Genomic DNA, 71,059 nt, shown 5'->3' with positions numbered 1-71,059 from the left:
GGTCACCCAGAGTTCAAGGCTACTCCCTTCCTCGGTTCCAGAGGCCAGGCTGGAGCTGATAGTGAACACTGGACTCTGGAGAAACACTTAGCTACCAACCACTGTGTGCTCTGAGGAAGTGCCCATTACTGTGGCCCAGGGTTTGTCCCCAGGCTCCCTGAGCTTCTGTCCCTCATGAGTAAACAGACATAATAGAAGCTTTTATTTTAGTGAATGTAAAAGGGCACTATGCAACCCCTCTTTGTACAGATGAGCAACCTGAGGCCCCGGGGCATTAAGTCTTTTGTGTGGGACCAGTAGGAGGCAAGTGGCACCTGGGTCAGAATCCAGGGTCCTGTGGCCAGCCAGCCTTGCCCACAGCAGCTCGCTGAGGAGGGAGCATCTGGCTTGCTGGAACTCTCAGGGCAGCTGACCCACCTGAGGGGTGTGAGTCTCCACTCCGTCTACCCCGGCTTCCAAAGGTGGTGGGCCCAGAGCTCCAGAGGTCCAAGAGCCCCCACAGGGGTCTGGAGGAACTCCAGAAGGCACCCCTGAATGGGGTTCAGCCAGGGGTCCCTCCCTGGTCTTGAGGCCTATGGTGTGGCCCCAGGAGCCTCAGAGGTTCAAGGCCATTGAACCTAGGCAGGGGCCTGAGCCCAGTGGGGTTCCAGCTAACCCGCAGCTTTGTTTCACCATGTGCCTCCAGAGTTCACTGGATGCCTGGGAGAGCTGTTTGGTAAAAAACCCTCCCATACCAAGGAATCTCGAGGTGGAGTGACTGTGGAAGCCGCCTCCAGTCAGAATTCACTCATATACTCTTGTGTTTGGTGATGAATTCCCAACTATGCCGTGAGGTTCTCCTGGGGCAAGCCTCCTCGAGCCTCTGGCCTCTCTGAATCTCCCAAAACACTTACCACGGTGCCTTAGCTGAACAGCTGCTCAGTTATACTCATGGTATCAATCACAGACTGTTTGCATTAGCAATAATTTCTTTCCAAATCTTGTCAACGTAATTTCTAAACATGTTAGCATTATTGTAGTGGTATGCAAGTGCTATTTGATTCTCAACATTTTTCATTTGACATTATTTTATCTATTGTGCACTTCAATGTGCATAATCCACATACTTGTCATTGTTAATGGCTACACTGGATTCCAGGGTCCTGACGTCCCATACTTTAAGCATTCCCTGATGGCTGGGCAATTGGGTTGCCTCCAATGTCTGAACACTATAAATAGTGCTGTAAGTCACCTGGCTTTTCTCCCCATCGCCTAGACGTGAGGAGGGGGTAGCATGGGGGTGGGAACCTCTTCTCTTGTGCATTTCTGGAAAGACCTACTCTTCACTTTATGTCTGCTGCTCTGTCTCACACAGTCCAAGGGTTCAGGCTGTTATTGGGGGACTTCTTACCTGGCCTATGACATTCTAGGAATGAGATGGGGTACTCAGCTCTGGGCTCTTCAATCAGCAGGTCTCCCACATTGAACTCTTGGCTTTGGAAGTGCCCTTTTGGGCACAGTGGCTGTTGGATGGTCTCATCAGACAAAGCCCTGGGGGGAGACCCCTTAACACAATGCTTATGTTCCTGGCAGGTCAGTTCAAGGTTACACTGGGAATCACAGAATGTCTGAGCTGAAAAGGGGACTTTCAGTTTATGTAATCCAACCTTTCCCTTTTATGGTTGAGGAGATTTAGGGCCAGAGAGGGGCAGTGACTTTCCCAAGATCACCCAGCTGTTATGGGCAGACTTGGGTCAGAGGCCTTAGCATCCTCCAGTCTTCCCACTGGAGCGTGTCTATGGATTGGAATACTCACCATAGTCAGTATGTCAATTCCCTACAAATTGACTTATAGACTTAATACCTTCCCAATCAAAACCACAGCACGAGTCTTTGGAGGTATGAGCAAGTGGATTCTAAAATTTACATGGAAAGGTGAGCCAAAGCAATTTTGAAAAAGAACAAAGTTGGAGACTCACATCACCTGGCATTAAGACATATTGTAAAGCAACAGTAATCAAAGACAGTGTGGTTTTGGTAAGAGGATGCACAGGATAAAGAACCCAGAAATAGGCCCGAACAGGTATGGGCACTTGATTTCCGAGAAAGATGGAAAACAATTCAATGGAGAAAGGAGAGTCCTTTCAACAAAAAGTGCCCGAACAATTAGACAACGCACACAAAAACAATAAATCCTGACCTACACCTCGTACCTTATACCAAAATGAACTAAAAAATAGATCACAGACCTAAATGTAAAAATGTATAACTATAGAAGTCTTAGGCAAAAACATAGGAGAAAATCTTTGTGATCTTGGGCTAGGCAGAGAGTTCTTAGATACGACAACTAATGTATGATCCATAGAGACAAAAAAAATCAATTCGAGTTGATCAAAATGAAATTCTTTTACACTTGTAAAAGACATTTTAAAGAGAATGGGGGGAAAACCCCACAGATTGGGTAAAAATATTTTCAAATCACACACCAGACAGTAGACTTCTATCCAGAATACATAAAAAACTATTGACATTCCAGAAAACACAACCAAGTTTTTTGAGTGGGCAAAGATTTGAAAAGATGCTTCACCAAATAAGACAAACAGATGACAGATAAATGCATGAAAAGATGTCCAGCATAATTAGTCATTAGGTAATGCAAATTAAAACCAAAGTGACATACCGTCACATACCTATTAGAATCACCAAAAATACCGGCGACACCAAATGCTGATGAGGATATGAAATGACCAGAATTCTCACATGTTTCTGATGGGAACACAAAATGACACAACTACTCTGGAAAAACAGTTTGGCTATTTATTATAAAACTAAACATATATGTACCATATGACCTAGCAATCCCACTTCTAGGCACTTATACTAGAGAAATGAAAACTTATGTTCACACAAAAACCTGTACACAAATGTGCATTATTTACACTTGCCAATATCTAAAAACAACTCAAATGTCCCTCACTGGGTGAATGGAAACAGACTGTGGTACTTCTGTGTAATGGGATATGATACACCCAGATGATAGAGTGACAAACACCAATACGTACAACTTGCTGAATCTCAAATGCATGATGCTAGGTGAAAGAAGCCAGTTTCAAAGGTTACTGGTAGGGAGGAAAAATAATTTTCCCTCTACCTTTCTGAGTTCTTGCCTGAGACCCCCTGTAACAAAAGACAGAAAAATGAGAAAAAAAATGAACAGAAGTTTATTAATGTACACCTCATTTATACATAGGAGATACCCAGAAAAACTGAGGAACTCTCTGAGGTGGTCCAAGCCACCACCTTAAATACCATCTTCCGCTAGAGACAAAAGAAAGTTTAGGGGATGAGAGGCTACGGGAAATTGCCAGGAAAAGCATGGTAAACACGATAAGATTTGTTATGCAGATTTAAGTCTGTGCCTTCTCCACCGATAACTGTTTCTGGAGATTTGGAGTCTCCTTTCTCTTTCCAGTACAGGAAGGAGACGTTTTTTACAAATGGAGACTTCTTTTATAAATGTAAATATCCCTTACAAAAGGGTAAGTTCTACTCTGCTTTTAGAGCTTCTCCTTGTCTGCTGTTTCTTAAAATAATCAACTCAAAATGATTCTCATGCCAAAGAGGCAAATTTTGGGGTGGCATACACTTCATTACATACTGTAGAGTTCCATTATGTGATATTCTGGAAAACTACAGGGACAGAAAATAAATCAGAAGTTTCTAGGGGCTTTGGGTGTAGGCAGGGTCTGAGTGCAAAGGGGTAGCAGGAAGGAATTCTTTATAGTGTTGGAATCGTTCTTTATCTTGTCAGTAGTGACGGTTACAGAATGTGCATGTGTTAAAACTCAGACAACCGTGCACCTCAAAAAGGTTCCTAGTGTATGTAAGTTAAAAAACACAAAAAGCAAAAGTGACAAGGCGTTTCTATACCATTAACTCACATCTGAGTCTCTTTACAACCCAGTAGTGGATCCCCTACTGGGAACAGATTATTTAAGAAATACTTATGGGCCAGGGTGCCTGGGTGGCTCAGTCAGTTGAGCATCTGACTTCGGCTCAGGTCATGATCTCACAACTCATGAGTTCAAGCCCCACGTCGGGCTCTGTGCTGACAGCTCAGAGCCTGGAGGCTGCTTCGGATTCTGTGTGTGTATGTCTCTCTCTCTGCCCCTAACCCACTTGCGTTCTGTCTCTGTCTCTCTCAAAAATAAATAAACATAAGAAAGAAAGAAAGAAAGAAAGAAAGAAAGAAAGAAAGAAAGAAAGAAAGAAAGAAAGAAAGAAAGAAAGACTTATGGGCCATTGCCATGGACACTGTTCTAGGTACAGGCACAAGGCAATGTCTTGACCTCAGAGAGCCCTCATTCCAGGAGGCAATTCTGAAGAGAGCCTTGTCTGTGGACCTGTAAACTTCCATCTCAATTCTGCTTTCCCTGGAGAAGAGTCACCTTTTCTGGGGCAGGTGCGATGGCTCTCTGTGAGGGCTGCCCCTGGGCCCCGGGATGCTGCAACCAGGCAGCAGAAAGCCTGACAAAAGGAGCATTTCCATGTATCTGGTACTCAGATGGCCCTGGCCCAGGCGTCTACTCCAGGGACAGCATTTGGCCAAACTTTTCCAACAGAGAAAAGAGACCCCTCCCCCCTTGGCATAGCTCACATTCTGTGGTTCACACCGCTTCTGCTGTGAATTCCCCATTTTCTCTCATGATTGAAATCAAGCCAAATATGGGTAGGGGTAGGTTGAGGAGTACTGGAAGAGCAAGAGAGAGTAGGTGAGTGGGCAGGAGCAGTGGGTGGAGAAGCAACCATAAGTCACGCCAGGTGCTACTCTGGTCACTGTTCATGTGTAATTCTTTGAGTCCTCAACAATCTTACAAAGCAGGTATTTCTTACCCATGTAGAAGTGACAGAAATGAATCCTAGGGAGATTAAGTGACTTGCCTGAGTCCCATGGCTAGGAAAGCACAGAACCAGTCTTCTAATTCCTCTTTGGGCTTCCACAGCCTGTGCCCTGGTAGAAAACAATGTCAACTAGGGGTTCTCAAACTTGTCTGAGCATCAGAGAATCACCGGGGGTGGGGGGGAGTGGGCTTGTCAAACCAGTTTGCTGCTTCCCCCACGACTGCTCTGGAATTTTTGAGTCTGTAGCTCTGGGGTGGTTCTGAGAATTTGCATTTCTAACAAGTTCCCAGATGTTGGTGGGGCTGTTGGCCTGGAGATCACACTTTGAGAATCATTTATTATAAACACTATGCTTGTGGGCTCTTGAACCACACACTTTTGCGGGGTGGGGAATTCTGGTTTCACCGCTTTCTTTTTTTAAATTTTTAAAATGTTTTTATTCATTTTTGAAGGAGAGAGAAAGAGAGAGAGAGAGAAAGTGCACGCACACAAGTTGGGGAGGGGCAGAGGGAGAGGGAAACACAGAATCTGAAGCAGGCTCCAGGCCCTGAGTTGTCAGCACAGAGCCCGAATACAGGGCTTGAACTGCTGAACCGTGAGATCATTCAACTGACTGAGCCACCCAGGGGCCCCTGGTGTCACCACTTTCTAGCTCTGGGACTTTGAACAGTTAACTTAATTGTATCTCAGTTCTTCACTTTCAAAATAAGGATTGTTATAGAGTGTTATAAAGATTGAAGTGTGTAGAATGCTGCCTGATAAAATGTAAACACTCAAAAATGTCAGCTCTCAGTACATGCTGGACTCTTCTAAAATACATCCTCTCGGGTAGTTGTCAAAAGATCTTTAGAAGTTAATAGCATCATTTCCGACATTTTCATTTTACAGATGGAGAAGAAACACAGGGTCAGGAAGATGAGAGACACCATGCTACCCTTCACAACCCAAGCTAGGATCTGAACCCAGATTTTCTGGCTCGTAGTTAGGGCTTGGGACAAATTAGGTTTCACTGCTTCCTGGAGCCTGGTCCCCTTTCTTTAAACTCCAAGCCCTGAGAGTGGATGATTGGACACTTAAGGCTGAGTGCACACATAATTAGCTGAGAGTGGGTGGGGCTGAGTGCGGGAGGGAGGAAGAGAGAACAGGAGGCTTCGGGAGGATGTTTGCCTCAGAACGTGGCATGGAATTACTCAGGATGCCTGGAGTGGGCATTTTGTGTCTTCAGAGGGCAGATAGACAGGGTGACTCAATGTCTTGCCCACACATTCCCTCTTTTCTCTTGGCTGCTGTAACTGATTGAAGTCATCAGTGAATGATGTGGCAGGTGCAAATGGATCACCCACTGATGGTGTACCCAGCACCAGAGGACACCCCTACTCCCAGCCTAATATGGACAGAAAATCCAGCTACTGGACTACAGCATCAGCACACACTGCAACCCTTCACAGGATGAATCAGAGCATCCCACTCACCCACATCGAACACGATGTTCCACAAGAAGGATCAACAGAAGCAAACGCTTCTGTGGCGAGCAGGTGGGGGTCTTTGTATCCCCCAGTCCTGATTGCAGCCAGTTGTCCCGCATTAAATGCTTATGAACAATGGTGGAGGCAGGGGATAGAGTAAACCCAACCACTCATTTGCCAGAAAGGAAACTTTGACCCATGCCTGGCACTCAGCGGGTTTATAAATGGATGACTCCCATTTCAAATTGGCAGCCTGATTGCTCCCGTGAATTCCAGACTTTACTCTCCCCTCGTCTACTTGGGAGTCTCCCATATTCCCCAGATTCACCATATCCAAACCTCCTCTCAATATCCTTTTCCCCCATAAGTTTGCTCTTCCTCTTGTCTCTACTGTCTCAGTTGGTGATAGTATCCACCAAGCACACAAGCCAGAGGCTCAGAGAGGACCCAATGTGCATATTCTAAAGCAAAGTTCACTCTGAAAGCTGCTAGTGGCCCAAACATGGGAGACACTCAGAATCAGAGCTCTCAGGACATCCTTGGCAGCTGCCTTGACTTGTTTGCCAGGGGAATGTCCACTCCCCACTCAGAGGGGCCCTCACCTCCCTCTTTCTGAGGGGAGCCATGTGAGGTTTGTAGATTAACCCTTATCTTAAATGTCAAGCTAGAGGAATCACCTCACACAAGTTTTGGGATAATCTGAGATGCAGAAGAGACACATTAGATTATATTACAAGTCCTTCTTGACCACAGTGTCTGCAATTCATTCTCATTTTGCCCCTTGTCAGTTTCTTCTACTCAGGGACTTAGTTGCAACAGCAGGGTCTCCATCACCAGCCCTTCATTTGGGAGGGAACAAAAAGTGAGGAGGTAGAGGGGACTAGGGATACCTGGAATCCTAAACAACACCCTTCAGTCTGGTGTCTATTTGACCATGTTGAAGTCCCTTGCTAGTGTGCTAAGGGGAAGGGGAGCTTTCTTCTCATGCCCCTCCCCTTCTCCTTCCTTCTACTGGAAAGGCCCCCAGTGCTGTTTCTGCTGGGAGAGTGGGGAGGAGGTAGAAAGAGAAAGCACACAAGAAACTGAGGCGTTAAGCCATCTCTTGCTGGTCGCATTTTCGCAGCTGAAGACTCCTGTCAGCCTTGCAACTCTCAGATGCTGAAACAGTTAACTTCAGAAAGAACAACGGAATGATTTGGAATGTTTCCACTTATTACAGGGAAAAGGAATGCATTGTTCACATTTCTTAGCCTTTTTTTTTTTTTAATTTAAGAGAGTGGGCTATTAAAATGTTTCCTCCAAAATAAAAAGCCTTTCGAAAGTCCTATGAAGGTAGCCACATTTCAATTACTTTTATTATAACTAGATTTAGATGTCTGTTTGGTATACTGCTGGGCATAATGTAAAGCCAGGGATGAACATTCCAGACTCATCCCCAGAAAAATGCACTTTGATTATGCACATAAACTATGCATACATAGTTTAACTTGACTTTCTAAACCCAGGTTTGGCGGGGGGGGGGGGGGGGGGGGGGGGGGGGGCAGGTTTGGGATCCCCCACAGCCACCTAGTCAGGGTCACTAGGTTCACAAACTTTAAGAACCAAGCTCATGGTCACTAAGAAGCTGCATGACCTTGGAACAAATCCCAGCCTAGGGTCTCATGTTTCTCATCTGTGAAATGTGGAGCCTAGATAACAAGATCCACCTCCTTGATCTTGTTATCTAGGCTAGCCTTTATATTCTGATTCCACGCTAGTGCTGGTGTGTGTGTGTGTGTGTGTGCGTGCGAAGTGACCAATTTTAATAAATAATAAAATTACTAGGCTGTGTCTATTGTTTTCTGACTCAACCCTTGTTTAAGAAGTCTTACCAACACCCTGCCCCGCCTCTTTATGTGTCTAACCGCTCCGTGACATGGTCCTCTCTGGGAACGGGTCCTCCCCACCAAAGAACCCAACTTCCCCTTAACAAACTTTTATGAATATTGTAGAAACAATTTTTTGTTTCAGTGGAAAACTATGCATATCTATAACACACCCTTTCTGGTTATCAGATTCTAATGTTCTACTGTCTTTGAGCTATTTTGTAATGCCTTGTAAATTGTAAGTATCTGATTGATATGTAAATTCTGCCTGATAGAGATTTGACTCTCTAAACCCAGGTGTTTTTTTTTAATTTTTAAAAAATGTTTGTTTTTGAGAGAGAGAGAGAGAGAGAGAGAGAGAGATACAGAGCAGGAGGGAGGGAGGGGCAGAGAGAGAGGAAGACATAGAATCTGAAGCAGGCTCCAGGCTCCAAGCTGTCAGCACAGAGCCTGATAATGGGGCTCGAACTCATGAACTGTGAGGTCATGACCTGAACCCACATCAGACACTTAACCAACTGAGCCAGCCAGGCACCCCTCTAAACCCAGTTTTATCTCCGTTTTTCTCCAATTCATTTCAACATTCTTTACTCAATCTACATTTATGTGTTTCTGACTTGTCTTGTAAATATCTGCCTGGTTCCCTCATATCATGAGGAAAATAAATTCCTGAACACGTACGTTTTTATATCTGTGTGCAAGTCATGATTTCACCTTTTTGTGAAAATTGTATTTTAATAATACATGGTCTCTTCCTAACGTTTTAGGAGACTGTTTCTCTTTTTAGCCTATTATTTGAATTTGGTTTCATTTCAAGGCTCTCCTATCCTCACCAATTACTCCCTCACCTCCTCCTTCTCCCACCACCTCATGTGTTCCTCCTTCTAGATTCTTCTGTTGTTCTACCCCGGACTTGTGCAGAATCAGGCTTGAACATATCCAGGCACTGCTGGAAACCAAATGTTTTGGGGGTTTGTTATGTTGGAAATTTCAACTTCAGTGCCTTAGAAACACAGCCTGGGCATGTTTTGGTATTTGGTATCATTTAAGAGCTGCCTATTTGGTGCCAGGAGACAGAGACCATAGTTAGCATTTTCCCAGCTTTGGAAGGCAGAGTTGGGGCCTGTGTCTTTTCAGATAATTTGTATGACATTAACTATGCAAATAATTTAACGCTTCCTTTCAGATTTTTTTTTTCACTTTACAATAGAAGGGGTTTAGTGTTGAGGGTGACTTCTGTTACCTTCAGTTGATGATTTTGTTTTTTTGGTTCTTAATGGCTTCAGTTAACGTTTGGGGGGTTGTTCTTCATTTTTTTAAATGGCTTTAATTAAGAACTACAACAAACCCTGATGTGACTTTGCCAATATATTTAGCTGGCTTATTTGGGTGTGCACATATGTGTGAAACACAAGAGATAGAGGAAATGAGAGAATGCCCCAACAATTCGCAGAGTGTACGAACTGTGATGCTTACATTTATAATTTCCGTTTTCTTCAGCTGTCAGGTTTGGGCCCCAAACAATGATTATCCTGGGGGAAACAAGAGCCTTTACAGGCAGCCCAAGTTCATGGCTTTCCTGGGCCCCTAGCACGGTAGGAGGTGCTTTGTTACCTAGACAAGCTAATTAGAGACACTTCTTTTACTCTCAAATTTACAGCCAGGGGAGGAAGGGGAGAGAGGAAGTGAATGGGTCTCACTTCTTAACTTTTTTTCAAAAAAAAAAAAAAAAAAACTTAACCCTTTCTTTACCCTGACGTGGACAAAGTACATTTTAACCCCCAAAGTCACTGTATTAATGTTCTCAGATGTCCTGCCAGAAAACTTGCTGCTGCATCAAAAAAAGGGAGAAATTATACATGTGGTATATAGCTTATGGAGGAACATTTTCTGAAAATAGGGATAGAGAGAGGATGGATCACAGATTGAGACTAAACATAGACTCTGGTCCTCGAGGAAATTTCTCTGAATAGTCCAGTGAGAACCAGGGTGGCCATTTCAACATTTTATGAATGGAATTCTTCGTTAACATTTTTTCATTAGAAAAAGGCAGACTTAATCCTAGACTAATATAATTGCAGCATGAGAGATATTAATGTAATGTTAATATCACATTAAAAAAAGGCAGTGCTATTAAAGCCTCTAATTTGCCAAGCACTACTGGGTACCAGATGCTACATACACACAGAGAAATCTTTTCTTTAAACATGAGAAAGTCTGTGATGTTGTAGGCAGAGAAGCTGTGGATACTTAGGATCCTGATTTAGATACTGATGTTCTTTTGAGCCACCAGAGGAAAAACCCCAGCAGATACCCGGAGAAGGTGCTAGGTTGTTTGGGTCCTAACTCTGCCTCCTTTTTGGAATTGGCTCTCTGGCTGTGACAAAGCGATTCAAGAAAGAGTGATTGGAAATTCTTGGCCTCTGGAAATCCCACTGATGGCTTCACATGGATCTCATTTCCTCCCAATCTACCAGAAGCCCAAATGAGAACCTTGGACCATTTCAGACTCACCTTTCTCCCTCTTCCTCTGCCCACATGTAGCACCACTGATTCTCACCCCATGTCCAACCCCTTCATTGGCTGCTGCCTGAACAACTGTCTTTCTCATTCCCTTGTCTGGATAAGCAGTAGGCTCCGTGCTGGGTCTCTCTCTGCCCTCCCATCCTTTCCCTTCTGTCTTCATCATGCTGCCAGAGTGGTTACCTTAATTGCAAATCTTATTGTGACCCTCTCTTGTTTACAAATCACCACCTAGGCCAGTAATGGGAAAAGTTGGCCCTTAACTAAAGGTCTTTTTGGTCTCACCTAAAAAGCTTGAAAGCAAGTCTCAAAAGAGCAAACTGCTTTCAGGTTACATAATGGAGTCTCAGAATAAAATTCAAAAATATTTAAGTAAAAAAAAAAAAAATCCAGCATTCAACAACATAAAATTCACATTATCTGGCATTCAATTAAAAATTATCAGGCATCAAAGACCCAGAAAAATAAAATCCATAATGGGAAAAAAATCAATTTATAGAAACAGATTCAGAAATGGCACAGATGACAGAAACAGGCAAGAACATTTTTTAAAAAGTTATTATAAATATACTCCACATATTCAAGAAGATAGAGGAAAGCATGGGCATGTTAGGAGAAATATGAAAGATACTTTTAAAAAAAGATCTAAGTCAAATTTCTAGGGATAAAAAAATTAAATGTCTAAGATGGAAAACATATTGGGGACACCTGGGTGGCTCAGTCAGTTAAGCATCTGACTTTGGTTCAAAGTCATGCAGTTGAACTTTGGTTCAACCATGCAGTCACGATTGCATGGTTCATGGGTTGGACCTCCCACATCAGGCTCCTCACTGAGAGTATGGAGTCTGCCTGGGATTCTCTCTCTGTCTCTCTGCCCCTCCCTAACTTACACTCTTTCTCTCACTCTCAAAATAAATAAACTTTAAAAAAAGGAAAAACATACTGAGTAGGAATACAGTTTAGACACTGTGACTGAAGGATAGAAACAGAGCATCAATGAGCTGTAGTACAACTTCAAGCAACAAAATATAGAAATTATTGCAGCCCCAAAGGGAGAGTAAAGAAATAAAGAAGAAATAGCTAAAAAAAATTTTCCTAATTTGATAAAAGGAACCAGGAAGCTCAATGGACCTCAGGCACAGGAAACATCAAGAAAATGACACCAATACACATAATCAAATTACTTAAAAAATAATAAAGAGAAAAATCTTGAAAACAGCTGTGAAGAACAAACAGAAGAATGACAGCAGACCTATTGTTGGAGATAACACGACCCAAAGGACAGTTGAGCAACTTTTATTTGTTAATGTTTATTTATTTTTGAGAGAGAGAGAGAGAGAGAGAGAGAGAGAGAGAGAGAGAGAGAACAAGCAGGGGAGGGGCAGAGAGAGAGGGGGACAGAGGATCTGAAGCGAACTCTGCGCTGATAGCAGCCCAGTGTGGGGATTGAACTCACAAACCATGAGATCATTACCTCAGCCAAAGTTGTACACTCAACTGACTGAACCACCCAGGCACTTCTGAGAAACTTATTTTAAGAGCTGAAAGCACTGTGAATCTTGAATGCCATCCATAGCAAAAATATCTTATAAAACTGAAGGGATATGATTATTTCAGATTATTCCAGATATGAAAGGGATATGATTATTTCAGATATAAAGATTACTTCAGACATCCAGTCCTACAAGAAAGTTAAAGGAGGACCTTTGTGCAGAAGGAAAATGAAATCAAATAGAAATCTGATTGAAGAGTTGGTAAGTGGTAAATATATGGGTTAAATATATAGAAAAAAAACTTTTGAGTTTAAGATATTTAAGATTTTGACTTGAAGATATTTAAAGATATTTAAGATATCTTTAAAAGATACTTGATTGGGGTGCCTGGGTGGCTTGGTCGGTTAAGCGTCCGACTTCGGCTCAGGTCATGATCTCACTGTCCGTGAGTTCGAGCCCCGCGTCGGGCTCTGTGCTGACAGCTCAGAGCCTGGAGCCTGTTTCAGATTCTGTGTCTCCCTCTCTCTCTGCCCCTCCCCTGTTCATGCTCTGTCTCTCTCTGTCTCAAAAATAAATAAATGTTAAAAAAATTTTTTTAAATAAAAATAAAAAAAATAAAAGATACTTGATTGTTGGAAGTAAAAATAATAATGTATTGTGGTGTCTATATGTACAAGTAAAATATTTGACAAGAGTAACACAAAAATTTGGAGAGAGAGATGAAAATGGAAGTATACTGTAAAGTTCTTAAGTTATGCTGAATTGGCATAATGTTACTTGAAAGTAAACTGTGATAAATTAAAGATATATAAGTCCTAAGGAAACCATCAAAACGAAGCCAAACCGCAAAAGGTATCAGTAACAAGCCAATATGAGAAATGAAATAGAATTATTAAAAATAATCCAATCTAAAAATGAAAATAGAGGGGCACCTGAGTGGCTCAGTTAGTTAAGTGTCCAACTTCGGCTCAGGTCATGATCTCACAGTTCATGAATTCAAGCCCCGCATCGGGCTCTGTGCTAACAGCTCAGAGCCTGGAGCCTGCTTCGGATTCTATGTCTCCCTCTCTCTCTGCCCCATCCCCACTCATGCTCTGTCTCTCTCTGTCTTAAAAATAAATTAAAAAAAAATTTTTTTAATGAAAATAGAGAAGGTAGGGAACAAAAACAAGTGGGACAAATGGCAAACAAAGGGAGAGATGGTGTAAATTTATAACTAATCATAGCAATAATGACATCAAATGTAAATTACGTATACAATTCCAGTTAAAAGACAGAGGTTGTCAGACTAGATTTTAAAAAGGTAGATTCTAATCACATTTTGTCTATCAGAAAACAAATTAAAATGTGAAGACACACATAGATTAAAAGGAAAAGGATGCAAAAGGACATTAATCAGAGAAGCCTCTCCTCTAACCATGGGAGTAAGAATCCTGAGGGTTGGGAAGGGGATGAAAAGAGAAAGATGTCAGCCATGTTCCTCCCACATCTTCCCTTGCTGGGGAAGCTGAATCTCCTCCTCCATGAAATGCAGTCAAGTGTGTTTCAGTAGTCCCCAGTGGTCACTCTGACCCAGCCTTGGGAGGGCAGACAATGGGGAAAGTGGAGAAGAGAATGCATCCGTGTGACACTGGTTTTGTCTTCGTGTCTAGGCAGGACTGGCTGCTAGAAAAGTGGCCACAGGAAGAGTTGGGGGTGGACTGGGAAAGGTGCCAGGTCATCATGGCTTCCAAGTCAGGGACAGATGTGGGAGCTGAGTACAGGGCTAAGTACAGTCACCTTAAGTGACTAGGGTGTGGTATTATTTTTTATTTATAAAAAATTTTTTATACTGTTGGGTAAAGGATGCTAGCAAGTTGGGAGTGCTGGGGCATCCTCAGGTCCTGGCGTGAGGTCAGCCCTAGTGGAGTGCAATTCTGCCTACTTCATTCAAACTGAGTTAGCCCTTCCTCCAACACAACTTTGGCTATACAAAGCCCAAATCTAGCTCCCTCAAATTCCTGCCATGGCTACTGGTGATTATCTTCACATCAGTAGAAACCAGCATGATTGTGAAGGGAGCATTCACGGTGCTTGTTGAGGAGCACTTAAGTAGGGTCAGACAGATGGTAAAGCAGGACAGCCAAATACCTGAGGGATGAAGTCAAGGTTAATGGTACAGGGTTGAACCCAGGAAGCTCTACCAGCCTCAGACTAATTGGTGGTCCCATGGGAAAGTCCTTCCTTGGGGAGGAACGAAGGGCAAAGAATGTTCTGTCCTGGGGGCAAAGAGCTCAGGTCTCAGAGCAGCACTTCTGACGCATGAGGCACTTTAGGCAATGGTTTCCCAGAATTGGATTTCAGGGTCAAAACTCAGAGACACCTGTCTACAACACTCTGTACTCAAACAAGCATGGAAATCTCCACGCAGTCGACTGATAATGGGACTCAAGAGAATCAGAGACACTCTCTGAAAGGATAAGTGAGGCTCCACAGCAGGGGCCTCATCTCTTTCCCTTGCCCACTGTTTCTTCCAAAGAAAGAGTGGTCACCCACAGGCCACCAGGCAAGTAAGCACACAAAAGTTGCCTGAGACCAGCCAAGCGTCTCCCCAGACCTGTGCCTCAGCCACCACCCAGACTATGTCTGAGCCTTCGTTTTTTCAATTTCCCCCTCCACCCAGCTGTGAGAGTTATCTTCCTGCAAATCACAGCTCCCTCTTATCACAGAACAAACTCGACATCCTCCAGCCTGGAATTCTCCACCAATCTTTATTTCTTCCTTAGCATAAAAATGATGTGCATTCACATCTGTTTCCCCACTCACTTGCCTTAGCCTGGGTACCCCAGAAAGCAGAGCTCAAGGCATAAACAGATATACTACTGCTTTATTAGGGTGTGCAGTTCTTGGGAAACAAGAACAAATGAAAAGGGGGTGAGGCAGGAAGCCAGGAGAGCCAGCACGCAGTGTGCTACTCAGCTGGACCCCACTTACATTAAATAAACCAATTGTTTGATATCATGGGGCCATCTTCCAACAGTCTGTATGAAGCTCTGAATCTCAGGACAGCCCATCAGTGGAGAGGAATGGGGAAGAATATGTCTACTGTCTCCATCGGCCAAAGATCTGCCCAACCTCATGCTTTGGGGTTGTGTGTATGAGGCACATTAGTGGCACCTCACACCTCAGAGGCAGCATGGAAGCCCCGGGGTAGGAAGGAGAGGTGCTCAGTGCAGGAATGAGGTGAGGGGCTTCCAAGATGATGCCCCTGGAAGTTGGATGGAGGTGATGCTGAGCTGGTTGCATAGAAGCAGCTGGAGCACCAGCAGTAGCCAGGAGCCCCAGAAACGGTGAGGCTGAGAGGGTCAAGGTGGTTTAGAAGGGTATCTCAAGTACAAACTAGTCCCGTGTCCACCACATGCAGAGGTTTCTCAGAGAACATTTGAAGAGGAGTACATGCTTAAATATAACAACTATAATAATTCGTGTAAGGTGCTTGTGTGGCCTGGTACTTTGGAAATCCTTGGCAAATATTAGTTACTATTATTACTATCATCCTCCATAGTATCAACCCTGCTCCATCTCTGTGACCTGGGAAAGGTGTTTCTTGCCCACTCCCTTGGCCCTGTTCCTAATACATGGCAGGCAGTCCTTCTCCAAAGGCCATTCCTCCACATCACATATGTAATTCAGGCAGGGGAGCTGGTCAAGAGAAGAGAAAATGGGCCTGAGGTCAGGCAGGGTGGGGCTGTGTTGGGAGGGGACCCTCAGCTGCATTTCCCCAGATGACTTCCCCTGGCCCTGCCCAGCCCTGCTTCTGCTTCTCTCCACTTGGTCAGCAGACATGAACCAACACAGCAGGCCTCCTAGCACAGATGTACCAGGGCAGTGCCAAGGATGCAGAGACTCTTTCCTAGGCTGAGTGCCTTGGGAAGGAGGGAGCAGCTGAAGGAAAATACCAGGAACTCCCATTTTAAGGCGGTTGGATCCTGGCCATGAAGCATCTCTCCCTCATTTCTTCACCTTGACGCAGACTCTCTCCTCACTCCATCCTGGCCTTGGTCTCTACTTACCATTCTTTAAAAAAAAAATTTTTTAATGTTTATTTATTTTTGAGAGACAGAGCATGAATGGGGTAGGGGCAGAGAGAGAGGGAGACACAGAATCCGAAGCAGGCTACAGGCTCTGAGCTGTCAGCACAGAGCCTGACTTGGGGCACAAACCCACGAACCGCGCGATCATGACCTGAGCCAAAGTTGGATGCTTAACCAACTGAGCCACCCAGGAGCCCCTCTACTTATCATTGTTAGTCTGGAACTAATAAGGCCTGGCCTGCTGGCTTTAAACAATTGGGTGGTTCCAAGTGGCAGCAAAAAGCAGAGTCAGGCTCCCCCAGGAAAAGAGTTCATCAGGAATGGGAAGAGGGGACAGAGCTGGAACTGTATCTTCCCTCCCCATCCCCAGAAACAGAATTCCATGCCCTTTCCCATTATAGAAACCCACCCAGTAGCCTGCATCAAAGAACTGCTCTGGACCTGGCTGGAGAGGCACAAGAAGAAAACCCAGAAAGCTCTCCCAGAGGGATGCAGCACAAGAACTTTACATGTAACCCAAAAGTTTAGTGCACATGGCAGGGGGCAATTCATATGTTCGTCACCTTAAAGTTACAATTAAGTGGTGTGATCTCATTAGCTTGTTTATCCATTCAGCAAATGAGTTATTAACACGAGAGGAAAGGCCATGAGTCCCCTTCATGAAGTCCAGCTGGCAGGAAGAAGGTCCATAAGCAAGTTAAATTATGACAAGGGAAAAGTCTATTAGCTCGCAGAGAAGGGGAAACTCACTCTTCCTTAGGGAACCAGGAATTGTTGAGAAGGATTTTTTTAAAACTAGGTCAGGAAGGAAAAGTAGAAGTCTGCCAGGAGGAAAAATGAGGCGGCTGTGGACAGGATTGGTGCATACCAGAGAGACAGAAAAATATAACATACTATGGGGGTATTAAGGAACCTGTATTTATAATCATTCTGTGGATTTTTCCTTAAAACTTACTAGGTTCCAGGTAATTGGGTTTGGTGTCAGGAGTGTAGAAAGTAACAAGGCTGAAATGATCCTTCTCTCCTTCTAGTGGAAAAACATGAATTAAACAAACAAACTTCCCACAAAGAACGATACAATTGTGCCAAGGCCGTTAAGGGGAAGAAGAGCTACGGGGGCAGGAATGGGGTGACAGGGGCCCACTTGATCTGGGAGTCAGGAAAGGCATCCTTGTGGAATACATGGATGAACGAATTAGTCAGGTAAAACATTCCAGAAAGAGGGAACAGCTTGCATGACAGTTCTGAAGTAGAAAAAGCATATCTGAGAGTAGTGCCCAATAGGAGACTGGACAGTAGAGCACTCTGGCTTACAGGGCACAGACAGGGTGGGATGGCACAGGACCATAAGGCCCTGCTCTTTATCCTAAGAGCAATGGGGGAGGGTGACATAATGAAATTTGTCTGCTCCTGATGGCCCAGTGAAAATGGAATGGAGCAGTGATGGATGTGAGGAGACCAGTTAGACCAGTGAGACTCAATCATAGCTGTAGGTTAGAATTAACTGGGAAATTTTTAATAAAGATGGTTTGGTTTGAGCCCATTACCAGAGATTTTTTTTTAAAAAAAACTTTGTCTGTGATGAGATTTTGGTATTGGTGCATTTTTAAAGTAGTGCAGGCACATCTAGGGGTGAGAACCCTGGAGTATGAGGGTATTGCTTTGAAGAGGAGGAGATGGAGACTATCGCTCCATCACAGGTGACAGAAGATGGTGGCTTGGCTCATGGTGATGGAAAACAAATGATGGGTCCTTCTAGGAGGCAGAATAGAGAGCAATAACCAAGAAGTATTACCAGATTTTTGGTTTGGGCAATTCTCTGAGAACTAAAACACTGGAGAAGTGCCAATTGTGAGGTTCATGGCATGAATTCAAGGTGGGATGTGTTGAATGTAAGGTGCCTGTGAGCCAACTGAGTGGATAGCAGGCAGTTGGATACATAGACCTGGGGCTCAGAGAAGTCTTGCTGGGGTGCAAATTTGGGAGTCATAGATGCAGAGATAGTATTCAAGATGTGGCTGGGATTGCCTGGGAAAAGGAAATTGTGTAGGGTGGGAGGAGAGGAGAGGGCCTGGGACCAAGGCTGAGGCACTCCTCAGTTGGAGGTTGAGAAGTGGCAACATAATCTATAAATAAGAAGCCAGAGAGAGGCTTGAAGCCTAGAAAAGTCAACATTTCAATATTCCTGAAGGCCAAAAACAATGAGGTCTGAAAAATGTTGATTGGATATAGCAACCTCTAGGTCACTGATGATTTTGGAGAGAGCTATTTTGGTGGAGTGGTTAGGACAAAAACCAGACTGGAGTGAATGGGAAGGAAGGAAATGTAGAGGACATGACAAGAGTTTGGTTGTAGCAGGAAGAGGGAGAGGGTGGTGGTCGCTGGAGGGAGTTGTGGGATCAAGGACATGTTTGCTCAGATGTGAGAGAACTGAGTGACCCAAAATGTTATTGGGAAGGAGAGGGAGGGATTGCAGATGCAAGAGAAAGATGGGATAATTGCAAACATGGGGTGAAGGGGGTGGGATGGGATCCAGACCCGTGGAAGAGGGATTGGGATCCATTGTAAGAAGTCACCCTCTATTGTAAGAAGATAGAGGAATAGATGGTTGGTTGGGTGCTGAAGTCGATAAGTTTGGCCTTTTAGGGTGGGAAGGTAAGAGACTTCTCATCTGATAGCTTTCATGTTCTCCATGAGACCCTCTACTGGGAGCAAGGGGTGTGCATATTGGGAAGGAGTCTTCAAAGATCAGTGTTAAGAGGCCTAGAAATCTGAAGAGAGTTGGGATGATTAACAGTATTTATTGTGGAGAGATGATGGTTGAGGTGGCCAGAGAAACAGTAAAACGTGTCTGTAGTACAGATTGGTGGAAAATGCTGGTCGAGAATTTATAGTATTGGGGCACCTGTTGGTTAAGTGTTCAACTCTTCATTTTGGCTCAGGTCGTGATTTCATGGTCTGTGGGGTCAAGACCAGCATTAGGCTCTGTTCTGGGCATGGAGCCTGCTTGGGATTCTCTCTCGCATGCGCTCTGTCTCTCCCCTGCTTATGTGCGTGCATTCCCTCACTCTCTCAAAAATAAAAAATAAATGATAAAAAATAAGTAATTAAAAAATAGAATTTAGAGTAGTATTAAGTTCTGGAGTGGTTTTCTGAGACTTAGCAAGACTGTATTGCATTAATTATTTATTGCTGTTTAACAAATTATCTCAAAATTTGTTAAAACAACCAGTATTTATTGCCTCAGTTTGGGGCAATAGTTTTGGGGTTAGGAGTTTTGAGTATAGTTTGGCTGGGTGACTCTGCTTCGAAGCCTCTCACATGGCTGCAGTCAGAGGGCAGCCCAGGGCTGGGGGCTCCTCTGAAGGCTCCAGTAGGGAAAGACCTGCTTTCAAGTTCACTTGTGTAGCTGTTGGGGGGATTCAATTTCTCACAGGCTATTGGGCTGAGGGCCCTCAGCTTCTCACTAGCACTTGGCCTGCAGCCCCCTTCAGTTCCTTACCTTGTGGGTTTCCCTGTAGAGCAGCTCACAACATGGCAGTTGGCCTCTCTTAGGGCAAGTGAGAGGGAGGGGGGTGTGCAGGATGGAAGCCATGGTCTCTTGTGACTTAATCTCAGAATTGGTATCCCATTGTCTCTGCCTTACTGTTGTGGTAGAAGCAGATCACCATGGCCAGCAACTCTCAAGAGGAGGAGATCCACACACGTCTGCAAATACTAGGAGACTGAGATGACTGGGGCCATCTCAGAGGCTGCCTGCCATATTGCATGGAGCATGCGGTATAGGTGATGAGGCTGGGGAAGGGCTTTGGTAAAATTGTGCAGGGCCAAAGATGCCAGACTAAGAGATTAGAGTTTCATCCCATAGACTATTTGGGGTCATGGGCAATTTTGAGGCAAAAGGGGGTTAGATCAGTTTTTCAAAGGCTGACTCTGAGGACAGGGGAGTGATGACGTGGTTAGGGAGATAGAGGTTTAGGAAGAAGAGCCGGGAGCTGTTGGCAATAATCTCCTGCGAGGATAGGGACTTAAACTGGAGACAGAGGGGTTATGGGAAGGGAAAAAAATGGATTCAAGGGGCAGCTGAGCACTGCTACATGGTTCTCAGCCAGGCCAACTGGTTGTGGCCCAAGAGGTCACCCCTGATGTGGAGTCAAGCTGGGGTCTTTAAACATTGGGAGGAAGGACAGTGTGGAGTCTCCCCAGAATGGGGTGGTATCTGTTTTTATCAGCATGCACAGGGTTGGGGTAGCCTCCATCAGGGGAGGTGGAGCTGTAGATGAGCCAAGTCGTTGAGGGAAGGTGGGGACTTTCTTAGAGCAAAGGAGCTTTAGGAAAAATGCAGATTTTTGAGAAGCCAATGGAGGGTGGACTGATTCAGAGTAACCAACTCAATAGGAAAACTTACAGGGTGAGAGGAGGAGGAAACAGGAAGGAGAGCTGCTGAGTGGAACCCAGGTTGGGCGGACTGAGGTGGGGGCTCAGCCACAGAGCTGAGCGACAAGGCATCTGGCCAAGGAAGCCGGCTAAGTCACAGCTTGTGGCTGAGGTGGCCCCAGCTCAGGCAGGGTCATAACCACATGCATGTACATGGCATTTGACAGCCAGCAGGACATTTCCATATCAGCTCCCCTGTAGTTTCAAAACTGCGTGGAGAGGTGGGCAGGGTGGGGATGATAGTCTCCAGGTTAGAGTTGAAGAGAGAAAGCCTTGGGACTTTTGGATGATTTGTTCAAGGTTAAGCAGCTGGTACACGGCCGGGCTGGAGAGTGAACCCAAGGTACTGAGTCCAGGCCCCATGCTCTCTGCCTCGCTGTGCTGCCTAAAGTCACCAGGGTGCTTGCATGGAAGGTCCCACTCCTTCAGGGATGCAGATGGCCAAAGGCAGAGCAAAGGAGCAGCATGATGAATCCCCTAAGAATTCTCACTTAGGAGGAAAAAAAAAGGGATAGGTGGGAGTAATTATGGAGAGACAAGTGGATTCCGACAGTGGAGCCCAGGGGGAGCTCTCCAGGAAGGGATGGGGACTCAGGACTCCACAGCTGTTAGGAACCCTAAAGGCGAGGTCTCTTCCTCTCTCCTCTCTCCCAGTCTCTAGCTTCCCACTTACCATCTTTGTGGCCGTCTCACTGGTCTCTCCCTCTGCCTGTGTGGACCCATCTTTGGGCCTTACCTATTTCCTCCTACCCACACATCTGCTTTGCCATCTTGTCCCCAACTGTTTTCTCTGCTTCTGGGTGTGCATGTGGTGCCGAGGTAGGAGGGGGCAAATGGCCCATCCCATGGCTCCTAAGGCCAAGTCACAGCTCTACCTGGTAACAGACCAGACCACCGATAGAACCTCCTGGAACACAGGATACAGCTTGATACAGCCAGGCCTGTGACTCTTAGAAAAGAGGGTCACTATGAGCTCAGATCTGAGAACTGGGGTCCTCATTTGATGCCGTATGGAAGAAACAACCCCTGGGGACACAGCAGTGACTTCCCTCAGCCAGTCATGTTCCAGCCTCAAGGCCTTTGCACTTGCAGTTTCCTTTCCCTGGAAAGCACTTCCCAGATTCTATTTGGCTTGGTCCCTCACACTGCCCAGGTCTTTGCTAAAATGGAACTTCTCCATGAGACCTCTCCTGACCACCCTATCTAAAACAGCACTCCCGGCCCCCTCCCACATTCCTTACTCCTTGCTTCATTTTCCTCCATTACATATCACCATCAGGCCCACTGTAGGTTTGGCATTTAATTTTTGTGGTCTATGTCCTCCTTCTACAATGTGAGCTCCACAAAAGCGGGGGGTTTTTACTGTCCTGTTCACTTTTGTAGTCCCAGAGCTTAAGCATAGATAGTGGGTGCTTGATAAAGATTTGCCGAATGTACTCCTTCCTAAGTGAGATGTATCTTGTTGTCCTAAATGCCCTCTGCCCACAGCAGTGAATGAGAAGGAGTCTTGTGAAGTAGGGATTACTGGGCTCCCTCAAATGGGCAAGAAAATAAGAAAGACAGAAACCAGAGGTAGACAATTAGAAAGAAAATCTTTCCTTCTCTAATCCTTATGGGTTGGCAGAAGGAGCTAATGGTTTGAGAATAAATGCATATAGAGACTTGCTCGGTGAAATAACCACAGGGGTGCCTGGGTGGCTCAGTCGGTTAAACATCCAACTCTTGATTTTGGCTCAGGTCATGATCTCGTGATTTGTGAATTTGAGCCCCGCTCTGAGAGTGTGGAGCCCACTTGGGATTCTCTCTCTCTTCCTCTCTCTCTCTCTCTCTCTCTCTCAAAATAAATAAATTTTTAAAAAATTACAGATGTGGCAAATTCCATGAAATGGAGTAAATGTTGCAAATGTTACCAGTGAAGGCTGCCTCGGTGTGGGGTTCATCACGATCCCTCTAGTGACACCCCATGGGCAAACACTTAGCCTTTTAATAACTAAACCTGGCTTCCCTTGGCCTGATCGCTGCCCTTAGTAACACAAAGTGTTCTACGGAGTGAGGAGTCCTCAGCCCGAGACCTTGTTTCCCCGAGTGCCAGGAGGAACCACCCAGCTTGGTCAAGCCCCAGGTGAGGCAACCCAGCTGCTTAGGGCACAAAATTTAAGGAGGCAACACTCTGGGGTTAGTGACAGTGCAGGGTGGTCCTTGCAGGAACCTAAGGATGAGAGCATCCTTCAATCCCGTGCTCTTGATAGGATGCTCGCTCTCAGGACAGGGGTCGTGATAGATTTCAGGGCCCTGGGCTCTTTTGCCTTTGTGGACCCCTTCCTTCTTAAAAATACATATATTAAAAATTATATTTTCAAACCATGTTAATAAAAAGACTAATATAACCTAAGCTGGATTATATTCACATTTTTCCTCTGATTTGAAAATAAAACATTTTAATGGCCCCTAAAATTGTCCTAGACCCTAGGCTCTGTTCTTAGTGGCAAAGCTGCCCATGGCAAGGGGTTGTGCAAACCCGAGAGCGAGCCCTCCTGAATTCTGCACCTTAGAAGCCTCACTTGCCTCACCCTAGTCCCAGCCCTGGGCACAGGAGCATTCAAAATCCCTACATTGAAACCTCTGTTGAGTGATTTTATTTCCTTCCCTTCTCTGTCTGAGCTTCGGTATCCACATGTTTAAAACAGTTACAATGAGTTGAGAGGTGTTTATTGCAATATGAATAGGAGAATATAATAAAATCACCATGTGATCCAGCAATTCCACTCCTAGGTCATAGCCCACAGAACTGAAAGCAGGGACTCAAACAGATACTTGCACAGCCGTGTTCCTAGCATCATGATTCACAATAGCCAAAAGGTGGAAACAATGCAAATGTGCACCGACAAAATGCGATATATCCATACCATGGAATGCTATTCAGCTGTAAAATGGAAGGAAATTCTGAAACAGGCAACATGGATGAATCTGAAAACATTATGCTAAGTGAAATAAACCAGACACAAAAGGACAAATGTTGTAGGATTCCACTTATATGAAGTACCTAGAAGAGACAAATTTGTAGAAACAGAAAGTTTATAGTTTCTGTTGGAGGTGATGAAAACATTCTGGAAATGGACAGTAGTGATTGCGATTGCACAATACGGTCAATGTACCTAGTGCCACTGAATCACTTAAAAATGGTTAAAATGGTACATGTTATGTCTAGTTTTACCACAATAAAAGAATGTATACATAATCATCTTGCAAAGGGCAAAATGTCCTACAAAAGAAATCGTTGTTATCATTATTGATAATTGCTGTATTGCTGTGGTAGATGAGCATTCCAAAGTTCACAGACCAGACAGACAGACAGGCATAAAACTGCTTTGTAAACACAGCCTTCTCCAGCCTGGACCTGTTGCTCACCACCCACTGTAGCCGCTGATTTAATGACCGAGTCCAAGAATGCATGGATGCTGGCCAAGATTCTAGAAGCCCTGGGTATCTCAGAGCATGCACTTTCACCTGGGAGACCTGCCATTCCCTGCCTTCCAATAGCCTTTCCTCTGAGGGACCCGGGATACGGGGTTGGCTGAGAGATCTAAGACAGCCTTGGAGTTGGTGGCATGAGGGGTGAGAGGTCAGGTTACTTAGCAGGCCCTGATGGTGGGTACTTTGTGCTGAACTTGGCCTGATCTGGCTTCCTGGCTTGGGAAGAAGGTCTTGGTGTCTGAGCAGAAAGGAGAGCTCTGGGGGCATTAAGACCTGGGATGGAGGCCCACAGGCCTCGGTGTGGGAGCTAGTCTTCCCATGAGCAAAAACCCTATTTGCCAAGATGAATCTTACCAAACACCCCTAAAGGGGTGAGGCGGGACAGGGGAGTCCCGGGATGGAAGGACACTTCACAAATTCACCACAGAGTTTCTTCTGATAACAAGTCTATCCAACAAGTGCGATTTTGGTTCCAGGGACACCCTGGCTCTCAAGGGGAGCCTGTGAATTCTCCGGAGTTGGCAAGCAATTTGTTGGTATTTGTGGGGGAAAAGCCTATAGGTCCCATCGGATTCCCAAAGGAGCCCGTGACCCAAAAACTACTTTTAAAACCACTGTTCCTGTGAATTTAGGATCTGTTCTTAGAGACCAGTATTGGAGCTGTACCCAGTTTTCAGAGGGTATAGGGATTCCTCCAAATGGGGTGTTGGGCTGCACACATCAGGCAGGAGAGAGATGACGCTTTAGGAAGGGTCACTGCTTCATCTTCCTAGTTTCTTAAGTGAAACAGTTGGTTTTTAAACAAGCAAATTTTACATCGGTGCACGAATGCTGGCCCCAAGCGACAGGACGTCTCCTTGTTGACCATGATCTCCTCCTCCTTCCTCCTAGCTTCTGTGTGTATAAATGACACGCCCAAGTCCCCAGTCAGCCCAGAGTATTGAGCCCATAAAAGAATGACCCCCCCCACCCCGCCCCAAGCCCCACTGATCCCAGTCTATTTTAAGCCCCAAACAGAGTCCTAGGTGATCTGTAGGGACTCTGGGCCAGGCTGGCAAGCATCAGGCAAACGCCAGCTTGTGTGGCCCTGCTTGTCCCTGCACGGGAGGCAGTAAGGAGAAGGGTCATAAGGCATGGGTAATTTAAAGGCTCTGAAGAGTGACTCAGACATTCCAATGGGGCTTTTCTTTTTCCTCTTTGTTGATGTGTGAAATGCAATTGCAGTCACTTTTTCCAATGAGTTGATAAACCACGATTATCTGTGGCAGCTTGTGAGCCAGGGCCATCGTGAACAACTCCACATGCCAACATTTTTCTCTCTCCCGCCCCCAACACCTAAGATAACCACCCAAGGCTAAGGCCAGAGGTATCTTGGTCCCAGGAATTGTAACAAAGGTGCAGGGTGCAAGTGGTCACAGGCAGTTGTCTGAAAAGAGTGGTCCCATGGAGGGTTGCAAGCTTGTGAGCTCAGGCCCGTCCTACCCCCACTCCTCTGTCACCTGGCATAAAGGAAGAGCAGACAAATGGCTTGTTGTGCATCAGAGAGGAGGTCATCAAGGAAAGGAAAGACCTACATCATTTGGTGAGCACCTTCTGTGGGTCAGGAGCTGAGCTGACTGTCCCCTTCCCTCCATGTGTGTCATTTCATGTAATCCTCGTGACAGTAGAGGACTACTTGAACCTGAATGCATACCAAATGCCAGATATTGTACATACCCGATCTTTACAGCAATTACCCCAACTGGTTATGGTCTCCCTCCAGTTTACCCAGGAGCAAACTGAAGCACAGAGAATTAAATCACAGGGTCAGCAAGTGAATTGCAGGAGAGTAAGGGTCTTGAACCAGGTCTAACTCTGAAATCCATCCTTTTGCCCCACACAAAGCTTCCTCCCATCAAGAGCTGGCCTTGTTGGCCCTTGATGGCCCATATGCCCAGCTATGGCCACAGAATTGAGCCTTCCAGGGATTTCACACAATGTAGCAGCTCTTGGTTTCCTCCTTCCAAAGAGACACAGGCTTCCAAAGAGAACCTCCTGTCCTCATCAACTGGTTCCTAATCAACAGACCTGCTAGACAATGGCAATGGACAAGAGGAGCTGGGGAGCCCTGCTGGGTGTCACTGAGTCTGCTGTACAGTCTGTCTTCCCCCAGATGAGGAGACAGGATGATGGACCCTCAGATCAGCACTGGTTTGCCAGGGGCATAGTCCTCACCTCTGGAGGGGAGGTTCTCTTCGGTGGCAGGACTGTTGGGGGACCTCCTCTGCCCCCCCCAGCCAGGACCCCAGAGCCTAAACCTGGCTGGCGGCCATTGGGTAAAGGATTGAGAAGTGAGCCAGGACTGGGGTGGTTCTTCTGCAGGCTGTTTAAAGACCTTCTAGCCAGTGGGCACTTCTCACTTCTGGTGGGAAGCCACACTGTAGTCCCAGGCTGTGGTGGTGCAGCCAGCCTGGGGTGGGGTAGTAACAGTGGTGAGAGATGGAAGTGATGTTTGGGAAGGAAGTTCTGCTGAAGGTCTGACTGCACAGGGAAAGGAATCAGAGGACTTGGCTGTGAACAAGAGATAGGAGACAGAGAGTTTTCTCAGTGGACTTTCTGGAGCACCTGGCTGGCTCAGTCAATTAAGCATCAGACTTTGGCTCAGGTCATGATCTCAGGCTTCCTGAGTTCAAGCCCCGCATCAGGCTCTGTGCTGTCAGCGCAGAATCTGCTTCAGGTCCTCTGTCCATCTCGTACACACTCTCTCAAAAATAAACATCAGGGGCACCTGGGTGGCTCAGTCAGTTAATTAAGCGTCCAACTTCGGTTCAGGCCATGATCTCACAGTTTGTGGGTTTGAGCCCCGCGTCGGGCTCTGTGCTTACAGCTCGGAGCCTGGAGCCTGCTTCAGACTCTGTGTCTCCCTCTCCCTCTGCCCCTCCCCTGCTCTCCCTCTGACTCTCTCTTTCAATAATAAATAAGCATTAAAAAAATTTTTTAAATAAACATTAAAAAATAAAATTAAAAAATAAAATGGACTCTTCTAGTTCAGTTTGTACTAAAGACTGGGTGAGGTTTGCACTCCCCAAGGTGAGTTTTATTTAGACCCAAAAGCTTAACATTCACAAGTTTAAAAAGAGGTAGAGAGGGAGGGATAGACACTTTACCCCCAAAAAGCCTTGGTGCCGTGAAGTTAAAACTGCCACTAATACTGTGGGACTCTGAGCTACTTTCTCATCATTAAATGGAGACCAACAGGGGCGCCTGGGTGGCTCAGTCGGTTAAGCGTCCGACTTCAGCCAGGTCACGATCTCGCGGTTCGTGAGTTCGAGCCCTGCGTCGGGCTCTGGGCTGATGGCCCAGAGCCTGGAGCCTGCTTCCGGTTCTGTGTCTCCCTCTCTCTCTGCCCCTCCCCCGTTCATGCTCAAACGTTAAAAAAAAAATTTTTTTTTAAAAATTAAAAAAAAAAAAAAAAAAAATGGAGACCAACACTCCTCAAAGTGGGCTTTGTTTTGTGTGTGGCTGGGGAGGGGGGGCTAGTTTAGGAGTCACTTCAATATTAAATCCACTGGAATTAACGGTCTTTTCTTTTGACTGCTTTTAGAATTTTCTTTTGGTCTCAGTTCTAGGTTTTATTTATTGTATCTTATTTGACAGAGAGAGAGCATGAGCAGAGGAGAGGGGCATAGAGAGAGACAGAGAGAGAGAGACAGAGAGACAATCTCAAGCCACAACCCTGGGATCATGACCTAAGCCAAAAATCAAGAGTCTGATGCTCAATCGACTGAGCCACCCAGGAGCCCCATCAGTTGTTCTTTATTTTAATTTGTTGCGTCTAGGTGTGTATTTCTCTTCAACTTTTGAACAAGGGGTGGGGGGGTGGGGTGGCGGTCCAGGAGCCCTCTCAAATTTGTGGGACATTGGAGCTAATCATTTATGACAAATTCTCATCCATTTCCTTGCTGGACATTGTAACCCTTTCATGTTTTCTCATCTGCTTCTGAAGCCCCAACTGGATGTGTACCGGATACTCTAGCTCTGCTCTGTCTCTACCCAGTGTTTTCATATTTTTTTCACCTCTTTATCCTCAAAGTTGTGGAGGACAATGTTTGGCACATAGAAAGCACATGATAAACCATTACACCCTTTCCTGGTAAAGGTGGGCAAACATAATTATTTGGGCAGGTGGGGGAGCCTTCTATTTAAAAGACAAACTGGAAGAAAAAGAAAGAAAAATGAATCACTGCAAAGTAGATTTATATGAAGAATGAGGATTTTTGAATGGTCCTCTATACCTTTGCTACTCAAGGCGGTTTTCCTGGGCTGGCAGCATTGGCCTCACTCAGCAGCTCATTAGAAATGTAGAATCTCGGGGCGCCTGCGTGGCTTAGTCAGTTAAGCGTCTGACTTTAGCTCAGATCATGATCTCACGGTTCCTGAGTTCCAGCCCCGCATCAGGCTCCCTTTCTCTCTCTCTCTCTCTCTGCCCTCCACCAGCAACCCCCCCCCCCCCACCGCTTGCTCTCCCTCTCTCTCTCAAAGATAAATACACATTAAAAAAAAGAAAGAAATGCAGACTCTCTGGCCACCCTGGACCTCCTGAATCAGAATCTGCATTTTAATAAGAGCCCCAGAAAATGCATACACACTGTAAAGTTTGACAAGAGCTTCTCCCTCACAAACTTGGCTGAGGGTATTAGAATTGTCTGAGGAATTTCTGAAACTACTGGCACCTGGGTCTCATTCCCAGCGACCCTGATTTCACCGGTCTGGGGTGAGTCCTGGGCATGGAGAGGTTTTTTGGTTTTTATTTGTTTTTTAAGCTCCCCTGGTGATTCTAATGCTCAGCAAGCCCTGAGGCATATTCAGGTGTGAGGGGCACCTGGGCCGGGAGAAGCAAAAGAAACAGAGGTTTCCCTGCCTTTCCCAGCCAGCAGGAGTCTGTGCTGGGTTTCCCCAGCCCCCGCCCTAAGGAGGCCACAGGGCTTAGAGGAAGGAATTTGCCTTGGGATTCTGGGTTCTAATCCAGTTCTGCCTCCCCCCCACAGGCTATGTTCCTGAGCCCAGTAACCGCCAGTCAAATGTAGGACTAAGTGAAAAATCCCCTTTTGATTCCTGGTGTCCTTACTGGAAAATGAGGCTACTTATTCCCTCTAGCCATAAGATCTGCTGAAGGGGGCCTCTCCCAGTCCACACCCCAAGCATCTTCAATAGGGAAGGTGTGTGTACCCCCAGAGGGTACAGAGCACGTGATTCCATTGACGTGAAGGTGGCAGGAGTCAGAAGAGTGGTTACCCTTCGGAGGGGTAATGGGCAGCCAAGGGGGCACTCAGAAGCCTTCTGGGGTGTGATAGCATTCTAGATCTAGACCCGGCTGGTGGTTTAATGGGTGTATAAACCTTCGCTGAGCTATTCATCTGGGAATTGAACACTTTATGTAAATTATACCCCAATTAAAAACAAAGAGCAAGTAATGCTCACAGCAGGCCCCAGGGGAACCAAAAGTTCAAATCGCTTGACCGCCAGGAGCTGATGATATCAGCTAGCTTGGGAGCTTAAAGCAGAAACTGGGGAGAGGGGGGAGAGAATGAGAGCCCTAGACCCGGATAGACATGGACAGAGAAGGTGCTTCTGGGAATAAGTTGGCCCAAATTCCAGGCAGTCAAATTAGTCCTAGGAGAAAAGGGTGGGGTTTGGCCTCTAAGTATGGTGACCGGTTTGCCCAGGACTCCTGGTTTTAGCACTGGAAGTTTGGTATGCTGGGAAACGTCTCAGGCTAAGGCAGGGGGGACTGGCCTGGCTCTGGGCTGGCAGAGCCCAGGGAGAAGCCCCCTGCACCCAGAGCCCCCCGAGTCATTCAGGAGGAGCCCGTGATGGGTTAGGTAGATAGGCTCTCTCCTCTCCGGCCAGAGGTGGCTGTGAATCCACCGAGTCAGAGATGGTAGCGGCCACCTCCTCCGAGGCCCTCCCGAGTTCCTCCACCTGCATTATGTCCCCACAGTCTCCACCCTCACAGGGCCCATCAGGCTACTTTGCAATTGTTTATTTGCTTATTGGTGTTTTTCTTGGCTTTGAGCCCCTGGGGGGTATGGGTGAGGCTTCCTTGCCTTTGCACGCTGTATTCTAGCTCTGCTCAGGGCCCCTGCACCAGTGCCTGGGGGCGGGGGGGGGGGGGGCAGAGAAGCTTTTAATCTTTTTGTGCTTCGGATCCTCCCCGCAGCTTTGAAGAAGTTTTAATCCTCAGAAGACTGCTTCCAATGCATAAAATAAGTTGAGGAGGGTCACAAATCTATTATTCGGAGATACTGCTATCAACAGATTTCTTTAAGTGCCTTCGTGATTGAGTCTTAACCATCATCCTTCAGTAATGCTCAAACAGAACCCAGAGGCAGGTGTGATGTTGAGAAGCCATGACTGCAGATGGTGTTGCGGGATCCCTGCCGCCCCTGGGCCCTGGAGGGGAGAAGATGCGGGATTTCCACTGGTGCCCATCCGAGGTGCCGCTGGCCCGGCTGTGGGTTGCCGCCTACATTCCTACTAGAGGGAACCCCGGTTTCACTTAGCAGTTAATGAAAATACAGGGGTACATTTTTGCCCCATCCAAATCCACGTGTGCCCCTGAGTTCTACCCATAGACTTCAGGTTAAGAAGTACTGGGTGAGTGAAGGCAAGTCAGATGTAAACTGTGGAGTGCAGTGCCCCTTGAATGTTGCTAGTGCTTGAGGGACGTGGGTGCTTCTGGAATGGGCAGGGGAGGTGGAGAAGCAGGCTAAATCCCGCTGATTTGCTGGCAAACTTTGAGGCCAAAAGCAAACAGGGGAGCCTAGTCTCCGCAGCAGAACTGGCTGACGGCTCTCAGTAAGCTTTGTGGTAGTAAAATAACATTTGGGGAGACCCTGGCCACCTCCCTCCATTCCCCAGGGTGTGGGAGGGCACAGGGCTGGTAGAGCCGGTCTCTGCAGCCTGGAAAGGCCTTTGGGGAACAGCGGGAGGTGCTGTGGGGTCAGCCCCGTGTCAGACCACTGCCTGGCTAAGGCAGAGGCTTTGAGGGCTGCTGGGAAGGTCTTGTCCATCCCTTACAGTTCCCTGAACACACCCCTAAGGAAGACAAGCTTCAGGTAAACCCTTCTCTTTTGGGGCAAAATTCCACCTCAAGGGAGGTGGTACATTCAGACCTCAAGGTCTTAGCAGGAGTGATTTTTTTATATCACCCTGTGCAAGAGTGCAGCGGACCAGAGACCCGGGGTCGGGGTGGGGGGGAGGCAAGCAGCCCCACTCCTGGCACCGGCCCAAGTGACCGCCAGCTGGAAAACCGCCTTCTAATTAGCAATCAGGAAATCAAGGCAAAGCACAGCGCCAAGCAGCATGACCCCAGCCACAGCCTGGTGACATTTCCATCCTGTAGACGGCATGCCCCTGCCCTGCACGGTGGGGCTGCAGACCCCATGGGTTATTTTTATCTAATGCTGCTATTGTTGGTCATTGAGTAGCTGCTGTGGTGGGTTCCAGCAGCCGTGAGCTTGCAGCAAGGGTTTCCTGTGCAGCTTCCTCCTCCTCCCTCTCGAGAGGCTCCCTCCCTCCACCAAGGCTCTCTGGCAACCTGAGGGCTCCTGGAGCCTAACCCTGGCCTTGGAGGCTGCCAAGGGCCCTGTGGCCTGCCCTGGCTCTCCCCCCCAAGCCCCACTGCCTCTGCAGAGAAGGGGGTAAAGCTGTTACTTCCAGTTATCTCTCTCACACTCCAAAGCTCTAGAAGATAAAAGCACTGCTTTCTAGCAAGCCAGGTTCTTCAAGTCAGTGGCTCTCAGAATGTTTTAACTGTGACTTACAGCAAGAAAAAGATTTTTCATGACCTGGTACACACATCGTAGCTACGTAGAAATGAAAGGTTTCAGAGAATAACAACCTTCCTATGTCTGCTGCACTCTGGTTTTTACCCCCCCTGTACTGTTCTGGGTTTTCCTAGTTAGGATTCTGGTTGCAACCCACAAATAAATCGATTTCACAACCCAGTAAGGATTCATGATTCCGTTTGAAAAATACTGTAGCAGATCGCGCTTTCTGGAGCTAGTGCTCTTTTCTGAACGAAGGAAGGGCCCTGGAGTGTAGAGAGGTCTTCTGAACTAGGCACCGTCCTGGTTTGGAGTTCTATTCATTTTGCAGAAAAGGAAGCCAAGGCTCCACCAGCCTGAGTAGCTTGCCCACAAATCAGCCACGGGGGAACATGGCAAATGTTACAAACCAGGACTTCCCCCCACCCCTCAGGAAGCCAGCTCTTACACATTTACCAGTGCACCCTTAATTCCAACCCTGTTCTTTCTGGTTCCAAAGTCAGTGTTATTTCAAAGCCTGCTGACCTCAGCTTCCTCATCTGTAAATAACATTAAAAATGCCCACTTCATGGGAAAAATTATATTCCCTGAGTACATTCTGGTAAGAGGGACAGTGACTGGAAGGGAACAAAAATGCAAATAATTATCTGCCTCTGTGATGGATTTGACGTAAGGTCCCAAACTCCACTGTCTTGTGTAATTTCCATCACTGCTAAATGGAGTTTGCATAGAAAAAAAAAAAAATCTCTCTATAAAAACTCAAGCTTTGCAAAACTGTTGAGAATTAGAAGAAATGAAGGTAAATCTGTAGCCCGGTGCTCTGAAAATGGCAGCCAAGGTTCGACAAGAGGGAATCCACGTTTTTCTAATTGGAAATAGCAAAGGAAGTATTGCAAATGAATTGCATTTCAAAGTAGGACCTTCTTTGCAGGTAGGAGGGAGTATTTGAATAAATATTCTGATGCATAAACTATAGCGACACACATAGCCTACATTAGTCACTAATTTTCAAAATTCTAGAATAAAGGCTTACAGCCTCACATTTATTCAGTCCGGCACATTGGTGCCCCTCTATCTGACAGCGGCCTTGGCCTGTCTGGAACTCTCTCCCATTTGTGGCCACCCTGCTCTCCCAGGGCCACACAGGAGTCTGTATCGTCATCCTCATCATATTTATAATAATAACTGCTCTATCAGTTTCCCACGGTGGCTGTCACAAATTACTACAAATTGTATGACTTAACACAAATGTATTATCTTACCGCTTTAGAAGTCAGAGGTCTGAAATAGGTGTCACTGGGCTAAAATCAAGATGTTGGCAGGGCCATGTACCTTCCGGAGGTTTCAGGGAGAACTGTTTCCTGGCCTTTTCCATTCTCTAGGGGCCCCTGCATTTCTTGGTGAGTAGACCCTCATCCTCAAAGCCGGCAGCATTTCACCTATGAACTTCTCTCTGGCACTCACTTTTCTGCTTCCTCGTTTCATTATAAGGACCCTTGTGTAATCACCTGGGTAATCCAGGGTCTCCCAAGCCAGTCAGCTGATTAGCAACCTCAGTTCCACCTACAGCCCTAATTGCCACTTTTCCCACGGAACCTAGCATATTCACAGGTTCCTGAGATTGGGACGTGATCATCTTTATTCTGCCCACCACGTTTCACATTTTGAGTACTTACTACGTACCTGGTACGGTTCTAAGCATGTTACTTGTAAAAATGCATTTAAATCTTGCCATAACTCTAAGAAGTAGGTATCCATTTCATAGATGAGGAAAGTGAGGCACAGAGAGGGAAAGTAAATTGCCCAGGCTACACAGCTAGTAAGAGGCAGGGCTGAGGTACAGATTCAGGAGTCTGGTCTCAGAGCCCATTTTCTTAAGCTATAACCACCTTTTAGCCACTGAAGGACAGATGTACAAATCAAATGCTACTTAATTTAATCCTCATTTGGTGATCCAGGCACCCTTATGGGATGTGATAGTGCCTCAGGTCAATTAATACTGACTGTACTTTGCCACTGGTTGAACAACTTTGGATGGGCTGACCAGTGGATTTCCAGGGGCTAAGATGTTTGACAAGTCTGCTTCCTTACCCAGTGGGCCTCTCACAATGGCCAATAGTGATTCTAAACTCTGCTCTGTGGTATCTGACCTCAGCTACTTCTCTTTCTCTCCACTTCAGCCATTGTAGCTTCACAGACATTCCTCAAACAAAACAAAACAAAACACCACAAAAACAACAACAACAACAACAACAACAAAACAAGTCAGTTTCTACCGCAGGGCCTTTGCACTTGCTAGCATCCCACCTGGAATCTCTTCCCAGTCTACACAAGACTCAACCATCACTTCAAACAGGTCTCTAACCAAGTATCAAAAAGGAGCCATGCATCAGGCCCACCTTGGTGGGTCTCCCCTCTCCTCTCCAATATTTTGGTGGAAAAAAGACATTAAAATTTTCTTCTTTTCCCTGCTTTCCCCCTTCATGGTGGTGAACAAAAGGGGCAGACTAAGGGAGTTATATTTGTAGGTAGGGAGGTGTCTTCACCTTGAGGTTCCCCTTGGCTCTGCTGTGTACAAATGGCCCAGAGCAAAAAGCAGGGGACAGAAGCCAGGGGCTAGTTTCTTAACTGCCAGCTCTTTAAGGGGAAGAGAGGAAAAAGTCTTGACTTACAGGGGACCTGCCGAGTACTCAGTCTTCACATCTCTGTGCAAGATGTACTAGAAAAGAACACTGTGGACGCTGGATATTAAGAAATTGACCCAGAATTACATTTTTTTTAATGTTTATTTATTATATTTTGAGAGAGAGAGAGAGAGACAGAGTGTGAGCCAGGGAGGGGCAAAGAGAGAGAGAGAGGCACAGAATCTGAAGCAGGCTCCAGGCTCTGAGCTGTCAGCACAGAGCCCGACACGGGGATCAAACCCACGAACTGTGAGATCATGACCTGAGCCGAAGTTGGACACTTAACCGATTGAGCCACCCAAGCACCCTGGCCCTGAATTACATATAGAGGGGCTGAGTAGGACTTGAACACAAGCCCCCTTGAGTAACACAGGAAAGTTGCTCTTCCTTTAGGGAGAGAGGAGGTGAACTGGGATAAGGGGGGGGACAATATTGAAGCAATTGGCCAACCACAGGAAAAAAACCTTTTTTTTTTTTTCTGAATGAGTAATTATTGTATTTAGAAACTCACAAGGAGACAATGGGAAACAGAAGTGAAGCCTTTGTTTCTGTCCCTAGGGGATATTTGCATATGGATACGCAATTGTTTTAGCACCACTTGTAGAAAAGGCTCCCTTCTCCACTGAGCTGTCTCAGCACCTTTGTCAAAAATTAATCGACTATACTTGTGTCTGTTTCTGGACTCCCTAGTCTGTTCTATGGATCTATTTGTCTATCTTGATGCTAATACTACACTGTTTTGATTACTGTAGCTTTGTAGTAAGGTTTGAAGTTGAGATTTGGATCATCTAACTTGCTTCTTTTTCAAAGTTGTTTTGGCTTTACATTTCCACATGAATTTCAGAACTCAGATTGTGGATTTCTGCAAATAAAGCTTGCTGTATTTTGACTGAGTTGAATTTATAGAACAATTTGGAGACAACTGCCGTCTTAACATAGAATCCTCAGATCCATGGAACACGGTATACCTCTCTGTCGATGGAGGTCTAATTTAATCTTTCTCAGCAGCGTTTTGTAGTTTTCTTTGAACAGTTTTTGCTCATCTTTTGTCAAATGTATTCCTATACTTTATATTTTTTATGCTAATGTAAGTGTACTTTAAATTTCAATTTCTAATTGTTCATTGCTAGTATCCTGAAGTATAGTTGAGTTTTGTAAATTGATCTTAGATCCTGCAAGCACGATGAACTCACACGTCAGTTCTAATAGGTTTCGTTTGGGGGGGGGCGTAGATTTAATAAGATTTTTCTATGTAAGTGATGTTATCTGTGAATTAAACCATTTTATGAGGGGCTACCTTCAAGGAGGCTGTGTTCTAATACATTGCATCTCAGGCTATTAGAAGGAAATAGAGGGACAATCCGGGATGAAGATGATAGAAGGCTGCAAGTTATTCTCAGGACAGCAGATGCACAAATCTCATGGTTTTATTTAGGGTAGTGCTAAAACGGATCCATAGTCTATCGATGCTGGCGGACACTCTCAGCATAGATCACTTGATTATCTATAGTCCCCATGGTTATGAGCCCAGTTGTGGGCCGAGTGAAGGCAAAAATATCCAGCTTTATGTTGGAAAAGTGTCAGAAAACCCTTCCCACAAAGCGCCACCTCCCCTCACTGCCACCTCCATGAATCCTCCTTCCTGATCTCTGGGCCTTCCATCCTGTCCCCTCCAACCCCATCTCCAAAGAGCCAGACTGTGTAAAAATGTAAATGATACCATTCTTTGCCCTGTACAGAGAAGAAAATCCAACCTCTTTCCCCAGGTGTCAACAGCCTTCCTGGCACTATTTCCCTGCTCCCACTAGTTAAGCTCATTCCCAGCCTTCTCTCTGATGGAAGCACTCTCTCCGTGCACCTCACCCCCTTCTTCAGGTGTCCATCTTGGCCCTCCCAACAGATACTCTCAGGGCATCCTGTTTTCCCGCCCTTGAACTCACCACACTTATCATTTTACACTAAAGCAGGGCAGTGAGGGGTGAGAATGCTGCCCTTGTGTTTACTCCAATCTCTTAACGATGCTTGTCAATCATAGGCACTCGATGCATGTTTTGAATGACTACCAGAGCTTTTAGCGGCATATATGTCCATCCTTCACCCCCAGTCTTTGTGGATGACCTTACAAGGTACCCTGGGTGTTTCTCTTTCCTTAGAAAGGTGGCATAAAACTGAGGCCGTGTGTTAAAAGCTCCCCATGATTCTAAGCAAAACGAATGCTCGGACCTTGTCCTAGCCACTGAAATCCAAGTCTCTGGGGGTAGAACCCAGGTAGTTGTACTTTTAAAAAGCTTTCCTGGTGATTCTGATGTGCATCCAAAGTTGAGGACCATGGGCACAGAAGGAAAGGCTGCTTTCATTCAGCCAGGTGACAAGAACCATGGGTGGGTTCACCCTAGAAGGGCCAGTGGGCAAGATACGGAAGGGACCCCAGTGGGGCTCCTCTGAACTCAGTCTCTCACAAGAGTTGCATGCTGGTGCCGTGCTCTGCCCGTTCCAATGGAAGAAAGAAGGAAACCAGACCAGAGTGGAAAGCATTTTCAAACTTTATTTACAACTGTCACAGTGACAAAAAGTAGTTTGGAAAAAAAAAAAAATGCTAGTTTCTCCCTGAGCCTCAAAAAAGAACAGATAGAAGTTACAGGAGGTTCATCTTACAACAGGCATTTTTACTGAAATACTAGGGTTTTTTTTTTTTAATACGATCAGTTAGAAATACACACAAGTTACTTAACAAAAAAAAAAAAAACAAAAAAAAAAACCAAAAACCAAAAAACAAAACAACAGGAGGCCAGATAGGAGCTCAGCCACTTGTCTAAGAGTGGCTGGGTCCCTGCAACAGGCTCGCCGCGGCAGGCCCTGACTTTAGTTGTCAGCCCCTGGCCTGCTCAGACTCCAAATGGTCGTACAAAGGCATCTAGCGACCAGCAAAATAATAAGACACCCCTATAAACACACATATACACAAAGTAGATTTGTTATGCAGTTTACAAGCACGTTCCTAGCACACGGCAAGACCAGGACAGATGAGAGAAAGGAGCAGTTGAAAGGGACACAGAAACACAGGATTTTAAAAGGCAAGGCCCCATCCACAAAGGGAGGCAGGTGCGGGATGAGGGAGGGAGGACTCTCTGCAGCCAGAACAGGACCAGTGGGAACATGAGGGATGCCCTGGCAGTGCGGGCTGCAGGCCTCGCCCATTCCCGAGGAGCTGGAAGAAGTTATTGCCATCGGTGTGTGTGACACAAGCAGACAACACAGGGGGCAGGGCGCGGGGGGCGGGGGCTGGGGGCTGGGCGTGGGCTTCCCAGAACCAAATCCTGCTGAGGTGTTAACCGCGCACCCTCATCCCCCTGCACCCGCTCCCCGGAACCACACTAGCCTTGAGGTATTAAATACAGCTCTATATACAAGTCCCAAACTGCGGTCCACCCAGACCCACTGGAGAGCTGCAGGGTGCCTCTGCTGGCCCAGTTCGGCCTCCAGGAGGATTTCGAGCTCACCTCTTGGCTGCACACTCATGCTGTGAGCTACAGGAGGTTTGAAGAGTGTGCCCTGCAGCCTGCTGCTCCAGATGGTTCTTAACCATAAGAAGCTCTAAGTCCAAGGCTAGCTTTCTCGCATAACTGTGCCCTTGCAGGGGACAGGGGAGAGGTGGGAGGGATGAGGGCCAATGCTTAGTGCTCCCTCATCATCATCACCGTGCCATCCACCCACCGGCATCCGGAACATCACGAGGACAAGCCAGGGATCTCATGACACCTTCAGTTTCAAACTGCTGCAAGAGAGCCCTGTTACCCACCCCCATCGGCTAAGTCTCAGATTTGGAATCTCCATTCAAGTTCATCTCCCCAACAGGAAACAGAAGGAGCCTCTCCTGCTCTCCACTCGGCTCCCACCAAACAAAACAAAACAAAACAAAACAAAACAAAACAAAACAAAACAAAACAAAACAGGGCAGGAGCCCACATGGGAGTGGGTACCTCTGCTGGTCAGGCTGGCTGAGATTGGGAACCACCTCTGCCTGACTGCTATGCCCAGGGGCTGGGGAGGGGTGGGTGTCAAGGAGAAGGAGGGCCGGCCTGGTCCCGCAGCTCTGTGCCTCTCTCAGAACGGAGCAGGCCTGGGGGAGCAGGGGGCAGGGACCTTCGCGTCCAAGAGTCCACCCCGGTCCTTCCACAAGGGTGGGACGTGCTCCCTCTAGTCCCAAAGGGCTGGGCCGGCAGGGGCGGGGGGGGGGGGGGGGGGAGAGGGGCGTGCGCAAAAGGGAAAAGCTCAAGAGCGCTGCCTCTTAAGAAACTTCCAGATTACAGCGGGTATGTGAGCCGGCCATGCCACGGCTGGAGCGAGAGTGGAGGAGGAGCCGGGAGTCCTTCCTGCCCACGCCTCACCTCCGGCTGGCTTTGCAGGCAGCCGGTTTCTACTGCTTTTCTTTTCTGCCTCCCGTTAACAGACCAACACAACCAAAATAAAAGCAAAGGCTGGTGGTGGGCAGAACTGGAGAGAGAGAGAGAGAGAGAGAGAGAGAGAGAGAGAGAGAGAGAGAGAGATGAACACGTTGTTTTCTGATGCCCCAGCGCTGCTGGCAGGGAAATTCCTGGCTGCACTCCTCTGCTGGATGCTTTCTTTCAAATGTGTATTTTCTCTTCCTCTCCTGTTTGTTCTCTTACCCCAAATGTTCCTCGCTCGCGGTGCACATACCCTATCCCTCCCCCCACCCCGGAGCGCACTGGAATCCCACTGCTGCCTCTAACCTGCTCCGGGTTCAGATACTGATCTCAAAGATGCACCACTTCCCCACACCCCACCCCCCACCCCTGCTCTACGCAGCTTCCTTTCTCAGAAGGCCTTGCAAATTGTCGCAGAGGGCTCCACTGCCCAGCATCTCAAAAAAAGAAAAGGAAAGAAAAGAAAACCAACTCAGTGATTTGCAGGTGCAAAACGGAAGCCATCATTTGACATTTTCAGAACTGTTGTGGCTCACTCCCTTCTTCCATGGGAAAGAACACAGTTCAGGGACAGATGCCGTCTGGTATGGCCCCCAGGGAGGCGGCGGGGACTCTATTGCTCCTTGTTGTCTTTCTCTGTGTCTTCACAGTTGTCCTGCTCGTCCTCCTGGACCACGAACTCCTCGGGGGGCCACCGGAGCTCCCCACTCTCCACCTCGCCCTCCGTGGGCTCTACCACAATGGAGGGCAGGCGGTCCTTCACTTTGCAGGAGCGGTCAAAGTCCGACGGGTCGGGGAAGATCTGGAAGAAAAACAGAGCAGGTGTCGGGTCACACACAGTACTGGAAAAGAGAAATCCTGTTCCTTCATTTCACATACACGTGCAGAACGGAGCCCCTCCAGAGGGCCCGCCACCGTGCCAGGCTCTCAGGATCCCGAAAGGCGGGAGTCAGGGAGAGGCTTCTGGGGCCAACACAGAAAATTGTGTCTCAGCAGACATTAATCCTGAAGCTGCAAGTTTTCAGGGCAGTGCCACCAAATTTGTGGTGCCACTCTGTTCGTGCCTTTTCTTGTCTTTTATTTCCAGATAAAATAATTCAAAATCATGTCACCCAGAGTAAGCCACACCTGTCTGCAGCCAGCACATTACCCCTGCAGTCTAAACCATGTCACAGGTACCTTGACAGTGAATTCCTCCCAGAGTAATGATCAGCAGCTAGTAGAAGCCAGCTCCCAGGTGCTTTACATATATAGTTTGGAACTAATACAGTTGTGCTGGAAAAATAGGTGTTTCTGATACTACCTTAAAGAATCTCAGGTTTGAAGAAGGAGGCTGCCCCAACCATACAGCCTGGAAATGAGTGGTTGTGGAATGGGATTCCAGCCCAGGTCCGTCTGACCCATGTGCCCAGGCCCCCAGAACACCCTGCCCCTCAAACAGATGAGTCCTGATCTCTCTGCAACTATAAAGTCAGGGCCAAATCAGGGTTGAGGGCATGACAGGTCCCAGTCACAGGCAAGCCAGGAAGAATTCTGTTCTCACTGTTTTCACCTGTGAGTAACTCCTGGCTCCTTGATGGTTCTACACCTGGAAGAGTCTTTGCAGAGTCCCGCCAATGAGGCTTCTTTTTTAAATGCCTATTGTGTGTCCTGCCTAGAGCTGGGAGAAATCCCAACCCAGGGGATAAAAACGAGGGCCACGAGGGGCTCTGTGGATTCCCTTTGTACTTACTGCCCTATGACTACAGCTGACCCAATTCTCTGCCCAGCAGCTTAAGTACTTAATCTGATGGGCTGCTGGTCCCTTGCCATCCACAGCCTTCGGTGACACACCCGAGAGCGGGAGAGAGGCGCCTCCGTCTGGGACACTGAGGCTTACAGAACACCGATGTTGAGAGCCATGTGGTGCCTTCAGAGCCACCTCTATCAGCCTCTCCATTTGGTAGATGAGGAAACCAAGATTCAGAGGGGCCCGGAGACTTGCTCAAGGTCACACACCTTGTTAATGGCAAGAGAAAGGAAAGCAAAATCGGAGTGGATGGAGACACACATTTGAAGAGAGCCTGGAGATTGCCCAAGCCGGGCGCAGATCAAGATAGGCCCACATCAGCAAACAAGGGTCCTCTCTTTTCAGGAGGTAGCAGAAATGCTCTCCTACAAACTCAAGGCCTTCCCAGCTTTTGTGATGCCCAATCTTATAGCACCCCAGCCCTGAGCACTGCCGTCTCAGTCACAGACCATGTCGCAGGCCATGTCATAGGCCACGTGGGGCTTCCGAGAATCACGGGCCTCAACAAAACCTCCCCAATCCCTGCAGACAAGTGATTATTAACCATTTATCCAATAAAGCCCTATTGCTGGGGATTAAGCCTTAAGCCAGCTGCACAACCAGGCATCATTAAAGACTTAACAGGCTCATAAAAAGTATCGTAATGGCAGCCAGGAGGAAAACAAGCCAGAGGCGGGGTTAGACTAGTTGGGGCGAAAGGAGGCATGGGGACAGTGGACCCACGCTCTAGGTTTTCTCTCCCTGATGGGGCCAGCCCTGCAGTTCTGCCCTTGGGCTGTGCTGTGCACACAGACCTGATGTGCTGAGCAGGGAGAGGGTCGAGGGGCCCAGTTGGGCCCCTCCTCACTTCTCATATGGAGCTGGAGTCTGTCCATGGGGGTGAAGCACAGGTGCCTTCTGTGAATGACCTTTGGGACTGAGCAAGGGGAAGCCTGGCGAGTGGAATGCACGCCACAGTTTTCAAAGCTCTTTCAGACATCCCCTCATGGAGGTGCAGAGAGACCCTGGGCTCTGTGGGACCCATGGAACGGCTAGGATTCAAACCGAGATCTGCTGTTTTCAGTGCCTGTGCCTTTTGAAAAGTGAACGGATGCCCGTTTCACACATAGAAAACTGACCAAGGAGAGTGGGCAAGACTCCGGGCCTTAACCACCCATTCAGCTGCTAGACACTCCAGCTTAGGAGCAAGGATGACCTCTGGGCAGCTAGGTCTAGAAGATGAGCTTCCCAGTCTGGACAGTTGGTCTAAATCTTCAGGACCTGAGACAGAGCTATGACATATCAAAAGGAGATGGCCGCCGGGCTCAGCATGGACCTGGGCCCCTGCCTCTTCCCTCTGACCTCAAGCCCAGGGCTGGGCCTACCTGTGACATCCCAGCAACTGGACTCTAATTATGATCACCTGAGCCAAGTAAGAGCAAAAGGGACAAGACATAGCAAGGCCAGCTGAAGGAGGAGGAGGACAGTGAGAATGGAGAGCATGTCATTTCGTTTCAGGATGGGAATATGTCTTTAAAATTAGGGTGGGGGGAATGTTAAAATGATGATGATGGTAATAGAAGATAAGCCAGGCACATTTGGTGGGCAGAATCTCATCCTTTACAATAATCCTATGAAGTATATAGTGATCCCTATTTTATAGATGAGGAAACTGAAGCCCAGAGAAGGCAAGGGACTTACTCAAGGCCACACAGCTAGGAAGTGGCTGAATGGGGACCTGAACTCAGACCTGTAGAACCTCAAATTTGATAACACATTGTGTAGAGCCACAGACCGCAGATTCTATGTCCATGACATTACTTCTATAACCCCAATCGGGTTATAGACTGCCGGTGACTCAGTTTCTCCTTTTGAGAAGCAAAGCGACCTTCACGTCTCACTAGATGTGTACAACTTCTTGGCAAACACACAGATGATAAAATGCTTTGAGGACATATGCTGAATTCAAACTGGAATGTCCTCTTTGGAGTCGTTTCAACAAGACTACAGTAAGTATTCAATCTCCAAGCAAGAGGCGGCAATACTCACATGGTAATTAAAATAACTCCAAACAATGCCTTTCATACCAGGAGCTGCACAATTAAGTCTTTTAAGTCCTTGGGGGAAGTCTGAGCACTGAACTTCTGATACTGTTCAGATGCCAGAGAACTTTGCTCCCTGAATGGCTCAAAGGAGGTGCCATTAAAAAATTTTTTTTTCCTTTACAAAGCCTGTTAATTGCATTAAAAAAATCACTATAATAATCATACCTTTCCATCAAAGGTTTTATTTTATTATCAAATAATGCCAATTTATGCCTCTGAAAATTGTAGCTGTCTCCAAAGACAAACATGAGCCCAGACCAGTTTCTCATTTCCTCGCATGCAGACAGAAAGCCTTGCAAAGTGTTGCTGAGCATTTTGCCAGCACAATCTTATCTCCAACAGCTGCTTAAGAGGCTGACCCTAAGGAGGTCGAGATTTTTCCACTAAGTCATGCTTTTTAATCATCTAGGCAGCAGAAAAATGAGAGGTTGCAACTGCAATTTGACAGGGTAGGGAAGGCAGTGGAAAAAAGGACTAAAGTCAGACTTGCCAAGCACATGACAGGTAAGGCCGGGGCGGCAGGCCAGCCTGGCATGCTGTTTGCCTGCAGGAACTGGCAGGGAATAAAGAATGGCCCCTGTTCCAAAAAGAAACTGATTCTGGTTCAACCTCTTACCCCAATGTGCCCCTTGTCTCTGGACTAGGGAAGGGGAAAAAAAAAAAAAATCCTTTTCTCTTCTCTCTGCAGCAAAGACTCATCTTCAAGAGGTCCAGAAAGGAAGATGGGAGGCTCTGAGAAGCCTTTCCCACCATAACCCCCCTGCATAGGGCAGGGCAGATCTAGAAGTATCCATCCCCAGCTGTGAGTCTCTCAGCCCTGTCCCTCCCTCCCTCTGCCAACATTGGATTCCACATCCAGCTATCCCACTGTCACGCTTGGCTGCCGGAGCTGATGGCTTGGATGAAACTAACAGACACTAAGTTCCTTCCTTTGCAAATGGAGTGAAGTATTGAAGTGCACACACAGCATCCCAGCCGGATCCTGTGTGTCCCACGGTGTGGGAAACAGCAGGCGTTCAAACTTGGCACGAGTGAATTTTATAGAGGACACTTCTCCAGGTGGCCTCTAATCCCAACAAGCCCTGACATTTTGGGAACTCAAATGGGTTCACTTGAAAGGTCAAGGGAGCTTTAGAACCCTCTACGAGGAAGAAATGGTCTGTGAGATGTAGTTTGGGTGCCAATATACTGGAATTTCTGGCTGTATGGATGAGAGCTGTCCATTAGGACTTTCTTTGATAATGGAAATGTTCTGTCTCTGTACTAACAGTAGCCAGTAGTCACATTGGCTATTGAGCACTTGAGATGAGGCTAAATTGTTAAATTTTCTTTAACTTTTATCAATATAGACTTATCTATGTAAATATAAATTTAAATTTAAATAGCTGCATGTGGCTAGTGGCTACTGCACTGGGCAACGCAAACATAAATAGTTAAATACGAGGACCAGGAAAACAGGCTGGTCCAGGAAAACTGTGAGGATGTTTGGTTGATGGACCAACATGGGCAGCCTCACAGCAGAGTAGTCTGGGGTTGGGGGTGAGGAATTAGAAGGCTTTTCGCCTGAATGTAAGAATTGCTGGTCAGTCGGCTCCCATTTCACCCATGGAGGGGAACTGAGAGGTAATATCAAATCTCCAAAGGCCTGAAATTTGGGGGCCTAGCTATCAACTGTCTGCCTCTAAGCCAGGTGACCTAAACCTGGCTGCCTCTGCAGTGGGGAGAGAAGAGAGATGTCTGGCACCTGGGATGGAAAATGTGAGCAATTCTGGTGGGAACAGCCCCTCCCCTGAGTGCACGCGTCCCTCAGCCATCATTCCTGACAAACGACTCACAAGAGCTGGCCACAAAGAGGGTGGAGGGCTCGGCAAAGAGCTGAGAGATGCTAACAGGGAAAGCGGACACCAGCCAATGCAGGAGATGAAAGGTGGCTAAATGGATACAAAGGGCTAATTACCAGCTCTGCAAGCTGAGACCTCAGGGGCCTGGGCATCCAGCTTCTCTGTGCTGGGCTGTCACAGAGGGATGGGGTGGGGTGGAGAGGGGAGGGAGGGCAAAGGCCCTGAGGTGAATAACCTGGCAGTCCCCGGGGCGCTGGGAGGGATCTGCCTCCGAACACAAAACCAGTGAGCCTCTCCCCTCTCGGGTTCCAGAGCGGGGATAATCAACCTCAAACCTGCAATGGAAAATCGCCATTCCCACAGGTGGTAGGCCAGGAGTCTGTAAGAGTTGGCTTTTACTTTGTCCCCCATTTCTTATTACTTCTGTGACCTTGCTCAAGTCATTTTAACTTCTCTTAGCTTCAGTTGCCAGAGTAAAATGAGGAAGGAATTTCTGCTTTATAGTATCATTGGCATGATTACATGCAGCTCCATGTTGAGTACCAGCATGGTACCCAAGGGGCTCAAAGCTGTGGTGGCCGATTCCCGAACTCTTCTCTTCATCTATAGATTGGGATTAATGTTCATTCCCATCTTATAGTGCTTTGGAGAGAATCAAATACCGGTATGTGTGAACATGTTCTGTAAACTTGGAATTCCTAATAATGGTTCTTATTAGGTTAAACTGCGGTCCCCAAGGAGCGCTTAGAGTGAGGGACTGAAAAGTCAATAGTCCCAATTGCTTGGGACGGGCACAAGTGAGCAGAACTCCTGGGTGTGCACTCACAATTCTAGGCCAGGTTCTATGGAGAAAGGATTTTGACTTTATCACTTCCCTCCCAATGCTTCTGTTTTCCCAGGGTTTGGGTTGGGCCAGCTGGAACGAAAGCCACTGCCTTGGTCCAGGACCTAGTCTAGTCTTCAGTGGATTCCCTGTAGCTAGTGATCTTCCCATCATGCACCACCCCACCCCCACAGACCTTTCTAGGGGCCTGCTGCCTCTCAGCTTCCCTAAGTCCGGGTTTCTTCTTTTTCTTGGAGAAAAACAATGGATTGGCCTTGTGTGTTTATTCCTTCCTAGGAGGGGCTGGTTTATAACAATGGGCAGATCTCTACCAGCATCCTGCTCTGCCAAGGGCTGAACGAATGAGCAGCAGCTAATCCAAATGAAAAGTCACCCTGCTTTTTGACCCCCAACAATATCCAAAGGCAAGAAATATATATGTTCTTTGAAACATTTGCCTCCTGCTATTGTACCACCACCACCGCAGCCATCATCATCATCATCGTTATTTGCATTTTAATGACTTTTCAAAGTGAAACGTGGCTGGTAAGAACAGAAAGAATTATAGCAAAGGGACAGAGTGGTTCCTAACTGGATTCAGGGAGGAAGAACAGTCTCATCTCCATTGGGATGCTAGTCACCTCCTTCTCTCCATCCGTGACACTTTCACTATGCTCAAATCCCCCTGGCCTGGGACTACAGAATATCCACCTCACCCTCTCCTACCCTTCTCTGGTGTCTCTAATCCTATGGGAGACTTGAGGAGAGATTTAAGGCTTTGTAACAACTGTTGGATCTCCTTCCTTTGGATTAAAGATGCTTAAGCCTCCAGCCCCGAAACTTAAAAGAAAAGGAAATCCTCTAGATAAACACCATCCTTCATAAACATCTCTCAAACACACACCCATCCTGCAGGTCAAGAGTTCCAAATTCCAATTAATTAGCACTAATTGCTGCTGATAACTCTGGGCCCAGTGAGTTGACAGGGCTTTTGGAATGTTAAAGAACACTTCTCTCAAAGTTCTTCAGGGCAGTGAGAAAGAGACTGCAGTTATCTGGCATAGATGATTTCAAATCCCCACATCCTACCATCCTAAGGACTATATTAGCATTGCCCTTTAGAAAGAAGACTTGCCTCCTGGTCACCTCTGGGCCTCTAGGGATGACAGATAGCTTTTTTTCATCCCTCTCCATTGGTACAGCCAAATGTCCCAGAGCCACACCTACTCTCTCTCAAAAAGCCTAGACTGAGGCGGCCAACCATTCCTTCATTTTCCATTTTGGAGACAAAAGTCTTGAATATTTGGCCTAGTCCCACAGCCATCCCACCCTTGTGTGGAGTCCCCTTCCGAACCCCTACCACACATGGCTCCCAAAGACATCCCTGCATGGAAACAAGTCTCTCAAGTTTCTGAGGATTCCCTTACAGCCCTGCCCCATGGCTTTAGCTCGGCCGTCATGCAAAACCACCACCTCTGTGGCACACTACCAGGTCACTTGGCTTTTGGCTTCACAGTGTCTCCTGATTCTTACACCCCTGCTCTAGGCATCATCCTAGGCTTTTCTTCAGACAGCTTCCCGGCTTCTCCTGTCCATCAGAGGAGGAGGACTCCCCAACCTACAGCTGCACTTCCACTTTCCCACCTTCTGTGAAACATCTCCATTTGGATGACACCCATCATCTCCAACTCAACTTGTCCCAAAGTGGGGTCATCAGCTAATATACCTATCTTTCTTTGAGTTAAAAACATTATTTTTTCTTCCCAAATAGGAAGTGTTGCTTGATAGCAGGTCCTATAAAAGACCTGCTGGAGATTTTAGTTGGTCAGAGCTGCAGTATTGATGCCACAACATGGATACAAACAGGGCTGTATTCCTAGAGGCTGTCTACACTGACAGGGAGGCGATGGCCCTGCTGTCCTCTGATCAGACATATTCTTTCTGTTTAATCTAGAGCAGCCATTCTCAAAGCTCATATCCCAAGGTCTTTTCATGGAAGGAGTGTACATGGGGTTAAAATATTTTCTTAATACAAAGATGTTATTTGCCTTTCTCTCTGTGTTGACACCTGCACTGATGGCATAAGGAACACTGGTGGGTGAAACTGCTGGCACCCTGGCAAGAATGAATGGTGTAGCAGCAAACTGTACTTACAGGTATTATATTCTTTACCACAGCACACAATAAAAAAAAAGACTTAGTATCCTTGACAAAGCTGTAAAACTTAACTTTTATTAAACATTGACTCTTAATTTTTTTTAATGTTTATTTATTTTTGAGAGAGAGAGAGAGAGAGAGAGAGAGAGAGAGAGAGAGAGAGAGTGGGGGAGGGACAGAGAGAGAGACGGAGACGGAGGGTCCAAAGCAGGCTCTGCACTGACAGCACAAAGCCTGACGCGGGGCTCGAACTCATGAACCTTGAGATTATGACCTGAGCCGAAGTCAGTCGCTCAGCTGACTGAGCCACCCAGGTGCTCCTAAATATTGACTCTTAGGTACATGTTGCTTTAGTATTCTATGTGATGAAATAGAAAGCCAGCAGACAGCTCACTGCTGCTGTACTTCAGAGCACATCTCAAGGAAGAGCACGCGTGCAAAGGAGTTGCCAGCTGAACTAGCCACTATTTCCACGGAACACCATGGTTACTTGAAAAAAATGACCGCCCAACAAACCATGGTTATTTTGACTTGGGTATTTGGGGGACATGTCCTCAAAAGTGAACAAAACAAGCATGTCACTTCACGGAAAATGACTAATATTTGTTACCAATGATAAAAATCAAACTTTCAAGCATAAATCATATCAGCCACCATAACCTTGTCAGCTTCCTAATTACTTGAAGACTTTCTGATGAGACCAGTAAAGACATGAACAAATGTGACTTTTTGACATTTTATAATGACACGTGTCAACATTTGGAAGACCTGTCTTGTTCAGCCAACGTGTGTCTTCCAAATGACCGACGCACCACATCACAAAACCAAACATGGGTAAAAGACTCATTCAAAGTGTAAGACAGACTACTGGGTTTTAATGTAAGAGTACAACTACTTTGTTGATGAGATTTCAGATTCCATGTTGCTACTAACCTTTAAGAAACTACCACTTGCTGAGTTTTGGTGAAATACCAAAGAAAAATATCTGAATAAGGCTATTAAGATATTTCTTCCTTTTGTTAGCTTTTCTAATATATCTGCATAGGCCCAATTTTCTTTATTTACTCCAACCAACACTTATTGTAACAAATTGAATGCAGAAGCAGACATGAGAGGCTAGCCATTTTCTGTTAAGCCAAATATTAAACAGGTTTGCCAAAATGTAAAACAATGCCTTTCTTCTCACTAAACTTTTTTTTATGTTAGTTTGGTTTTGAAAACATATTTGTCTTTATTAAGAACTATTATTTATATTAACATGCAATGGTTTTACAGTTATTTTAAAATAGGGTTTTTAAAATATTTTCTAATTATATTTGAAAGAGAGAGAGAGAGAGGGAGGGAGACAGTACTTGAGTGGGGTAGGGGCAGAGAGAGACACAGAATCTGAAGCAGGTTCCAGGCTCTGAGCTGTCAGCACAGAGCCTGACGCTGGTCTCAAACTCATGAACTGTGAGATCATGATCTGAACTGAAGTTGGAAGTCCACCCAACTAGGCACTTGGTTTTACTGGTTTTTTTAAAGAATTTCATTTACTTATTTATTTATTTAGAGACAGAGCGTGTGTATGAAAGCGAGCGGGGGAGGGGCAGAGAGAGAGAGACAGAGAGACAGAGAGAGACAGAGAGAATCCCAAGCAAGATCTGCACTGCCAGCACAGAGCCTGACACGGGGCTTGAACTCATGAACCATGAGATCATGACTTGAACCAAAATCAAGAGTCTGACACCCAACCAACTGAGCACCCAGGCACCTTGGTTTTACTGTTATTATAAAGGAGTTAATACAGAAAATTTTTACACATTCTGTTTTAATATCAAAAGATATGATCCACATAAACAAATACCTCTGGGGGTCCTAAATAATTGTTAAGAATGGAAAAGGGGCTGAGATCAAAACATTCGAGAACTGCTGACCTAGAGAAAGAAAAAGCACCCTCGGGAAGATGACCACATAAGTCAAGGTTGAAGGACAGTATGTTTTCAGACTGAAAAGATTTGAGAGGAGCATAAAGCTGCCTTCAAACAGCCGGAAGGCAGACATGAAGAAAAGAGAGCAGATTTTTTAATTCCAGAGGGTGGATCTATCTAGGATCAGGGTGGAGGATCTCACCTCATCATACAACAGTCTAACAGAAGTAATAGCATCGGCCCTCTCCCCTAGAGATGGGGAAATCAAGGCCAAAAGAGGTGATGTGAGTTTCCTTAGGCGACACAGACAGAAGCAAGCCAAGATTAGAAACCAGTTATCCAGATTTGTAGTCCATAATCTTACAGCTCTGAGAGGTTCTGAAATCCACGTCACCGGCTGTGTCCAAAGAGCACCCAAGTGACCCAACGTCATGCCACTGTTGCATGCGCTCCCATGTCTGAGATGCTAGAGTGTCACGGTTGGATTCCACTTTTTGTTTGTATACTCTCTAAAAGAATTTTGAAAAATTCTGTCATTTCACTCATTTTTAAATCGACACCTGAAACTTCTGATATATCATAAACATCAACGTTTTAAAATAAAACGTTTATACCATTCTTTTAAATGTACCCAATGCCTTGTATAAGCAGTTAAAAAAAATTTTTTTAATCTTTATTTTTGAGAGAGAGAGAGACTTTAATCTTTATTTTTGAGAGAGAGAGAGACAGAGTGTGAGTGGGAGGGGCAGAGAGAGAGGGAGACATAGAATCTGAAGCAGGCTCCAGGCTCTGAGCTGTCAGCACAGAACAGAGCCAGACGCAGGGCTTGAACTCACAAACTGCGAGATCATGACCTGAGCCAAAGTCAGACGCTCAACCAACTGAGCCATTCAGGCGCCCCTGTACACAATGCCTTATAAACACCAAAGCAACTTGGTGTCAACCCTCACCCGTTAAAAAACTCATAAACAAGCTCTTAAATTTTATCCTTTTCTCTGTTTGAAAATGTTTCTCCATTCTACTGTTCTATAGAATTTTAACTTAATAGAAGCTTTTAGTCATGAGGTTTTCTCATACTTCTCTGCAGCAAAGAAATGTATTTATGGATATAAATTGATAGTTAATATTTGTCTATCAAATGACCCTAAGGCCTGTTAGTGGAAAAAAAAAAATCTGGATTGGTTCATTGCAGCTATTAGTATATAACTGATCAATAAAATACCACAAATAATTGTTACATACAAAAAGTAATCTTTTTTATTGGTTTCTTAATGTGATAGATAGTGGGATTTATGGAGCTTCCCAGTCAGTAATATTTTGAATGGCCCATTTGTTTGGTTCCCTCAGGGCTTCAACACCTTGGGGAAAGTACCTTAAAAGATTCAGGAGGGCAAGACACAAGTCCTTCTCTTATAAAAGAGGAGGAAAAGAGCACCTGGGTGGCTCAGTTGGTTAGTCAGACTTCGGCCTGAGTCATGATCTCGCGGTTTTTGAGTTCAAGCCCCACATCAAGCTCTGTGTTGACAGCTCAGAGCCTGGAGCCTGCTTCAGATTCTGTGTCTCCCTCTCTCTCTGCCCCACCCCTTTTTGTGCTCTCTCTCTCTCTCTCTCAAAAACAAACATTAAAAATATAATAAAAAAATAAAACGGGTGGAAGGCAATCTTGACAGGAAAGGTAGGGAAAGAAAACCGGAGAAGCCCGTCTTCAGGAAATGCAATGTTAGAAAAGCAACAGAAGGAAGCTGAAGATGTGGAAATAGGTTTCCCGAAAATGCTCTCTGCTGTCACATCCCTTGGAAAGTTCCTGTGAACCCCAGGGCAGCTGTCCTCTGGTGTTAACACTTTGTTAAAACATCAAGTAGTACATACATAGAACATCATTAAGAAGTCATTTGGCATGAAAACCTCTAATATTAGGGTGCCAAGGAAAATAGCCAGGAAGGATCCTAATGCTCCAACTGTCACATCTGAGGGGGCAAATGACCAAAGAAATACGGAAATCATAATGGAGTGTTAGCTGATCTTTAAGAATGCTTTCATCTAAGAGGATACAACGGTTGAAGAAAAGAAATTCCTTCATGATAACAATAGTGATGCCAGCCTTGGGAAGTTGGACACCACTGAAATTATTTATCCCTCCATGTCCACATACACATTATGGCTCAATTATATTTTTTCCTTACTCATTTGTTTAAAAAATATTTTAAAAAAATGAAACAATATCACCACACAGATGGAAAACTAGTATTGCTTATCATAGGTGGTAACCATGAAAATACACTAACATTTGTGAAGTTTGTCCGAGTAACACCTAAATTGACTAGTCTGTGAATCCTACTGGAACATCGGCTTAGGCTGTTTACTTGTTGCCAAGAAGCTGAGGCTTGCACAGTTGTTGGGTAAAAAGTCCCTGAGCACTGCGCCCAAAACTTCCATTATATTCAGATCTACTTCTAAGAGCACAGTCCCTCCTGAATTCTGAAGCAATATTTCTAAACCATGACCATTCCATGAGCCAGACCTGGAGCCCCAGAAAACCAAGATGGCCTAAGGGACTACCTGAATGTCCATCCAAATTTCATGGGTCTCCAGGCAGAGGCGATTTCACTAGTCTTCCTCAAGGTCACGTGGTGCTCCAATGTCATTAATAGAATAAAGGAGACAAGGAGAGCAATCACTGACCCATTTATATCTATAATCCAGAGTGTGTCAATCTGCCCACAATGGGACAAAAATATAATCACCAGCTATTTTGCAATGCTGGCTAAATACAGCCTAAGCATCATTAATTTTTATCATCTCTGCTCAAAATAAGCAATTAACGAACTAAAGGAAGATGTACAACATCTAAACACTCTGAAATAACCAAACACCTTTCTGACTCTACCCACAAAGTTTCTCCATGATCCCAACTCTACAGATTTTACACCCCTGAAATTCTGTGTGCTAGAGCTTTCCAGACAAGAAGCTTATATTTTGATAAACACTTCTATTTGTTTTGTTTTTTAAGGTCATATATAATCAAGAGGCTTAATGATGTTGAATCTCTTTGAATCAGTAGCTGTACTTCCAAGAATTATTCCAAGGAAAGAAATCAGGCCTGTGCAGAGATTTATGTAAAATAATGTTCAGAGCAGCATTCTTTGTAGGAACAAAATACGCCACAACCAAAGATTCAGCAGTAAGAAGTGGCACATCACGAAATGAAACACCATTTTACAAAGAAAAACAAATGGACATAGTTACAAATTATAGTAAGTGAAAAAAGACTCACTAGAGCATATGTATACGCTCTCTAGATATTATATGTATATAATAAATATACATATTTGTCTCAATTTTGTCTTTTTAACATAAAGACATACAAAAATACTAGAAGCAAACATACCAAAATATTTCAGTGATAGAAATATGGTGGATTTTTTTGTATTTTAAATTTTTCTAAATTTCTAAAAGGAATAAATATTACCTTTTTAATTATAACACACACACACACACACACACACACACACACACACACACACAGCATCTTTTGACTTTAAAACTCTGTCCTAAGACTCTACTCTGAGGAAAATAGTATTAACTATGGACAAAGATTTATACATAAAGTTATATATAAATTTTCACATTATTTATAGGAGGAAAAACTTATACAATCTAAAAGTTTTCAACAACTGCAGAATGGTAAAAAGAATCATGTTGTAACCATGGGACATGACATTGTTCAGTTATTAAAACTGCTGGCTTTAAAGCCTTTTTAAGACAAGTTGCAATGATGTGATGCTGATGACTTATACACTGTGAAGTAAAAAAGGCACAACACAACTGTGATTTGGCTACCTGAAAATACAAGTGCGCTGGAAAAGAAGGGAAAAGTTGCTACAATGTAAACAGCTGTGACTCAGGCATGGTGGGGTTATGATGATTTAGAAAACAAAAAGGTTAAAGAAAGTTAAAATTCCATCACGGGCAGAGGTTACTTTTAAAATTTGAGGAGTAAGCGAAAGAACAATAAAATACGTACTTTATCGGTAAAAATATAAACTAACTGGGAAGAGGGAAAAGGAAGAGAAAATTTTCCTATAATCTCAACACTCCAATCTAAAACAACCACTATTAACATTCCACCGTCTGCCCTTTTGGTCATGAGGGAGTGCGTGTGAGAGAGTGTGTGTGTGTGTGCGCGCGCGCACCTGTTCATGTGAGTGTCTGCAAGTGTGTGTGTGTGTGTGTGTGTGTGTGTGTGTGTGCGCGTGCACATATGTATGAGTATATGAGTCTCAGCAAGCACCTCAGGGTCGGTCCACAGAGATCAGTGGCTGAGCTCAGTGCTGCCCACACCCCTTGGGCTAACAATGGTGATCTATTAAATTAGCTTGTACACAGGGCCGTGTCTGGAGAAAACATTTAGGAATTTGGGAAAGCAGGGACGCCTCTCAAATGCAGGGTGGATGAGTTTTCTACAAAGCAAAGGCAGAAGGTGAATTCAAGGTATACTATTAATTCTGTCTGGGAACCACCTTCAGATTCAAGTTAGGATAAAGTCAGACCTAGAAATCTAACACCTCTGAACTGAGATTTGTGAAGGCCCTCCTGGCTCAGGCCATTTCTACTCTGGGGGAGAGATCCAGAACCTTCCTTCCCATTGGCTCCAATAAAATTCATGGCTGAGCAGCAAGCAGTCAGTGCTGCCCTGGCTACATGCTTGGGTGCCTCTTCTCTACAGTTTACCTAAGAAAGGACCTTCCGACAGTGCCAGCAAGGCAACGGATTCTAGTTGGCGGGGGGGGGGGGGGGGGGGGGGGTTGGGGGAAGAGCCCAAACTTCCCTTAAATTCAAAATGCTAGCTGAACAACAGTCTGGAGAAACTTCTGGCAACTTTTAATTTTTTCCCCAGGTCTGCGCAGGAAGGAGCCCTCCCCCAGCCAAGGGGGGAAGCAGCAGAAGCAGTATTTGACTTGCCGATTAAGAACCCTCCCGGGGTGAGCTCAGGGACAAGGGAAGGGCAAGCGGGGCGGTGAGAGGTAGCAGAAGGGTCCAGCAGCTAAGAGACTGGAAAGAAGTAAGACCCTGACAACTCTGAGCCCCATGTGAATGAGGGCCTGTTTTCATATCCTCTGAGGATTATTTCAGGACTCGGGCCTGAAAGATCATTTCAGGACATTCACTAGACACCCAGGAATAGCTCTTGGCTCCAGTGGCAAGATTCGCCACCCAAACTCACCCCTTTCCCTAAGGGTACAATCCTCCTTTCTATTCAACTTGGAAGACTGGGTCGATGTCAGGAAGGTGCTGATCCTATAAAAATCTATGCCGTGGGACAGCCGAGGTAGAGGGAAAGGGAGAGAGGAAGGTCCGATCGATCCTTCAGCACTCACCGTGCAGCTGTTCGTGGGACACTGTGGCCGGCACCATAGGAACAGAGCAGTCTAAGACACAGCCCCCCACGCTGCACAGCGATGAACATATCACCACCTGAGAGGCGTCAGGCCTGACACAGGCCCTTTGACAGAAGGCTGGTTGCTTGATTCTAGCATGTAACACGTTGGCCAGGAAAGCAAAGAAAGCCCGTTCTCTCCCTGGCCGTGCCACAGACTCACCGTTGTGACCACATCGCGTGTGTTGGGGGGGGCGAGGGCGGGGGAATCCCCCAGGGGACCAATTCCAGCCTTCTGTAGGCCTCAACCCGGGGCGGGGCGGCGGTGGGGGGGGGCATTCCAGACTGTAAACATGACGTGTGTGTCAAGGCTTTGGGTATACAAAGGAAGGTGCTGGATCCCTCATACAACCTAGAGTTGATATGAACAGGGTGGGCACTGACTCGAAGAGAGATTGCGTGTGCAGACACAAACCCACTTGGAAACAAAGCCTTCCTGCTACACCCTGTGGCCCTAACTGGCTGTTTGGCATCACATTATTAAGATTTGTACTAAGGAGGGAGCGGAGTGGAGGGGGTGGGGATAGAAAAAGGAAAACTTGCTGTGATTCTGGCAACATGTCGTGTCCATGGCTGGATATCTCCTGCCAAATGCTTTGCAATTTTAGCTTTATTTCTCTCCAGGGACAATCGAGGGCTTTTTAAGATGATGACTTCCTAGTGACCATGGGACTTCCATGAGGCCACTCAGCAGGGCTTCCAAAACCCTTGAGAACATGGTGGGGTACCACAACTGGGAAGGGATACAGGGGCGTGAGGAGGAAGAGACAGAGCTGGTGAAGGAGTCACCAGGCATGGCCTCCTGAGCAGAGGCTTGTGGGAAGCGGAGACAGGGACTCAGAGCTCCAGCCTCTCTGAGGGCTGAGCCTGGGGAGGAAGCTCAACCAGTCACTTGCTGCACCGGGTGCATTTGCACAGCGGGGGACACCCAGGGAGAGCCAGGCTCAGGGGTCTTCATAAAGAAAGGCTCTGCACAGAAGGTGTTTCTGAACTGCTGCTTGACTTCAGAGATTAACCCAAGCCTGTTGGCTGAGACAGGAGCTGCTGCTTCTGATAAAGGGAAGTGGTAGGTGCAGGGTGCGGGTAGGGGGGCGGGCAGGTGGAGTCGGCTGTCATTGGGCCTTGCAGATAGAAGAGAGCTAACACTCAGGCTCTCAGACTCTCAGACTGCAAGAAGCAAAGGACAGAACTGTGGCGAGAGGTCAGCCCCCCACTCTCCCTCCTCGCTATGGTGCCAAACCCAGGATATCCCTCCCTCCTCCTGTCTTAGGAAGCAACGGGGAAGACGCAGGGAAGCCCTGAGCTCAGGGGATCAAAGGGAAAGCACAGGACGCAGAACGCTGTGGTGTGTGAAGAGCTAGCTCCTTCTGATTTACGGCACATCCTCCCGGCTTCCCTGAGGAGAGCCCGCTGCCTAGCGGACTGGCGGATGGATGTCAAATGGTAGGAGTACGTGACCAAGAACAGCAACAGGGATACGAAGGACAGCCAGTGAGAGACACGCATGCCGATCACAGAGGAATTTAAAAAGCTTAGGGAAGGACAGAGTTATCAGATCTTGGTCTGGATGCTTTAGAAGGGGCATTTTCAGAGAAAACCAAGGAGCCATACCTCTGTCTAGAACTTAGTGAGGGCAATGCAATCGCGGAAGTCTCAGCACTGTGCTGGGGGGCAAGTCAGGCAGCAAAGCCAGAATGCCCACAGCCCTTGGGTCGTGGCAGTGGCAGTGTCTATAGGCAAACTCTCAGGACCCTTCCCCACACAGGACCTGGGCCGATTCAGGTGCAGCATAAAAGGAGGCCCAGCCAGAGAGGCATAAAAATGCTACATCCTTAGAGCCCCCAGAGCCCAGGGAGGGCCCCGCCAGGCAGCCGCTGACCTGCTTCCTTGAACTGGGGAAAGTAAGAAGGTGTAGGCAGCAGACATTCCTGTCCCATGGGTGGGTCAGAGAACAGGGGGTCCACAGCCACAGTACAGGGAGGCAGCTGCAGCAATTGGGGACCTAAATGTCCTCCCGGGGACCCTCCCGCTCAGCCCCAGTGAACGGACTGCTTACCCGCAGCCTGCCCAACAGGTACTCAGACTTTCGAGTAACCATTTACTCACCCACCCAGCCAGGTGTCCTGGTTCATGCCAAGTGGGTGCACAGACATGGACCTCACATACGGAACGGACTCTCTAAATAAAGTTCAGATGCACCAAGGCACTGGCTCCGCTGATTTGTATACAGGCTCACAAAATGACACTATCATCCTAGGCACGAGAGGTAGGGCTTTACCTGAACTTTTCAGAGGATAAAAAGGCATTTATCTGAAGCCTTGACAGGCATGAGCTGAGGCAGCCCTTTTAAAAACCTTAAAGTAGAGGTGAAGACGGCCAGCTTTAGGATCAGAAGACTCAACTTCACCAGAACAACCACCAGCCACTTCGCACCTGCTCTGTGAAAGCCTGGAGCCAACAGGCACCTTGGGTTGGGGAGGTGATGGCTGATGGGCACAGAGAGGGAAACAAGGCATCCCCTGCCCTCAGAGACCTGGGCAGGGAGAAGGTCAGGCAGGACCTGCATCCTCAAAGCCTAGGGAAGCATCGTTTCAAAGCACACCGGCCAGAGGTGTTGAAAGAAGAAAGAGGTCCCATCTGGGGCAGAGAGATTAGGAAAGCTTCATTCCGGGTAGGTCTGGAAGGTGGGGGAATGACTGACAAAGTCCAGTGTGCCTATTTATTTTCTGACCTTGTTTCAAGGTCGAATCACAAGCCTGAGATTCTATTTCATCTGCCAAGTCGGGATTGATGTCTCCTTCCCACTTTCAGTTCCTTGGAAAAGCAGGTCTTGGTAAAAGCCATGTACTATTATTACCCTCAGGAAGAAGGCCAAGAACAGAGTTCTGAGATGTCCCGCCCCAGATCTGAGCCCAGAGGATGAGCTATCCAGCCAGCGCAGTCCCAGCCAATCCCCAGAGCTCTGGTGGGAATGCGTTTCATTGGGTGACATTGGCTTTGAGGGGACCCAGAGGATATCGGTCATATGACAATTGTCAGATCAGCTCGCTGTAGAGCCCCGCACATGGCATAAACAGGGACAAACCAAAGGGGTATTGGGACACACAACAAAGTTAGGTTAGAGGTGGAGGTGCTCTCTTGCAGTCCTAATTTTCTTTCAAGGCCCAGCCCCAAGTCGGACGTTCCAAGCCTTCTCGCTGCCATCCACACCTGGACTGACCATGGCTTTGCATTGCTTTACCAGACTGCCTATGTTCCAGTTATGGTGCACATGCTGGTTTCCCTCTGCGCAGCGCCCGCCCACAGCGCACTGCACACAGCCGATGCCCAGTAAATGTGGCCTGGTTAAAGATTACACCCTCCCCCCACTTCTCTTCATCAGGCAACCAGAGGACCTTTCTGAAATCTTGTGACAAGAGTGCTTTGAAGTTCCAGGTAAGAGATCTTGGAACTGGACAGTCGCCCCCACCCAGGTAGCAGGAACAGATTTCCTGAGCGGCCGTGAGAACTGGGCCCTCAGGCCAGCACCACAAGACAAGATCTCGGGCCCTTTTCTCAGGCCGCATCATGACATTTTGGGAGCCCAGAGGCAATTTTGTTATTTTCCCCCTGCCATTGCAATCTCAGCTTGGCCTTCCTCACCCAGAGCTCAGCCCCTTCTGCCATCTTTACCTGTCCCTCAGATACAGCAGAATGGCCTGAAGGTGGAGACAACAGCCCTCTGGGAAGTGGCCCTTCACCCTGGGACATGTTCAGGAGGAGAATATAAAAGGCACACACAAGACATCCTGACTGTGTTTGGAAACGTTCTGTGATGGAAATCTAAAACCCAAAACTGAAAGAAGGTCTCACCTGTAACCACAGAGAGATTTGGTCTGATTCAGTGGCTTGGAAAACTGGTATCCAAAAACACCCTGGCTGGTGGGCCAGGAAACTTCTACCCTCCCACAGGCTGTGGGGCCTTTGATTGTCTCTTTCAGACCCTCTCTGGGGGTGGGGGGTATAAAGCCAACCAGGAGAGGGTATTCCCCCTCCTTCCCTCATCTCCTCAGGCCACATGAATACTTATTTCCAGCCAATGAAAGGGGCTTGGCCAGACTGACACAAAACAAAGGGGCCTTCTTGAACCTCCCAGTGTGTCGCCTACCAAGTTACCTTACCCAGACTTAGCTTTCATCTCAGCTCTTCGATCAACAAGCCCACCCCCCATCACCATCACACGCCCGCAGCTTTCTATTTGTTTCTTCCTCTACAAAACAAATGCCCTAGAATGGTTCTACAGAATGACTAGCCAGAGCAAGTCCAGATTCTAACCAAGACCAGTTCCAGGCACAGACACACGACATGTCAGAAGAGCAAGGCTTTGGAGTGCGGGTCTACTCAGTCTGAGCCTGTCTCTTCACCTGTTAAACGGAGCAAGAACTCCCACCTCAGAGCTACGGTCAAGAGTAAACGAGTAAATTTGCAAAGTGCACGGCTCACAGCAGACATTGTTAGTATTTGCTGAATGGGCCGGCCCATCACACCCTATTCATCTTCCCCGCGCCAATGCTCCCAGCACCAAGGTCTTCCCTTAAAAACAGACTCCTTCCTCTCCCACGTGCAATAACCTAGGAACTCCCCTTGGAAATATGGAAACAGTCTACTGTCCCAGAGGTATCTGAAGATGCTATGTAGCCGGCCAGGCCAGCGCACAAGGGCATGGCAGGCGAGGAAGAGCACTGTGCTAAGAATCTGAAAGTGTTACTTGGGCCACTTTTTGAGTCCTTATGTATTCTGGATCCATCACACAGGATGAACTCTAATCTATATGCCAGCAGTCACATCCCTGAGATAGCTTGCCTTTGGGGACAGTTCTCAATACTAAGTACTTTGAACATTAACTCTGTTAGCATCAGCGGATCAACCATCAATCTGAGGAAGAAAGCAGCATGTGACACAGATATTCTTCCACCAGATCACCTTTGCCCATAAGCTACCCTTCACGGTGATGTTTCTATTGCCCAAGGCCTGGCTGGGAAGGGAAATTCTGGTCTGAACTGACTGCACAAATCACGTCTCCCCTTTGCTGCTGTGAATGGGAGGGTCCACAGCAGCCAGCATGACTAACCAATGACGTCAGTTCATGCTCACTGAACCCTTACTGTGTGTCCCAGGCACTATGAATGCTTTCTCCACACCACCTCATCAAGTTGGATCTTTACCACCATTTTCCACAGTAAGGACTATTGTTGCCCCATTTTACAGGTGAAGAAACTGAGGCTTACTGGCATTAGGGGACTTTCCCAAGGTCACATAGCAGTTCCAAGTGGCACTGGGATGCAGAACCACGTCTGCTCCAGCCCCAGCAGAAGTTGCCAGGCTCTGAAGAGCCAGAATGAACCCAGTACTGAACTCACCTGATAGGAAAGGCCATCCTTTCGGGGGTTGAGGCCAATCTCCTCCATGGATGGGGCGTTCATCATCACCTCAGTCATCTCGGCAGATCTCAGGTAGTCAGGGCTGCCAAGAAACCCAGACCAAAAGTCAACAAACACACGCACTTTCATGTTCCTATCCTTGGTGCGTTCTGCTGTCAGATCAGGGGACTGTCTGGAGGCAGGATGAGAGGTGTTCAAAACAGACCTCACAGAAAAACAAGCTCACACCCTGAGGAAGTGCCGTACAAGCCCAGAGCAGCACGGCTCTCAGTCTCAACCAACAAAGCCTCGAAACTGCCTGGAAACCTCTCTGGCAAACCTCTCTTCCCTCCTCTCCTGTACAAGTCCCCACTGGCACAGAGCAACTCTGGATTTTCTTTTAAGTGACAGAACAGAAAAAAACCATACCAGTAGGTATCTGAGTCCATTTGTCTCTATTAAAACCAATTCAACCCGTGTCTAGGAGAACTGCATATTATTATTACATAATAATAACAGGTCAACCTCAGGGAAACCAAGTCCAATAATGCTGCCTTGCTAAATTTCACGCTCTCTCTCTCTCTCTCTCCCTGGTGTTCCTTTTTGCAAAATATCCCACTTAAAGCCCCAAGGGGTCAGCTTCCTGCAAGCGTCACATCTGCCATCCAATCCCCTTCCCTAGCCCAGCCACAGCAGCTGCAAGCTCACAGCTTGAAAAACATCCCCTGGATTAAAAGCCTTAAAGATGCCCAGACTCTGATTGCAAAGGAAATTTCCAGAGGGGCCAAGCTGGCCCACCAATGGCTGACATGTGAAAGTGCTTTGTACTCTGTAAGCAGGATACAAATGTTCCATTATCCCCACACAAGCCACCGGCACCTACGGGGTCCCGAGTGCACAGTGCCAAATAGTACATACCAAAGTCAGTGTACGCCCTACACAACACCCAATATTTTCACCATCATGTCTTTACACATTGTTAGAAAAAAAGAAAGCAGGCAAGGCTTTAAGACCGACTGCATCTAAGGAAGCAGGGTTTCCTTAGATTCTTCTTCATTTTATGATGACTACATAGAGTAGAAATAGCGCTGGATTTGTGAACAGAAGCAGGAGGTCTGGTCCAAGCTCTGTCACTCAAAAGCTGTGTGATCTTGAACAAGTAATCTAACCTCTCTGAGCCACAGGTGCTCTGTTTCTTACCATGATGCTAATAATGCATATCCCACAGTTATGCTAAATGGCTAATCTCTGGGGGGAGAAAAACCATTGCAAACTATTTAGTGCTAATCTACTATGAAATAATTCCCAATTATTTTATTTCCCTTCATTTCTCAGGGGATAATAACCCTGATGGGCCCTGACACCCACCTTGGCAAGTTTTGGGCGTTCAGGGGCACAAAGCCTCCAGTTGTCTCGGAAGTCTCACCCACATGGCATTTGCTGCTCACACAGCACGGAGGTGGGAGGGAAGGGGCGCGCATCAGGAGGGGGGTACGCAAGCCTCACGGGTGGGGGAATTTTTACTTTGTTTGGAGAGTGCATGTCCCTAAACAGAGCCTGCGTGGGGGAGGAGAGACAGAAGATGCTGGGCGTCGGGCAAGGGTTAGGGTCAAAAGTGGGGACTCCAAAGGCAGATTCATCCGGGGTCGTGGAAAGGCTGCCGCCGACCCTCAAGGAAACGGGCCCGAAGAGCGCCCACCCGGCCCCTCGCCTGCTGTAGCGGCGCTCGCTCCTCGCTCCGGGCTGTGGCGCGGGCCCGAAAAGTTGAAGCGAGAAGCATGAACTTTCCGGTTTCTGGGCTGAGCAGGACCGCGCCGAGCGGGAGCCCGCGGAGCCGGTCAGCGGCGCCCGCACCTGAAGGCGAGCTCCGAAGCCGCCAGTGCTCGACCCCTGGCCGCTCCTCCTCTTCCCCGAGGCAGGAAGGAAGCTGCAGCCGGCGCGGCTGGGGGCCTTGCTCCGCAACCAGCGCGGCGCCCGCGGCGCATCCCTCCCGGCCCAGATCCCCGGTCCTTGCGAACCTCCTCCGTCCCCTGCCTGGCCCCGGATTCTTCCAGCCCATCCGACGAGGGCGGCTCCCCAGCCCCAGTCCCGGCCCCCACAAAGCCGCATCGCGTTTTACGGGTTATGGAGAGGAATGAGACCGAGAGGGTGCAGCGTGTACTTGTACTGCTGCTTGTGGCTTTAACCGGGTTCCCTGTGGGGAGAGCAATTTTCCCCACCCCTCGAAGCTCTGCAAAAGCCGCCCGCGCTGCACCAGCTCGGCCCCGCGGCCGCCGGCCTCGACGCCGAGACTTGCATGCAAACAAAAAGAAAAAGGGGAGGGGCCCGGGGAGAGCTGGAGCCCCCTGCGCCGGCCCCGGCGCGTGCCTCCTGCAGTCCTCTGCATTAGGGTTTTATTAGCGGGGTTCAAGCTTGATTCCTGGTCCCCCACCCCCACCCCACCGCCAGCACATACACACCCTCGCAGCCGTCACTTAAGTGACGGCTTCGAGTTCACTCCCTTTGTCTGGATGCTCTCGGCACCCCCTCCCCCCACCCCCACCTTTGCAACCTTGACGTTGACTCCTGCACGGGTTGGGAGGCGGGCGAGTGCGGGCGTCCGCGCCGCCTGCTGCCCTCGCACCCGAGCCCGCAGGAGCAGGAGCCCGGGCCCCGCAGCCATGGCCGCGAGACGGATGCCCGCCGAGGGCGCAGGATACTCACCAGTGAATGGGGAAATATACAGACATGAAGTCCTAGGGGAGGCTGACCCACGCCCTTGTGACTTAAAAACGGTCACTGCGTCCCGAGTAAGGGTGTCAGGGGCGCAGACAGGCGCGGCCGGCGGCCGAGTGCAAGCACTAGGCGTTCGCGGGTCCGCCTTCCGGAGACAGCCCCGCTGCCAGCGGCGTCCGCAGAGCACACGGAGCTCTCGGTTCTCCACCGAGCTCGCGGCCCCACAAAGAGCCCGGGAAGCCGTATTTATAGGGGCGGGGGGCGTGGCTCGGCCCCGGGAGACCCCGCCCCCTCTCACCCACTCCTGGAATAACGTCACCAAAATCATGAATGGCTTCAGCTCTCGCAGCTCCCGCGGGCGGCGGCTCGGGGGCGCGCTCAGGCTCAGCTCCCCCGAAGGCCGTGGTTTGCTTCTAGCCGGCCTCCCTCCCCACGACTCACACACGCACACACGCGCGAGTACACGCGCGCGCGCACACACGCACGCACCAGGGTGGGAGTTCAATGTCAACGCTGCTTCCCGCCGACGAACCCGCCGGCGTCCGCGCCCCTCTCCGCGCCCCCCTCCTTGCACAGTCCCCTGGGCGCTCCGGGAGGAGGACTGTGGGCTAGAGGAGGGCGCTGGGCGGGTTCCGGACGTGACCGCTCGGCGGCCTCGCTGCGCGGTAGGAGGGCGCCATCCTTCGACCCTGGATGCCTGGCTCCAGAGACCTCCTTTGCACCCTCTCCTCGTCCCCAACCCAGAACTCGGGACTCCTCTTCCGGCGTTCAGCCCCCAAACTAGGCCTCTCCCGCGACACCTCGATCCCTGCGCGGGAGGCGCGTCCCTTCCATCTCTGGCAAGCTGCGTGGAGATTAGAGCACCGCTGAAAAAGAGGCGGTGGGAAGGTGGGAGGGGACGCGAAGCTGGGGAGAAGAGTTAGCTTGCGAGGGACTGATTTGCAGCCTGCAGATCCGTGGAGGGTTTTATTTGTGTGAGAAAGGATGTGGTGTCGTCGTAGGGTTTTTCCACTGGACACCTACACACACCGTGGCGCGGGGCATGGGGTGCAGGTGGGCACTGCGCAAGCCCATCCCACCATCCTTGGCTCCCAGATCTGCTGCAAAGAGCAGAAACAAAGAGCTTCAGCCAAACCCCTCCCACGCTGCGCAAGAATTACAACTCCAGGGGTCTGTCCAGGTGGTCAGGCTTCGCTGTCCCCACAGCCAGGATGGGAGTCTGCCCCTCTGTGGCTGGAGCGCGTTGCTTCACACCTCTGCTTCAAAAACTCCTGTAAAATGGCTTTAGAACCCTGATCTATATGTGTACAGGGAATTTGAGGAAGTGTGTGTATGAAGAAGAGGAAGGGGGAGCTATCAAAAACTTGGCAAAATTGAATGTGCTTTTGAAGTCAGCGCCTTGAAAGGTAGTGGACGTATTAAATCCATAGATATGCGCTTAAAAGTGGAAATACATACACTTATCTCAGGTAAAGGATGGTAGGATTGATGGTGAGGGTTTAACAGTGGCAGGACCATGAGGAAGCCCAAATAAAAATAACGATAAGAATTAAATAAAAATAACTTTGCTATTTTTAGTCAGTCATATATATACAACCTAAGTTATAAACAGTGTACTTCCTATGAAAACACAGCTTCAAGCCCCTCCCCACAAGCTGTTCCTTTCAGCCAGAGAAATTCAGGAGCTTCTCCCCACCCCGACTCCACCCGGTAAGATAAATCACAAATTGATTTATGCTGCCCAGTACCACCTTCATGCTGCTCCTCTCCAGGTAGTGTCCTGATGGAGGTCGATGCTTCTATGGACAGGTGCTAAGCGGAGATGCTCCAGTACGGGGTTACTGCTAACAGCTGGGGGGGGGGGGGGCAGGGGGAGGCGTATGTGCCTTTTGCATAAGGTGGAGAAGTTTCTGGAAGGCTGGGTGTCACATGTTGTCATCTCTGCAGCCAAAGGAGAAGCCAATGCTTGGAGAGCTGGTTTCCAGGTTGAAACTTGACAAGGCCTGAGGTAAGCCCTGGGAGAGCAGAACCAATGCCCCCTGCCATTTCTCCCCGGAAGCAATCCCTGGCAAGACCTGGGATGAAAGACTGACTCACCACTTTTACACACCAACAGTGCCACGTTACATGTTTGTGATTATTGCTTGTGAGGTTTTCTTTACTCAGAAAGCTACCCCCGACCCCTGCAACACACACACACACACACACACACACACACACACACACCCTTAAAGTGTCAAAATGGCCTCATTTTGAAGAGGTTGGGAAGTAAGGCCTCTGCCAGCAGATGTCTGGCCTCCTGCAAATTTCCTACATTGGAGAACCTTCAGGTAACTAACTACCTGATGCCTGCTCTTGAGGAAACTTTGTATTATGCCATTTTAACTAACTTTACCTCTTGTCAGTAAGTTGGAATGGAAAGCAAGCCTTGGGTTAGAACCCCAAATCTACACTTTCTGTTTCCCCACTGGAGCCACAGCGGTGCATTCATTCACATGAAAATATGGGAGGCAGGGGCTAAACTTCGGCATAACAACTATGGCATTTCTCGATCGTAATACTTTTTGTAGCGCCTTGCAGTTTTTCAAAGCATTTTCATGATCTCGGCTTTCGGAAGAATGTAAGAAGATTACCACAGTACTACATACAGTCCCTAGCTTACAGCGTGCAAACGGAGACTGGAATAAATTACAGCACTTGCCAAAGATCACACAGCTACTCCGCTACTTTGCTCTGGATCAGTTCTGGAAAGACACAGGGTATTTGAACATGCTTCCCAATATCCTGTGAGATAGGATATCTTCCTTCTGTCCCTACTGCCTTCGAATAAATAAACAGAAACACCAGTGAATGAAGTTAACATAGAGCCCCAGAACCTTAGAGCTAAGAGACCTTCCAAATCTCCAAGTCCAGTCTCCTCATTTTACAGGTGAGAAGACACCTAAGAGATTAAATGGCATGTCCAAGGTCACCAGGCTATTGAATGGTGTAGATGGAACCTGAACGCAGGCCTGCAGACACTGGGCCAATGCTTTTTCCACTACCACCCTATGTCTTGCGCTGCCTCTGCCGAGAAGTCAGCAGCAGAAGTGAAACACAGGACCTGGACTCTACAAGCCACATCAGCCCACAACTGACATTCACTGAGCTTCTATTATGTGAAGCCCAGTGAATTAAACATCCCTCTGCACTCCCTCCATCTTCCACCTTTGTCCCCGGGAACTCACGGGTCCCAGTGCAATTCTGCGTCAATAGAAATCCAAGTGTGATCAGCCCTGCCTTGCTTTCCAACATCGCATACATCCAGTTTCCTGGCTCCTTCTCTCTCACGCCTAAAATAAGAATTCCTTTATATATTGTTAGAGTTCCCTCTGGCACCACTGTGCCAGGTATGCAGGCCACGTAGCCAATTAGTCATTAAGTTAAAAAGTCTCCATCTAAATTCATTTAGCAATCTGGTTCCATGCTTTATGCCCCCCTGCCTTGCAAAAAGACAGTATTGTATGCAATCTGCCTAGCAGTGGTGCCCCTGGTTAGCCGTAAGGGACTTCATGAAGCAGCTAAGTACACTCAGATGCACATTTGTGCCTCTCAATGACTTTAAGACATAGGCACTGTTCCATTTGTCAGATGAAGGAAAAGAGGCTCTGAGAGATTAAGCGGGCCATGGCCACACAGCTCGCAAATGGCTGAACCAGAATTTGACTCTGGGTCTTGTTGGTTCTAAAGCCTATGTTTTCCCCACAATCCCACATTCATCCTGGCCCTCGTGGCTTCAGTGATTTGTTTTAACAGAGAAACTACAAACTGAATATTACAATGTTAGTTCCAATGGCAAAGACCAGGACTACTGGAGTCCATCCAGTGGGGTAGGGCTGGTGGAACAAAAACATTTCCCACCCACCCTGGGAATCTGGGAGCTTCTTAAAGATATGTCAAAGGTGTGGGGTTAAAAAAAAAAGTGAGTAGGAGAAGGGGAGTTTCTAGCCAATTTTTTCAGTGAAACTCGTTTGAGTTTGAGTACATAAGAAATCTGAAAGGCAAGAATGTGTGTGGGTTGATGTAAGGATGAAACGAGATAGAGTTATGAAAACACTTGGTAAGCTGGAAAGCACTGAGCAGATACAGGGCTTGTTTTTAAGGCGCTTGGGGGGAAATATGGGGTTCAGCAGAGTTGATTGCATCTGCTTTGGTTTTTCACTCAGTTCAACCACGGACTGCCCCATTTTCCCCTGGAGTCCCTTGACTGAAGCTTCCAGCTCCGGGTGGGACAGACAATGGAGGCAAGCAGTGAAGCTCTGGCTGGTGGGTGCTGTGGTGGCCCCAGTGTCCCCACGTCACCCCTCACGCCCCCAAGATTTCCTCCAGTCTTCGGTGCTCCGCAGCACATGTCCAGCTGTGTTCTGGACACATGACAAGTGAGCAAGGCCTGTGTGTGGGCATGCTTCCCACCTCAGCCGTCAGGGAATCAGTCCATGCACAAACAACCCAAGCCCACCAGACCAAATCCTCTAGCCTTTGACTCACTTTGCTGTCCGTTCTCAGGCACATTGCATGACTGCTCTGTTAGGAGTCCCAGACTCCTAAAGCAATAAAGCAGGCAACAGGAATCTTTTTAGCTCTCAGGACACTAATAAGGCAAAGAGAAATTGCTCTATAAATGCTCAGGGGAAAGGGCTTTGCATGCTATCATCAGGGCTCTGAGGCTCGACGTAAAGTGTGTGGGTACTCTTGCACTGTGCTATCTTGCGGGGGGGGCTCCTTCTTTCCACCCAGAATCCCTTCACCCCACCTCCCACCCCCCAAAAGAAGGCTGGGGTCTGCCAGCCCATAAGCTTTTGCCTTCCCACATATCAAAGAGATTCGGCCCTGGCGTTTTCTTTATTTCTATCAAGGGGCCTTTGAACCAAGGGGATTTTTAGAGAAAGAAAACTCTATGGAATCTTTAGGGTCCAGGCTCTTGAAAGAAAACACTAAAACTGGAGCCAGTTCAAGGCACTCGTGTCCAATTAAGGAAATGCTCACATTCCGATCCTAGCTCTGGCTCTAGCGTGCTTTCTCTCCTTCCACATCTACACAGGAATGCACTTTAACAGCCAGAAAAGAGGTACCTCTCACCAGGACATGTATCATATAGCACAGGGATCCTTGGGGTGGGCTCCAGCAGGCTGCTACCTTCCCTGAATTAGACAAAGAGCACAGACCATGGAACCATCCAAACTCCCTTCACACCCCCCTGTCTGCCCCTCCCCCCAGCTCCCCCTATGTCACCCACAACTCTGGACCAGAGAAACTCTGGCATACCTGTGGGTTGGGAAAACACAATAGTTTCTCGTGAAGGACAGGACTTTCGGTTTTCTTTTCAAGTAGACAGGATGTCACCCTGCTTCCTCCAGGGGCAGCGGCGTCCCTCCTGGCTTCACACCCGTGGCCCCTCTGTGGAGGAGCAGTGAATTATGCACCAGCGAAGAGCTCCTTCAGACCTCCTGTGCCAACTGTAACCCGAGCTCACACCAGCTCACTGGAGCCCTAGGTGTGTTTCACACCCACAGAGTGCCCAGCCTCGGGATCAGATAGCTGGGTCCATGTTACACTTTCCTGCCCTTTTTCAGCAGCAATTCAACCAGGCCTTAGGCACCTACCGTGTGCCAGCTGCTGGTGGCTCCAAGGAATCGCTTAGGGGAACTTGGGCTCTCCTAAATCCATCACCCCTCAAAGCCACCCAAATAAACACGCTCTACGTGATAACGGTGTATCTGCCAGGCCGACACAGCTTTAAGACAAATTCCTTAAATTACTTTAGTTATACCTTACACAATCATAAGGCTGAGGAAAAACGGCACACATGCATGTAAGTTTTGCATATGAGTTTGCATATAAGCCCCCTCGCCTCTGCCTATCCTACCAGATTTTTTCCCCTTGAGCTCCTTATATAATATAAAGAAATCGAGGGCTGCCTCTGGTGCTTGGCATGGGATCCATCACTGGGGAGACTAGGAGGACTAGACGTCAGCCCCCTCTAAGACCATAAGATAACCACTGCAGTAGAGACAAGTGACCATGGTGGGGGCTGTGATTCCTTTCCTCTTAGGAAGAGGGGTGCTGACCACCAGAATATGATCTCTGTAAGGGTAAGGACTGAGTCTGTTTCGTTAACTGCTCGACGTCATCACCTAGAAGAGTGCCTTGCACGTAGTAGGTACTCAAGACATGTTTGTTGAATGAATGAATGAATGAATGAATGGTATCAGGAAAAGCTAAAGAGAAAGGATGCCATCAAGCCAGCCTCAAAGGATGGGTAGAAGCCAGAGAAGGGCAATCCTATCTACAAGAACAGCAAAAATAAAGGCCTGGGGGTGAAAAAGTGCCAGGGGTGTGCTGGGAGCTAGGAGTGAGCAGAAGAATCTTTATCTTGGGAAGGAGCACTGGAGCCCCCCCACCACTCCAAATGTGCATGCTGAATGGAAAACCTATTGGCTAGTAAAGGTTCTTGCACTCTGCAGAATGGACTGTGCACAGAATTTCTAGCAGGAAAATGTCCCTCACCTCTACAATGAGTTAACATCAGCATTTCTTTTCCAGTTAGGTGGCGGCCCAGGCAGAAGTGTTAAGTAGGTCAAATTGAGTTTATGTGAACCGTGTCTTCTGAGACTTCCCCTTTCCACTCCCTCTCATTTCACACCTCTCTCTGACCCGCCCCGAGCACCCACTGATCTCCAGACACCCATGCTCCCTTCATAACAGCCTTGCAAGCTCCAAAAACGTGCTTTTCTTTCCTACTGAGTATCTGTCTTTCCAATCCCTAATCCAGGCAGCTGCGAGGTAAGTACACTTGACCTGACACATAAATTCACACTATGGTGAGAGAGAGACACCTACAATGCTTCCAGGGCCTCCGTGGAACAATGGCATTTCGGGCAGGGTAAATGGGTGAGAGGAGGGAGTTCCGTGGTCACAGAGACTGGTGATGGTTGATGGCAGAAGTCTGCGGGGAAACCATGCCAGGGTAAGACAGAGCAAGAAGTGAACAACTCAAAGGGCAGGGGTGGGTGCAGCCAGGGGGCTTTCCTTCTGGAGGGATCTGACTGGAATCCTTGCCTCCAGCTGTCATCTGGCAACAACACTCTAGTGGATTAAACCCAGTGATCAATGCGAGGGGGGAAAGGGTCTCCCTCTCCCTTTTTGCCAAGAAGGTACAGAGCTTTGGACTGACGGGGACTCCTCTGAGTGGGCCCCAGGCACCCAGTGCACCTGCCCAGGCCCAAACCAGGCCAGGCAGCCCAGGTGTGCACCAGCGGAGCAGTCCTGCAGCAGCCTGAGCAAAGCCGACGACAAGCCTTGACAGTGAGAAAGGCCATATGCCTTTTCACATGCTTAATGAGGCCCTCGGGGCAGCAGAGGCTCCCACACAGGGCTTCTTAGCCTCATGAGCATGTGGACTGGTACAGTATGGGTTCAGGCAGGAGCCGCATCAGCTACTGGGGACGGTGGGGCAGCTGGGCACCCTCCACCCCGACTTCTGAAGCCTGCACCGCTGCAGCAAACCAGCCTTGCACTCCCCACCTGCCCTACCTCATTCCTTTTCATCCAGGCCTTCTCTTGGGAAACAAATGAGAAAGATGCAAGGAGATTCTCCCAAGACTGTTTTCTAGCTAGATGCGTGCTTAAATGCCCCTGATGTTACTATTGAAAACAGCTAGAGAGGGTATTTATGTGTGCTTGAGTCTCTCTGGAGTTTGGGGGGGGGGGGGAGCA

The 71,059-nt window shown here is 47.5% G+C and overlaps 1 protein-coding gene and 1 long non-coding RNA gene across 5 annotated transcripts in view; both read right to left on the bottom strand.

The window, feature by feature from the left end:
* Nucleotides 1–39,628: 39,628 nt before the first annotated feature.
* On the bottom strand, nt 39,629–63,546 carry LBH (LBH regulator of WNT signaling pathway). Of its 4 annotated transcripts, XM_058682942.1 has the most exons (4): nt 63,293–63,546; nt 60,590–60,692; nt 50,118–50,262; nt 39,838–39,951 (listed from the first exon to the last, which is right to left on the bottom strand). In XM_058682942.1, the coding sequence occupies exons 1-4, from the start codon at nt 63,316–63,318 to the stop codon at nt 39,926–39,928; spliced, it is 300 nt and encodes a 99-aa protein (XP_058538925.1). In that variant the 5' UTR covers nt 63,319–63,546; the 3' UTR covers nt 39,838–39,925. The 4 variants fall into 4 exon arrangements, with proteins under 4 accessions (XP_058538923.1, XP_058538924.1, XP_058538926.1 ...); XM_058682940.1 differs by lacking the exon at nt 50,118–50,262 and having other exon boundaries at nt 39,629–39,951; nt 63,293–63,541; XM_058682941.1 differs by lacking the exons at nt 50,118–50,262; nt 63,293–63,546 and adding an exon at nt 61,019–61,129 and having other exon boundaries at nt 39,629–39,951.
* Nucleotides 63,547–67,263: 3,717 nt separating this feature from the next.
* Nucleotides 67,264–71,059, bottom strand: part of LOC131484577 (uncharacterized) — a 12,165-nt gene continuing 8,369 nt past the window's right edge. The window contains exons 3-5 of the long non-coding RNA XR_009248317.1: nt 68,609–68,740; nt 68,423–68,484; nt 67,264–67,934 (exon numbers count right to left, since the gene is read on the bottom strand). This is a non-coding gene — a long non-coding RNA (uncharacterized LOC131484577). The remainder of the gene's footprint in view (nt 67,935–68,422; nt 68,485–68,608; nt 68,741–71,059) is intronic.

Source organism: Neofelis nebulosa, chromosome 9 (genome assembly GCF_028018385.1).
Source record: "Neofelis nebulosa isolate mNeoNeb1 chromosome 9, mNeoNeb1.pri, whole genome shotgun sequence".
Taxonomy (NCBI): domain Eukaryota; kingdom Metazoa; phylum Chordata; class Mammalia; order Carnivora; family Felidae; genus Neofelis; species Neofelis nebulosa.
The sequence above is the reverse complement of the archived record's forward strand: the minus strand, read 5'-3'. Positions and strand labels throughout refer to the sequence as shown.

Bases quoted from the DNA above. Each gene is read 5' to 3' on its own strand.
- LBH (XM_058682940.1), bottom strand. From the start codon at position 63,318: ATGTCTGTATATTTCCCCATTCACTG. The intron at 60,693-63,292 runs GTGAGTATCCTG...GTTTCTTGGCAG, and splicing joins GTATATTTCCCCATTCACTG to CCCTGACTACCTGAGATCTG. The intron at 39,952-60,589 runs GTGAGTTCAGTA...TTTTTCTTCCAG, and splicing joins AGGATGGCCTTTCCTATCAG to ATCTTCCCCGACCCGTCGGA.